Source organism: Quercus robur, chromosome 5 (genome assembly GCF_932294415.1).
Source record: "Quercus robur chromosome 5, dhQueRobu3.1, whole genome shotgun sequence".
Taxonomy (NCBI): domain Eukaryota; kingdom Viridiplantae; phylum Streptophyta; class Magnoliopsida; order Fagales; family Fagaceae; genus Quercus; species Quercus robur.
This window is the reverse complement of record NC_065538.1, coordinates 47,157,510-47,218,457: the sequence shown is the minus strand read 5'-3', so window position 1 is coordinate 47,218,457 and position 60,948 is coordinate 47,157,510. Positions and strand designations below refer to the sequence as shown.

The 60,948-nt window shown below is 35.6% G+C and overlaps 4 protein-coding genes and 1 long non-coding RNA gene across 6 annotated transcripts; 1 reads left to right on the top strand and 4 right to left on the bottom strand.

Annotated features, from left to right (window-relative positions):
- Nucleotides 1-2,843: 2,843 nt before the first annotated feature.
- Nucleotides 2,844-4,849, bottom strand: LOC126726148 (uncharacterized). The gene is made up of 2 exons (XM_050431275.1): nt 3,871-4,849; nt 2,844-3,555 (listed from the first exon to the last, which is right to left on the bottom strand). Exons 1-2 carry the CDS (start codon nt 4,718-4,720, stop codon nt 3,140-3,142), a joined length of 1,266 nt encoding a protein of 421 aa, XP_050287232.1. The 5' UTR covers nt 4,721-4,849; the 3' UTR covers nt 2,844-3,139.
- A 20,160-nt stretch (nt 4,850-25,009) lies between these two features.
- LOC126728274 (uncharacterized) lies at nt 25,010-26,783 on the bottom strand. Its single transcript, XM_050434128.1, has 2 exons — nt 26,244-26,783; nt 25,010-25,549 (listed from the first exon to the last, which is right to left on the bottom strand). Exons 1-2 carry the CDS (start codon nt 26,781-26,783, stop codon nt 25,010-25,012), a joined length of 1,080 nt encoding a protein of 359 aa, XP_050290085.1.
- An 860-nt stretch (nt 26,784-27,643) lies between these two features.
- LOC126728273 (uncharacterized) lies at nt 27,644-28,531 on the bottom strand. Its single transcript, XM_050434127.1, has 2 exons — nt 28,478-28,531; nt 27,644-28,303 (listed from the first exon to the last, which is right to left on the bottom strand). Exons 1-2 carry the CDS (start codon nt 28,529-28,531, stop codon nt 27,644-27,646), a joined length of 714 nt encoding a protein of 237 aa, XP_050290084.1.
- An 18,950-nt stretch (nt 28,532-47,481) lies between these two features.
- LOC126726147 (uncharacterized) lies at nt 47,482-48,931 on the top strand. Of its 2 annotated transcripts, XR_007655728.1 has the most exons (3): nt 47,482-47,834; nt 48,404-48,448; nt 48,561-48,931. It is a non-coding gene; the product is annotated as an uncharacterized LOC126726147 (long non-coding RNA). The 2 variants fall into 2 exon arrangements; XR_007655727.1 differs by lacking the exon at nt 48,404-48,448.
- A 3,974-nt stretch (nt 48,932-52,905) lies between these two features.
- On the bottom strand, nt 52,906-55,481 carry LOC126728272 (uncharacterized). The gene is made up of 4 exons (XM_050434126.1): nt 55,262-55,481; nt 53,760-55,152; nt 53,321-53,446; nt 52,906-53,224 (listed from the first exon to the last, which is right to left on the bottom strand). The coding sequence occupies exons 1-4, from the start codon at nt 55,479-55,481 to the stop codon at nt 52,906-52,908; spliced, it is 2,058 nt and encodes a 685-aa protein (XP_050290083.1).
- Between the last annotated feature and the right edge of the window lie 5,467 nt (nt 55,482-60,948).

The window sequence follows — 60,948 nt, the reverse complement described above, 5'->3', positions numbered from 1 at the left end:
CTATTGCTAAACAAGAACTTACAGCAAGAAGCACAAGACAATTTGTTGAAAGCACAGCGAAGAATGAAAAAGTATGCTGATAAAGGGAGGAGGCCTCTTGAGTTCCAAGTTGGGGACAAAGTGTTGTTGAAGCTAACTCCACAGATTTGGAGAAAGTTTAGAAGTGAGAGTGTGCACAGAGGGTTAATTCCAAAGTATGATGGTCATTTTGAAGTTGTGAAGAGAGTTGGTGCTATTGCTTACAAGTTGAAACTGCCTGAAAGGTTGCAAATTCACCCCACAGTTCATGTGAGCTGTCTAAAGCCTTATCATGGGGATGAGCAAGATCCTACAAGAAATGAGGCAAGGCGTGCCCCACCTACTGTTATGGTACAATTTGATTGAGAAGTGGACAGAATTCTTAACAAGAAGGTAACAGGTTATCGAAAGGGTGGAAACATGATAACTTATTACTTAGTTAAGTGGAAAGGAGCAGCTGAAACAAAAGCAAGTTGGGAGAAGGCATCAACTTTATGGCAGTTTGAAAAGGAAGTGAAGGCATTTGAAGACACCCTACCGACGAGGACGTTGGCTTCTTCTGGTGGGGGTGGTTTGTTAGGAGCATTACGTGTTGCTGATGATAGCATGAGGAATGAGGGTGCTTGGGCAGCATTGGGCCAATCACTTGGCTACATGTTTTCTCAACACACTCATGGCTCCTCATGCCTGACTAGTGATGCTCCTAAGAGCTCTTTGTAGGGGACCAGCCCAGTCTCCCTACTCGAGTTGGATCGATGAGCAATGATGAGGGGTAGCATGTAGAGGCACCTTACTCTACATGATGCCCCAAGGCCATGGCAAAGGAGGGCCATGGTGGGCAGAGGTGGTTGTGATGATAGGTAGCAACAGGTGGTGTTGAACCTACGTGGTGGTGCATGGCATTGGTGGCTTAGTTGTTGGTTCCTTGTGTGTGGGCTTGGTGGCTGGAGTTCAAGGCAAGGTTGGGCTACTATGACGATTGAATGCTGTGTGCAAGGCATTGGGCTAGTGTGGACTAGTTGAATGCATGGACAAGTGCTAGTGGGCTGATGGCAGTTCTTTGTGTGCTGCATATGGGCATGCTATGTGGGCTATAGTGCTGATGGGAGACCTTGAGCATGGGTCAAGCCTTTCTAAAACATGTGGGAACAAGTTGTGTGGGTTGCTGGAAGATGGGCAAAGGCCCCATGGTCTGTTGAGACATGGGCTATGCATGTGCTGCATGTGTCATGGGAGTTAATAAGCAATTACCAGGTAGTTCCTGACTTTCCTGATGATCAGACTTGCTGTGTAGGGGCTGGAAACGTGGAGTAAGATAAGACAACATCAGTTGAAGATGTCCTAAGTCAGAACACAAGTGGCAGATTGTCCAAGACCCAGACAGTTACTAGGCGGTAACTGCCATAGTAGTTAATTCTGTATATTTAACCATAAGGCTATTGGGGGTGTCAATAGCAAAGTGTATTTGGCCTTGGGAAAATTTTGTGTAATTTTCTAGGCAAGTAAAAATGTTTCCTTTGTACTTGAGATTAAGTAATAAAGGTTGGGGGTGGGCTCCCTGTAAATATTGTGTGTGTTGTGTGTTTAAACGTCCCTATATAATCTATTCTAAGTGTTGTTGTAGTATGTGTGTGGTGTTGGCTGAGATTAAGTTAGGGACTTAGGGCCATCACAGGCAGAAAATTTGAGTGAAAAAATTGACCCTATGACACATAGGAATGTAAATAAAATTTATAACTACCCATTGGAACAATGCAACTGAACACCAATAATAGCAAAAAATTGTAATGAAATGGTTGGTATAAGCACCAAATGAAAAGATATATTATTCTGTGTATTTAATTGTAGATGTGGCATTAATTTATGTAGCCACGTGGTGCAATGAGAAGTAGTCAACACCAACAATAGCAAAAAATTGTAATGAAATGGTTTGTATAAGCACCAAATGAAAAGATATATTGTTCTGTATATTTAATTGTAGACATGGCATTAATTTATGTAGCCACGTGGTGCAATGAGAAGTAGTCAACAAAAAATCAAACATTTCAACTATTAAATATTATATAGATATAGATAATCATTCATTTAGTTAGAAACAAGTTCTAAAGTTATTATTTCTCCAATATATATATAAAATTCATGACAAAAGTCATGCAATGCAGGAGACTTTCACTATTATATAATTAAAATAAATGTGGTCTTAAGAATAAGATTGTTTGAAAAGTATATTTTTTGTTACTCTAAGTATACAGCGACTTGATATTTCTTCCCCTCATATAATAGTAGGCTACACTATAATTAAATTTATAATAAGCACCATCATTCATATATATGAAAATTGAGTACTCCAAAAATTACTAATAATTTTTTATTTGAATTTCATATTTGTGCTGGAGATGGAAATATGTGCCAAGAGCCTTATCTTTTTCTGCCTATTGCCTTTTCCACAACATTTTCGCTCCTTAATAAATTTTCTGCTACCCTAAAACAGTTCACTTTTTTGTTTCTTTTAAAATCATCATTCATGGGGTAGAGAAAAGGGCCATAACGCATAAGGGTAGTCTCAAAGTCAAATTTCAGATAATTTCAAGAATAAAAATGTTAAAATAAAACAAGGAAATTAAAAATAGGGGGTGTTTGGTAGAGTAGTTTGAGAATTGTTGTTTGGAGTTTTATAAAATACGTGTGAATGAAAAAGTGTGTAAAAATGTGTGTAATGTTATTTAAAATGTGAAAATGTGAGTTTGAACTCACTCACCAAACAGTAAACTCAAGCAGAAAAATGTAACACCATATTTTATTTCTCTGAACAATTTAAAATAAAACTTAGAAAGAAATACTAAATCCATGTAACTTGCCTATCCAAGGCTTTACTCCTGTTTATTTAATGGGAAATTGTTGTTGTACTCTGTTCACAACATACACACCATACTTAAAAATCAAGCGTTCAAAACAGATTTCAAATATAAATTCAAAATGATACACAATTTCACAATCTAGCTGAAATGTAACACGATTTCAGCTCACGTGATGCGCACACACAAGTGTGTGATTAACAACGCCATTATTTAATTATTATTATTATTATTGAGTCACACAAATCCAAGGCTGTACTCCAATTTTATTTCACAAGACCCAAGATGTAGATGCCCCCAGAAGTCTTTGGCCATGACTTTTCCTTAGCCTTGATCAACAAAACTCTAGCCCAAGCAATCCATACTTTCCAAGACATCCTCTTATCCCATGAACTCCCCCACTCCAACATAAGGGTTAGCCCTCTCTCAGCCTCCTCAAACATCCCTTTGGTCAAATAAACCTGACCCAACACCACATGCGGCTCCCCCACAAAAGGGTTCTTCTCAATGCTCCTCAAAAGCAACTCCTCAGGGTTCTTCTTAGACATATCACAAACAGCTTCCCAATACAAGTCCCTTGCAACTATTTGCTCCCCTGCATCTAAAACCCTCTTACAGTTTTCAAAAACCGGTGGCACCACAAGCTCAATATCTTCATCTCTTTGTGTGTGTTTGTATTCAGCTTCTGCATTTCCAAGCTGCGTTTTGCTCCTTTTTTTTTTTTTTTTTTTTTTTTTTTTTTTTTACGCGTTTTGAGTATTGAGGTTACTGTTCAATGAACAGTAACCGCAAAAGTTACAGTGAATAGTGCACATATGCACTGTTTACGGATCCACAAATTTCATTTTTTATCAATTTTTTCATTAAAAATGGATCCCACAATACTATTCACACATTTAAAAATTATTTTGTTACAGTGTTTTCAATTTTCAGTTTTCAGTTTCAGCAAAATAAGTTCTATCCAAACACACCCTATTACTAACAGTTTGCACCACACCTCCACCACCAACCCTTTTCCTCTCTTCCTTAAAAATCTCTTCCTCTCTCACTATCAGATTATATAGCGCTCCCAACCTCGATAGATAATTCAACCATAAACCTGGCTTGCCATCGCCAGGCCACAAAGCGGCACAGTTGTTGCCTGAAATCTCAAGGCGACCATTGAAGTTTTCAAAGAGAGCGTCTTGAAAGCCAAAATATTGTTCACTGAAATCTGCCAAGGTCATTAAAAGGAAAACCGCGACCACCCTTCGAGAAACTGGGACATCTTGGCTGGTTTTAACGTGCTTCACAGTAATCCCGTCAGCGGGGAGAAGAGCCTGCAGCTTCTTCCTCCATGGTTCTTCTTCATTGAACAACGCCTTGTGCATGGCATTACTCAACGATATCTCTGAAAGCTTAAGGTGTTCGACGAGTTCTGAATCAGAGTAATGGAATAAAAGATCATGACGAATGAGATGATGTCTTGGGACAATACAGTACAAGTGGATTAACCTCTCCACCTCATCCCCAACATGGGTGCGAACCACTTCACGATCCGTAGAGGGATCGAATATACCCAGGTTGGTGTTGGAAATGGCATAGGAGGAGTGGAGGAGGCCACAAAGGCACACGGAGTTTGGTGCTTTCCAAATCTTGAGAATACGGTATATGTCAACAAGGTGGTCAAGGAAATTGCTAAGCTTGTGCCACGACTCACCAGCTCCAGCAGAGCGCAAGACGGCCACCAGTGAAGGCAAATTCTTGTCGACAGATTCAAGTTCATCGCGGAGGAAGGGGCGGGATGAGTCTAGGAGGTGTTGGAGGTAGTGGGCTTGAGATGGTGCCGGAGATAGTGAAGATGGCATGGTTGCTTTTGTTGGAAGTAATTACTCACAAAGGAAGAGGGAATGAATCAAAGGGAAGAGAAAGAAAACTCTTTGTTATATTTCTTCTTCTTTCGCTCTTGCTTGTCATTTGAAGAATGTATGCATGGCTTTATTATATAAGCCCCTCCGCTCCGGCCCTCTCCACTCTCATAAAATTCATTATTATATTTATTACCTACTATATAACTATTTTTGAGGGTCTACTTACTATATAACTTCAAAAACTTTCACGTTTATTATTTCATGTATATTTAAATCCTATGCTAACTCATTTCATAAATAAAATGTAGTCTCATAAATTAAATTAAGAGTATTTCTCAACAAAAAAAAAAAATTTAAGAGTAGAGTTTACTTTTAATCACTGGCAAAGCCAGAGGGGCGACTACATAATTTCCTTCTGTTTAGTTATATTGTGAGATGACTTTGGACCCCCCCCCCCCCCCCCGGAAATAGAAAAAAACAAGACACACACTACAAAAAAATTGTCCTGTCCCAGCGTTTTTTTCCCAGCGTTTTTACAAACTGCCGTAATAGATAAGTCTGTACCAGCGCTTTTTGAAAACGCTGGTATAGGAAATCCTATTACGGCGGCTTAAAACCAGCGCTTTATAAAGCGCTGCAATAAGAGGCCTATAGCGGCATTTTTCAAAAACGCTGTTATAGGAAGCCTAAAAACGCTGGGATAAGGTTACTGATTTACCTTAGGGGGAAAGACCTATCCCAGCGCTTTTAAAAGCGCTGGAATAAGGTCGACCCTATTCCAGCGCTTCAAAAAGCGCTGGGATAGGTTTTTCCCCATAAGGGAATGAGGGACCTGTCCCTGCGCTTTTGAAAGCGCTAGGATAGGTGGACCCTATTCCAGCGCTTTCAAAAGCGCTGGGACAAGTCCCTACGTTCCCTTATGGAGAAAGAGCTATCCCAGCGCTTTTGGAAGCGTTGGAATAGGGTCAACCTATTCCAGCGCTTCAAAAAGCGTTGGGACAGGTCCTTCCATTCCCTTATGAAGAGAGGCCTATCCCAGCGCTTTTGGAAGCGCTGGAATAGGTCAACCTATTCCAGCGCTTCAAAAAGCGCTGGGATAGGTCTTTCTCCCTAAAGGAATGGAAGGACCTGTCCCAGCGCTTTCAAAAGCGCTGGAATAGGTCACCTATAGATTTTTTATTTTTTTTTTTTTTTTTAACACAAGATAGAATTTCTACTATAGCCTAATTTAAGTGCATATGTGTATGGAACTTCCTCCTGGAGACTTGAACCCCGACACTTGCCCCTCACATCCCACAAACACTTATACTTGTGGAGGGATTTGAAATTATCAAATGACCAATACTCTCCTAAACCTAAAAAAAGACCAAAGTACCCCCCAAAACATTGAAAAAGAGCAAAAACACCCCGATACCTAGAAAAAAAATAATATACCCCCGAAACCTAATAAATGACTAAAATAACCCCAAAACATCAAAAATGACCTAAGCACCCCCTAAGGCATTGAAAATGACTAGAGTACCCCTTGTGTCTAAAACTAGCCAAAATACCCTCGATTACTTAAATAAGAACAAAATACCCCTATAAGTCAAATAAATGACCAAAATGCCCCTAGAAAGACAAAAAAATGTCCAAAACACACCTGACACCCAGAAAAGGATTGATACACCCCCGAAACATAAAAAATGACCGAAATATCCCCAAAACATTGAAATGAATCCAAAAAACTAGAAAATGACAAAAGCACCCCCCATGCATATAAAAGGTGGAAAACCCCTTGATTACTTAAATGAGACTCAAACCCACTTAATTATTAATTGGGTGAAATGAGTATTAACCCAATTAAACCCAATTAATATTAATGTTTATTGTGTTTTAAATGGGTACCTAATTATGATCCAAGTATCATTTCTACAAATCAACCAACTTTAAAATACCCCAAAACCACTAAAATGAGCAAAATACCCCTTAAACATAAAAAATGACCAAGATACCCTAAAAAAAAATAACAAAATAACCCTGAAACCCAAAAAATTACCAAAATACCTCCAAAACCTAAAAATAAAATACCCCCGAAACATAAAAAAAAAAAATGACTAAAAGACTCCTTAAGACCAAAAAAATGAACAAAATACTTCCAAAACCCAAAAAATGACCAAAATACCCCCAAAGTCCAAAAAATGACCAAAATATCCCTAAAGTCCAAAAAATGACCAAAATACCCTCAAAACCTAAAAATTACCAGAATACCCCCAAAACCTAAAAAATGATCGAAATACCCCTGAAGTCCATAAAATGACCAAAACACCCCTGGTCGTTTTTTGGGTTTCGGGGATATTTTGGTTACTTTTAGGTTTTAGGGGTATTTTTGTCATTTTGTAGGTTTCATGATTATTTTGGTAATTTTTTGGTTTCGGGGGTATTTTGGTCATTTTTTTGGTTTTAAGGGTATTTTTGGTCTTTTTTTGGTTTTTGGCGGATATTTTGGTCATTTTAAGGTTTGGGAGGGTATTTTTGTCAAATTTTGGTTTTTGGGAGGTATTTTGGTCTTTTTTTGGGTTTTGGGGATATTTTGGTCATTTTTTGATTTTGGGGATATTTTGGTCATTTTTTTTGGTTTTTGGGGTATTTTGGTCATTTCGTAGGTTTCATGGTTATATTTTAATTTTGTTGGTCCTCGAGTCACATCTTACAAATTTTTTTTAGCTATCACATTATATTTTACTAATTTTTAGTGAGGAATTATATTTTATTAATTTGAAGTATTAAATTAAAATATATTAAATTAGTTTGAATTATTAAATTCAATTTTGTTAAATTGAATTATTAAAAAATATTTTTATTGATTAATATAATTTATTTTATTAATTTATTAAAAAATATTTTTATTAATTAATATAATTTTTATTAATCAAGAAAATGCTAATGAAAAGACCTATCCCAGCGCTTTTAAAAGCGCTGGAATAGGATCCACCTATTCCAGCGCTTTAAAAAGCACTGGGATAGGCCTCTCTCCATAAGGGAATGGAGAGACCTGTCCCAGCGCTTTTGAAAGCGCTGGAATAGGTGGACCTTATTCCAGCGCTTCAAAAAGCGCTGGGATAGGCCTCTGTCCATGAGGGAATGGAGGGACCTGTCCTAGCGCTTTTGGAAGCGCTGGAATAGGTGGACCTTATTCCAGCGCTTTCAAAAGCGCCGGGATAGGATCACTTATTCCTTTATGGGGATAGACCTGTCCCAGCGCTTTCGAAAGCGCTGGAATAGGGTCCACCTATTCCAGCGCTTCCAAAAGTGCTGGGATAGGTCTCCAAAAACGCTGGGATAGGTCCCTCGTACCACTTAAAAAATTTCAGACTTCCCACTTATTTTTTTCACCTTCCCACCACTTTGGTCTCTCATTTTTGGTCTCCCACTTCTTTAGTTCAGCTGTTTTCCTCTCACCCACATTTTTTCTCCCTCTCCCTCTTCCTTAACCCACTTCCCCTCCTCATCTCTTCTTCTTTACTCAAAACCCACCATTTCTTTTCCAAAATTTTAAGCACAAAAATACTACCCAAAACCACAGACCCTATCCAAAGCAAGGTAAGTCTCTCTAGCTCTCATTTATATTTCGTAGCAATATTTGTATATATATTTGTTGTTAAATTTCTAGTTTTTTAGTTTTGATTTTGGTTGAAGTTTGGTTTGGGTTATGTGTATATTTTTGTGTAACTATTGGTTGATTGTGTGGGTTTTAGTTTTGGATTTGGTTTTGGTTAAAGTTTACCCAAAGCAAGGTAAGTCTCTCTAGCTCTCATTTCTATTTTGTAGCAATATTTGTATATATATTTGTTGTTAAATTTCTGGTTTTTTAGTTTTGATTTTGATTGAAGTTTGGTTTGGGTTATGTGTATTTTTTTGTGTAACTATTGGTTGATTGTGTGGGTTTTGATTTTGGTTGAAGTTTGGTTTGGGTTATGTGTATATTTTTGTATAACTATTGGTTGATTGTGTGGGTTTCAGTTTTGGATTTGGTTTTGATTAAAGTTTACCCAAAGCAAGGTAAGTCTCTCTAGCTCTCATTTCTATTTTGTAGCAATATTTGTATATATATTTGTTGTTAAATTTCTGGTTTTTTAGTTTTGATTTTGGTTGAAATTTGGTTTGGGTTATGTGTATTTTTTTGTGTAACTATTGGTTGATTGTGTGGGTTTTGATTTTGGTTGAAGTTTGGTTTGGGTTATGTGTATATTTTTGTGTAACTATTGGTTGATTGTGTGGGTTTCAGTTTTGGATTTGGTTTTGATTAAAGTTTACCCAAAGCAAGGTAAGTCTCTCTAGCTCTCATTTCTATTTTGTAGCAATATTTGTATATATATTTGATGTTAAATTTCTGGTTTTTTAGTAATTAGAAAACTTTTTCAAATGTTAGTGAGATTCTAAAACTATCAATTGCCTTTATATATTTCCTTATTAAACGATTCATTGTTAAACGTTTTTAAATCATTAATAGGAATTGATATTTGTATTGATTATATATTGCCAAGATTAACAAATCTTACTAACTTTACTAGGCCATTTCTTGTTGATTTGATTAGTCAAAGCACATTTTTAAATCCTTAATATGGGAATTGATATTTGTATTGATTATATATTACCAAGATCAACAATCATATTAATGTTACCGGGCTATTTACTATTGATTTCATTAATCAAAGCAATAAAAAGAGTGGGGACGGCTTGCAAAACTTTCTTATTTCCTAAATATATAGTTAGATAGCTGAGTTAGTTGTATCTAGGGAGTGGGAACTGCTTGCAAATCTTTTTGGTCTGTTACATGGAGGCAAGACTTTTGAGCAATAATTTCGTCAAAATTGATATATTTTAAAATCTTAAAATTTAAGTAACTAGAACTTTGGACACAAGATTTAGCAAGGGTGTACATAGAATTATTAACTAGAGCTTTCTTCTTCTCTCTTGCATCCTAGCTCCTGCTCCCTTTTTTATCTTCATAGAATTATTACACTTCCAATGGAATTTTTCTTAAAACTGCAAAAGAATGGGTATAAGTTATGGTGCAACAAACCTTCTGGTGCTTGCTTTCAAATTTCTTGGGAATGAAAATTGAATTGTCTTTTTGGGTTTGACTATAATCATATGTTTGGCTTAGCTATAGATGCTTGTCACTTAAGGCTATTAGCTTGATGCTTAAGAAGAGCTTGACAATCTTATTAAGTGAGAAGGAATTTTGATTTTTAACAGAAATGGAATCAATTTGACCAACTTCGATCTCCATTCTGCTCTCACAAAGGTATACCCTTTTTCCTTTTCTATTTTTTTTTTTTAAATTTTATTTGGAAACTATGTTCGAAATGTTATATTTTCACCATATGCGAATCAGATTGTAACCATGTAATTTTTTTATTTTGAGTTTACGATTCTAATAAAGCCATTTAAAGGCATTTGCATTTTTTTTTCCTAATAATGAATTTGGGTTAGTATTTAGTGAGAAGTTAAACCTTAAGTGTGTAAAATTTAGTTGTATTTGATTTTTTAACAATGCAGAGAAAATGTGAGTTACTTTGAATTTTATAGTAGTGAATTTGGGATATTTATAGGTATTGGAACAAGTGGGGTTTGAGGTAATTGATGGTGGAGAATGGAAGTTCTGGAAGTATGTGGAGGAAGCTGAGGTTGGACTAGGGCTGTCGATTCATACTATTTTCATTATGGGAAAACTGCTGGTAGGGGATCGAAATTTACTAGGTTTGTGTGTATATATATATGCTTTATTAATTTTTTTTTAATTATCATATACAAGTTTAATTTTTTTTTTTTTTGCAATGCTAAATATGAGGGATGTCTTCATTGGGTCTTACATTAAACACATTTGAGAAACAAACTATTTTTTTTTTTAGTGCTTGCTTTAAGAGCTTGTCTATTCATGCAGCGGTCTTTGACACTTTTATACCTTGATTTAATTGTGAGAATTTCTTAATCACATGAAAAATTTCTAAGTGATGTCCACTTTAGTTATGCCTACAAATTTTGTTTCTTTACCTCTATAGTTTTACTTGTGTTTAGGATCAACAAAGTAGGGAGCTTTCTCAATGTCATGTATCTAAGCTAGCCAAGAAACTGAGGGTGAAGGTATGAGTGATGAGTTGGTACTTTTCACCCTTATTTATGATATTACTAAGTTCATTTGTATTATTGCTACTGTTGTATTTCTTTTGCAAGTTTAGTGTGAAGTTTTTTTTAACCCTTAACTACAATCTTGTTTTAGTCATTTAATTTTACCAATTATTTAGTTTTTATTTGTTGATTGTTTTTCAGGAAGAAGAGGTAAAATTGAAGCCTGTTATTGCATTTGATTGTGGTATGGTCTTCTTATAAGAGTTCTTTCAATGATTTTTAGTTACATCTTGATGTAATTGAGATGTGAAAAGGCTAATGCATTCAGTACTAATAACTGAACGGTTTTCTGATTTTGGTCCTTTCATTTCATGGCCTAAAATGTGGCCGTTTCTTTTATTAGTAGATTTTTAGGTTATGGGTCAAATGTCCTTGTCTCACCATCCTTATTGAGTATCTAGACTTAGCTACGTTATATATATATATATATATTCCCCCCCCCCCTCTTTTTTGCCAACATGGTACTTTGCAGGGCATTTCTGTCAAACTGAAGGCTTTCATTCATCTATGTCAATTCATGTCTGGTTTGCCAAAGGCCTTGTAGCTGAATTGGCACCTCCCCATGCACAAAGTGCATGGGGGTTTGGGGGGGAAAGGGTTCGAGCTGCGGGGTCAGCAGCATATTGTAATTATTTCTCAAAAAAAAAAAAAATTCATGTCTGGTTTCTTAGCCAACCATTTCGTCTGAAGTGGACCCAACTCATTGAATTTTATTTTTTGAGTGCTTAATGTAGCATTGACCAAGTATACTAGTACTAAAAATATAGCTAACATTTGCAAACAGCTAGTTCCAAATAACAATCTAAATTGACCTGAATGACAATAATGTATAAATACTATTATTTAATATGTAACATGCCTTTGCAATTTGACAATTAAATAATTTCTACCATTTTTATTCCTTTTGAATTGATGAGTGAGTTTTGCTCTTGACTTCTTGCAATCTTTTTTTTTTTTTTTTTAATTTCTTTTTTATACTAAAAATACTTGCATAGTGTAAGAGAGTGCAAGATTTTAGATACATCATCTATCAATATATATCCCAAGAGAGAAAGAGAGAGAGAGCTACAACTAGAACTAGAACTACAAGTCTGTTATGGCACGTCTAATTTATCAATATTTCAAACATGAATCAAGCAAGTGCCTTTAACAATGCTTCTATGCATTAATCTTTCCACTCAATTTAGTTGATAATTTTATTTTACTTTGTCATTGTATTTTTTATTAAAATAAAAAACAACTTAATTCTGACTGTTGGATTTGTTAAATTGCTAGATTAAACATTTGGTGGCTACTGCAATATCTTTAGCATCCCCTGTGGAGCAAAGCAAGGTAGCAACTAGTAAGTTAACCTCTCATTCTCTGACTACGTATGATTAAATTATTAAATAGCTCATGTTTACTGTGGAACAAATGCAAACTAGCAGAATATTGGAGCTTATCTTCTGGTTTGTATATCTTTGTACACCTCTCCCTATTTTAGTTTATAGTTTGTTCTCTCAATGTACTTAGTTTAGTAGTTTCTTCTCTTTTTACATGATTTTGGACGTGAAGTCACCTAATTTACGTCTTTTAAGTGATCTTAGTAGTCTATAATTTAGACTTAGATTTTGTAAGATTAGCAGCTCATTGTAAGTTTGAGTTCCTCTTTCTGGGAGCAAACCAATGAATTGCTCAAGGGAGAGTAAAATCTACTTCAAAATACCCTATTAGTATATAATTATATGTCAAATTTTTTGTTGTGGTGAGTTGTTGATTTGGAGCAAGTGGGTGGCTTGCACGGTGATATAAGGTGGTTTACTTTTCATTATTGGGAGTGTTGATTGTTTTGTGAATATTGTGATATTATTGTTCAACTATGTGTGAATTTATTTTATCTCCTCTTAGTAAATTCAAATATTCTACTGTGGTAGGTTGTTGATTTGGAGCAAGCAGGTTGTTTGCACAAAGATATAAGATAGTGTATTTTATTTTGGAAGTGTTGATTGTGTTGTTCCTATTGTGCTATAATTATTGATAATGAACTTAGTCATTCTTGCTGGAATTTCCTTAATAATTCTACCTTTTATGTGATCATCTAAGTTTACTTTTTATCTATTGCTACTTGAGTAATACTCATGCATTGGTGTGTTCAGTGATTAGCCCTAGGCAAACCAAGTATGGATCTAACTTGACTTAGACTTATATTTTTTAGTTTCGTGAACACTAGGTTCCTAGGTGATTGGAGTGGTCTAGCATCTTAAAGCTTTTTCAACATAAGCTATGGAGTCAAATTCAAGGCATTCTTGATTATTACCCATGATTAAGTTCAGATTTTTCATCATTGATAAGTATATGTATGGCTCCTTTGGAAGAATGGGCATGGCAATTTATGGTACAAGGACAACTACTTAATGCCCTTGATGAGAGATTGAGGGCTAGAGGTGGGTTTGATGAGGGGAAGATTGAGTTGGATGAGTTAGAAAGTGAGGACATGGATATATATTTGCTCCAAAAAATGAAATTCAAGGATATGTGGTCTGAGTTTGAACAAAATTATGGCTCTTCATTATAGCCAACATTTGAAGATATTCTTGATTATTACCCATGATTAAGTTCAGATTTTTCAACATTTGAAGATTTTTCATCATTAATAAGTATTGTATTTGCTATTGTAAATAATTATAAGTAGATATATTTAATTTGTTGGTTTAATGTGGTATTGTATTTGCTATTGGAAAATATGAGTTATGATTCATTACAGGTGTTATAAAATAAGTATTGAAAAATATGTATTTTAGGTACATTACAGGTGCTAAATTTTTTTTTAAAAAAAAAGGACCTATACCAACGCTTTTGAAAGCGCTGGCATAGGTCCTTTTAAATTATACTGATTCACGACCTATACCAGCGCTTTTGTAAGTGCTGGAATAGGTATAATCTATGCCAGCGCTTTCAAAAGTGCTGGTATAGGCCTTTTAAATCATATAGATTCAAGACCTATACTAGCGCTTTTGAAAGCGCTGGCATAGGTAGTACCTATTCCAGCGCTTTCAAAAGCGCTGGTATAGGTCTTGAATCAATATGATTTAAAAGGCCTATACCAGCGCTTCAAAAGCGCTGGTATAGGGCATATGCCTTTCCCAGCGCTTTTGAAAAGCGCCGGGACAGGTCCATCGACCCTATACCCACATTCACTGCGCGGCGGTTTGAAGCGCTGGGAAAAAAAAACGCCGGGATAGGAATTTTGACCCTATCCCAGCGCTTTCTGGGGCTATCCCAGCGGTTTTGAAAACGCTGGGATAACCCTGTTTTTTTGTAGTGACACCTGACAACTTATCTGTCATGCACCAGGCGCACGATATACGAGCTCTTCCTCTCATGCGTCTAGCTAACAAGATATCTCACAAGGGATGGGAACAAATGAACATGTTTCTAAAAAGGGGAACAGATGAACAAAAGCTGCTTCACACGTTTAAAACGTATCACTATTTACGGGGCCAAAATGGGAAATTAATCATATTTGTCAAACAATATAATTAGTAGGCATTGTTACAAAACTATATTTTTTATTAATATCTCAAGTTTAAAAAATTCGATATAGGGTTTATAAATCGAGTCTTCAAGACTCAGTTTCAGTGTTCTGATCGCGTCTGATTTGTTGTTTTTTCAATGTAGTGTCTACTTGAAAATCGAGTCTCTAAAACTTGATTTACGAGCAAACCCAATTTAGTTCCCAATTTTCGCTGAAAATGAAGATACAAAAGAGACCCTGTGGACATGACCCCTCCATCCAAGCCAACTGGCCATAATAGACCAAGCCTAGAATTATTGAGTCCTGGTCCTACCTAGTCCAATAAATATGCCTGACTAAAGCAAACCTCAAATGCAGAAAAAGAGATAAGTTTTGGGCATCTTCAACCCGTGACTCTGCGAACTCAGAAAAAATAAATTATGTACTTTGAAAAAAAAATTTCTTACCTACTCCTTTAAATTCTGGACAAACCAATAGCATTCACTCTAGTTTTTTCCCTATCCATTGTAGCTTTGCTATCTGCTAGGATGGTACTGTTCAATGTCAGAGATTTTTTTTCCCTATTCACACTTTCTTTTCAGTGTAAATGTTTAACATATAGAAAACTCATTTCCAAGTGGACGCCATATGAAAAAGCGCCAATTCAAATTTGATCAAAACATGAAAACCGAGTCTTTGAGACTTGATTTATAGGCCCTCATCGAGTCTTTTAAACTCAAGATGTTAGTATAATATATACTTTCAAAATAATGCCTACTAATTATATTATTTGGCAAACAGAGTTAATTCCCAATTTTGGCCCTATTTACGGAGTAGTTTTAGGACAACAAATTATTTCACAACTTTTTTATTATAATTCTGATATAACAAAATGTTAATGGTTAACCATCATCAAATAGACTCAATATTTTTTTCACTAATCACACTTTATCACATCATAGTTATGAAAAAAAATTGTAAAAATTTTTATGGCCTTAGACTTTTCCCTATTTACGACTATTTAGTTTAATTTTCAGTTTTGATCTTTACACACTTCTCGCTAGGCAGTAGTCTCAGCACTTTTCTTGCATATTTTCCCACTTTATTTTCCTTTCTCACTGCATTAAATTTAAAATTAATGGCTCCTATAGTTTACACAAAATGGAAAAAAAGGACCTAAAAAAAAACCATTTATTATCCTGTTACACGCTAGCACAAAATGGGTTTAGTTTATCTCCAGTAACTTTTTTAATTAGAATCTCATTTTGTTTTAATGAGAGATTAACACATCATCCACTAACTAAATAAAATGTAGAGATTAAAATCCACTACCACTTGTTATTGTATATTAAAAAAAAAAAAATATATATATATATATATATATATATCCAGTTAAAAAAGTACTGGAGGTCACACTCTTGGTGCGATGGTCACTTCACAAGTATAAGTGTTTGTGGGGTGTGAGGTGTGAGGGGGCAAGGGCTGGGGTTCAAATCTCTAGAAGAGAGTTTCACATACATATATACTTAAATTAGACTATAGTAGAATTTATATCTTGTATAAAAAAAATTAAAAAAAAAAAAAAAAAAAGTACTGGAGGTAAGCCACCTGCACAAAATACCTTAAAGCCATTACTATCTTTTTGCTTCAAACGACTTAATATATATTCTTGTGCGCAATAATGAAATAATTTGGATTTTTGCTATAAACTCAAATTTTAAATACTTATAAGAATAAAGAAAGATATATTTTTCTAATAGCAATGTGTGTATACAATTTTATAGTTATATTGTTATACACTTAGCACTTTTAGATTAATTTATTTTCTCAACTTATTTTAAGGAATCAATTAGGAGTGTAAACCTTACGTATTTAGATTCATGTCATACTTTTTTTAAGGTTAGATTAATGTCTTACTTTTTTCTTTTTCTTTTTTTGAGAAAAACACACACATACACAATGGAGAGGGAAATGGTTGATTAATGTCTAACTTTGATTGTTAATAACTATGACTTGATTATTTTTTATTTCTTTATTTTAATGATATGAAAAATACATTCAAGACTATTGGAAATTAAAAAATCATATAGTCTTTTCAAAATATGAAAAAACATCAAGAGCAATTAAGTTAATTAATGTAGGTATAAAAAAAATAAGTTATATTTTAGATTTATAGATTTTGTATGACTACATTAATTTACAAATGTTAATTTATTTTTTTATTAATATCAATTAAAATATTTCAAATTATTTTTGTTCCTTAATCTTGTCTTTTAATCTTGCCTCTCTTGAACTAAAATTCTAGCTCTACTACTACTTTTAATTACATTAAAAAAAAAAAAAAAAATTAAGAGAGCTTGGTTTACTATTTTTGTGCGATCAAAATGAATGTAAAATGATGGTTTGTTTCTGCTATTTTATTTCAAGAAAAATATGATTATTGGTTGTAATCTATATATATAAAACCGAAGCCTTTACTGGCACCACAATTTTCCACGTCAGCACAATATTTAAAAAAGCACAATATTTAAAAAATAAAAAATAAATAAAAATTATAACTCCTCAAAACCCTAGCAACCTTACCCCTCTCTCAAGTTAAGAAATATAAAGTCACGGTTTCTGCAAACTCTCTCTCTCTAGACGTAAGAAGCCCTAAAGCATTCAAGATCTACAATGCACGGTATAGATTTTAGCTTATAAAGTTCAGCTTTTGTAAGGTTAGTTTTGTTTATATATTAATTAATACATAGTACTTTGTTCACCATTGAATACTCATATAATCAATTTCCAATTCAGTGTTTAAGAATTAAACCAAAATTCTAACTGCGCTATCATAAAATATTATTATTAGTATGAATTTTATGGAGTTGCGGTGTTCAAGAATTAAACCAAAATTCTTTTAAATTATCTATAATATTTTGTCCTCTGAAAATTTTATCTCTTTAATTTTAGTATATTGTGTTTCTTAAGCTATAGAGAGATTTTCTTTGGTTTCTGCAAACTCTCTCTCTCTCCAGATGTAGGAAGCCCTAAACGCACGGTATAGCATTGAAGATCTACAACTCACGGTATAGATTTTAGCTTATAAAGTTCAGGTTTTGTAAGGTTAGTTTGTTTATATATTTAGTCCTTACGTTTAGGTTTAGGTTTAAGTTTTAAGAGATTTATATATTACTACTATGTGGCTGAATTTCCCGTGACATCAGTTTTATGTTTTTAACCAAATACATCAGGAAAGCAAGAGAAGGCGCATAAATATTTAGTCCTTACATTTAGGTTTAGGTTTAGGTTTTAAGAGATTTATATATTACTACTATGTGGCTGAATTTCCCGTGACATCAGTTTTATGTTTTTTTTTTTTTTTTTTAATTTGTTTTATGCAAGGTTAGTTTGTTTACATCAGTTCTTTATCTCAAAGATAAGACTTTTATTTCTACCGCAAGAACTATTTAGGTATGTATCCCTTGCAAGCACACATGAACTTAAATTGTCTTTTAATATATGCATGCTTTATTATTTTCTAATAGTTTTCCCGTGCATCGCACGGATTAGCGACTAGTATATATATATAACCGAAGCCTCTGAAGTACCCACAATTTTCCACGTCACCACTATTTTTTTTTTTTTTTTTTTTTTTTACTTTAGTTATAATATTTTAGTTTAAGTAGAACTCTATTAAATACATGTTTCAAGAGGGGGTGTTTGGTAGAGTAGTTTGAGTAATGTTGTTTGAAGTTTTTTGAAATACGTGTGGGTGAAAAAGTGTGCGGAAATATGTGTAATGTTGTTTAAAATGTAAAAATGTGAGTTTGAAATAGAATACCAAATAGGCCTAAAATTCTAATCCAACTAAACCAAAAATATTTTACTTTTCAATTTTTTAATATTCTATTTTTGAAGCCCCACCATTCGATTATCCCTTTAGCCCTCTATCTGGGTTTCATCCTCAATAAAAGTAAAGCACTCCCTCTTTCAAAATCTGGGTTGGATAATGAGTCTTCTTTGCGACTCTTCCAAAGAAGGAAAATTTTTTCTCTCTTTACGATTAAATCCGTTAGTACGAATCACATCAAATATCTGTGAAACGTTTTAACTTTTATTTAGTTTTATTAATTCGTTAATGTTTGAATTGCTTTCAGTTTGAGTATTGTTGATTTCAATTAATTTACACCTAATAATTTGTTAAATTAATTCTTCTTTTTTTAATTTGATTTCTTTCTCTGATTTCGTAGCTGATAAATCATGTTCTTATTCTTCATCTTTCTCCTCCAACCTAGGTTAGTTAACTTTCCTAGAATCAAAATAGTTTCACTTTTCATAGATGCACATCATCTACTTGATTTAAAGCTTCCAAAGTATTTTCATGATCAAACAAACTTAACCAAATTGAGCATCTATTTGGGTGTTGAGAAAAAAAAAAAATAGTGAAGCAAAAGTAAATGGAAGCACAATCAATTGTGAAGGTTCTTTTTAGATACCTTTGTGAATTTTGAATTTTGCTTTGTTAGTTTGCCAATTGTGAATTACTTTATGTTTTTTCTACTAAGATTTTTCTATGGTATTCTATTTTATTTCACTTTTGTTGCAGGTGCTTGCATTTTTTTTTTTTCCATGTTTGTAGCTGAATATGATTGAGGAGGGGTTACATATGATTCTTTGAACTACAAGACGAGGACAGTCAGGTATTTACCTTTCCTTTATTCTGTACTATTTCTTGCATATTTATTGGTAATATGTTTCTAGAAAGAATTTGAAATTGGAATGTGATTGCATATTTAAGTTTCTTGGTTATCTCAAACTTGGGGGTATTCCTGAGTCTGTTGATTCTGTTTTGTATTTGTAGTATTAGCCGTGTATCTGTATAATTGAGTTTGTGCACAAACTTAGATAAATCTTTGGGTTTGGAACTCTACACTGGCTGTCATTCTGTTTGATATATATATATATATATATATATATATATATATATATATATTAATAAAATTTTGATATTTTTAATTGTCATAGATGTTTTTTTACCTCCAACACAAAGACTCACGGCTAAACTCGCTCCCCAAACCACCGATCTCCACTTTTGAGAGACAAAATGCAAACCCCTTCACCTTCCTCCACTGTTCCCCTTCTCCTTCTTCCAAAACAAAGACCCACAGCCAAACCCACTCCCAAAACCACCATTCTCCACCTTTGTGACATGAAATCAATTTTTTTTAATGATTGGGAAGAGCACCAATCTATCTGTAACCAAAAGAAAAGGAGAATTAAACTGTGCGGATGAGTCTTTGAATTTATTTCTACCCAAAATCAAATTAAATGGTTTTTGATCTTTGTTTTTTCTTTACTTTATAAATAAATATTATATTTTTATAATTAAAAGTGCTGTATTTGAATAGGCACAACAATTGTTTCAAAGGGATGCACAAACAATTACGCTAGAAGCACTTGAGAGTGTAAAGGCTGCCCTTGCAAGCAGTGAGATTGAACACAAAGCAAAAACCAAGAAGAAAGTAGTTCCTCACAAAGTTGCTGGCCAAGCCTGGGAGAACCCGACACTAGCAAATTTGCCAAAAATTATGAATTATTTCGCCCTTCTCTTATTCACTATGTGTTGGTACTTAATTTATATGATACTAAGGCCAGATCTGTTGATCTATAATGTGTGCAGGCTAATATTCATAATTTTCTAACCAATTTTTTTCGCAAATTTTTATAAAACTCAATTCCTTCAACATGCAAGGTCTTAATCATGTTATCCTTTTATAACATTTGGTTTGATTCTCTTATAATAATACTGATGATGCTTGAGATCGTCAACCAGATCGCTCGTCCAGAATGGAGTCGTCCTATGTCAACCCGACCCTGAAGAAATAGAGTGTGAAAGGAAGAAGAATGGGTCACCGATGTAATGCCTGCCACAGAACCTCCGATGCTAAAGTTAGAATGGCTAGAATAGGAATAACAATAGCAGAATATCAATCATTGTGAATTTAGAGTTTTTTGTGTACTGTACCTTGGATCTCATGGATAGGTATTTATATAGGTGTTTACCTCTTCCTTCTAGCCGTTGGTGCTGCCTTAATGGCGATTTCATTCTTGTATCAGTAACGCCTTGTAAGGCATTAATGGTGGGTTATCTCCCTAACGGTATAGAAATTCATCATTGCTTTGTAACGCTTCATCAATGATTAAGGATGGACGAGTCCGTCCTCGCCCGATGATTACCACTAGTTGGACAGTTCTTGGAATTATCCTCGTCTTCATGTCTTTCTATGGATGAGGATATGATCGGGACCATTAGCTGCCCCCCTATTCTGAGGTCATCCGTATTTTGGATGATCATGGGAATATGAGGATTTTTTTTTTTTTTTTTTTTTGCGCTTAGGGCGCTTAGGGTTCTGCTCCCGTATTGATTGCTCGTGGTGGCGTGGCATGCATCGTAGCCATGTGTCCTACTCTGATTGGCTGAGAGGTCTTGTTTCCAGTGAAGCCTTTTCAGATTTCCCGCACTTTTCAAGGTAAAATTTTTTAATCCTTGCCTTTCCCTTCTCATTTCTTCACTTTCTTTCTGCAATTGGTTTTTCTGACTTCCCGGTTGTGCATTTTACTCTCAGTCTTCTCAGTTTCCTTCCTTATTTTCAAGTATGCCCTTTATTTACGCCTTGTATACCTTTCTCTTATGCTCCTATTTTCTTTTTGTGCTCCCATTTTCCATTTTGGGTTGTGTTGCTTTCTTTAATGGTGGATTATTCTAAAATTAGGCGCACTTCACCCTCCATCGCCTTCTTTTTTGCTCGCTTAGGGGCACTGGTAGATTCTTGTAGTGACCTGTTAGGTGCGTTTTCATCTAGTTATCCATATCCACAAATTGGGGATTTTGTTATGGTTGGTAGTGGTCTAGGTTTGGGGTTGGGTGACTTGTACCCACTGTTGCACAAATCCTTAGCTTGGTTTAAATCCGTTCGAGGGGATTTGAGGGAAAATATGGGGTCCGAGGTGAGATCGGGTGATCTAGAAAGAGGTTCGTCTTCTAATGTAGGCACGGTTAGGGCAGGGGTAGATACGACTACCTCTGCACCTTCCTGTGCACCTTCGTCCTCTTATCCTTCTACTTCTGCTATACCTCGTTCTTTCCATGCCCTTAAAGAAAAGTGTACTTTGAAGATAGAGGTTTTTAGTAAGTTCAAGGATAAGTTCCAGTTCCCTAATGAGACTAGGGCTCGTCTTCCTAGGAAGGGTGAGAAGGCTTGTGACTTTGCTCATGGAAATGTTTGTTTTTATAAGGCTGGGTTTTTGTGCAGCCTCAGATTTCCAGTCCATCCATTCATCATGGAGCTTCTTCACTATTTGAACCTTGCTTCGGGGCAGCTTATGCCGAATTCTTAGAGAATCGTCATAAGCTGCATGGTGGTTTGGACTATCATAGCTGATGGGGATATGATCATGCTTAACGAGTTCGTCCATCTCTACCATTTGAAAGAATCCAAGGAGTTCGAGTATTATCAATTGTACTCTAGAATAGAAAGTCTTGCCTCATTGATGATCTTCCATCGTCCTTCCGTAATTGGTAGTCTAGGTTTTTCTTCGTGTCTAGCGATGGTTGGGAGACTCTTTCTGATGACTTTTGGGGGGACGTCCCTAGGTTGCTACGCTGGTGGGAGACCCCTCAGCTTGGTGCGTTTGCCTCCCATGAGATGTTTTTCTTTTTCAACCTTTTGTTCATATTGGTCGTCATTCTAACCTTGCATAGTTTTCTGTTTTGTAGTGAAAGAGCGTCCTGAGCTTGAGGATAAGTTCACGGAGAGGGTTCAAGAGGTCATCAAGTACGCAAGTACTATTGATGATTTTGAAGAGCTGGTTGATCCACGCACTTTAGCTCGTCATTGTTTGGGGCCGGAGCCTTCTGATTACGTCCTCCGCACACTTGACTGGGAAGAGAGAAAACGTGAGTTGTCTTGATATGTAAGATCGTCTTTTCTTCTTTTTCTTGGCCTTAACTTTTTGCTCTTCTTGGTGCAGAGATGACGACCAAGTTCAACAAGGAGATGTACGCGAAGATTAAGGGGGAGAAGAACAAACCCCTTTCCAACATCAGTCAAAGAAGGTTAAGAATCACTGATAAGGAAAAAGAAAAAGAGACAATGGAGAGAGTTTCATCCACCCCTACCCCAGATCTGGATGAAGGTCAAGCAACTTCTCCTGGCATTTCAATCGAAGAAGTTGTCCATCCTTCGAAGAAACGAAAGACAAGAGATAAAAGGGAAAGAAAAGATACGCTTCAGTGTTTGGGAAGATGCCGGAGCAGCTATGGATTGTGCGAATGAGCTCCTTAATCCTGGGGAGATGAAGGAGAATTCAAATGTGCCCTCCCACGAGATGGTGAGCCATCACATTCACAAACTCATGCAGGTAATCTTCCTTATTTTTTCCCTTTCTACTTCGTCCTTAAGAGTTTAACTGCCTCTGCTAACTTTGGTCACAATGAAAACTTTTGTTGTCAGGTATTGGGGGAAACCATGCACATCACTACCCAGTATCTGCAAACGAGGAGAAGGCCGTCGTGGCCAACTCAAAAGTGGAGGCGTTAGAGGTTGAGGCTTCGGGTTTGCGAAAGACTTGATTGCTACTATGGATGCCAACAACATTTCTAAGGAGCAAATCAAGGTTTTGACTGAGCAGCTGGATTCCGAGAAACAGCTGATAAAGCAAAAGGATGAACTTCTTGCATCAGCTAGTCAGAGGATAAAGGCTGCCATTGCTAAGGCCGTTCTTCTTTCCAAACTACTGATGAGTATAATACCATTCTGTTTCAATGGTATTTTAAAGGCTTCAAACTACTGAGGAGGTATCTGATAAAGCATGGCCTAGGGACAGATTTGGAGGAGTTGGATTTTGAGGCTGTTGATAAAGAGATTGAGGAGGATGAGGCGGCCTTGGCAGCTTAGACTGCAGTGTCCACTGGTGCAGACCCTCCCCAGGCTGATAAGGACGACGATAATGCTCCACAAGCTTGAATCTGCTGCCCCCTGAAGAAGAAATTTCTTTTTCTTTTTCTTTTTTTCTTTTTGAAAATGCCCTGTATATTTTAGGGCTACTGGACACCTTATATTCAGATGCCCCCCTTGTTTAGGGGCTTTTTTGAATAGTTTTATAATTTTAAATAATATGTCTATGCATTTATCTTTATTCATCTGGTTGGTTCATATGTCTTGCTTGCACTTCTTGTTGGCTATTGTTTGCTTAGAATGTACCCTCTGTCCCTTTGGGGACTTAAAAATTTTTTTTGGCATGTTTGCTTATCTTCATCCTTTTAGGGACTTAGAGAAATTTGTCCAAACGTGAACTTGGTCGTCAAAGGATGGCCTCTTTGTGTTGCCATGTGTGTTTATTTAAGAAACCCTTTGTTTGGACGATGTGCATATGTTTAAGAAATTTTATCTTTAACTTAGGCAATATACAGCCATACAAGGAGTCTTATTGCCTTTGATTAGGACGACGTACATCCATTTAAGGAGTTTTATCATTTGTCTTGGACGATGTACATCCACGCAAGGAATCTTATCATCTTTTAATTCGGACGATGTACATCCTCATAGGGAATCTTATCATCTTTGGATGATGTACATCCACTTAAGGAATCTTATCGTCTTATTTTTTAGATGATGTACATCCACTTAAGGAATCTTATCATCTTATTTTTTGGACGATGTACATCCACTTAAGGAATCTTATCGTCTCATTTTCTGGATGGTGTTCGTAGTTTGAGAAAGAGAGAGGTAACCAGAATACATGATTGCTGAATAATATGTTTATTTATTTTAAAAAGTATGAGATCATGCATACAATTGGACTACGATTCCTATCCATAATACCTCTTTAGGTGCTCGACATTCCAAGGACGAGGTAGCTTGTTTCCGTCCAGATCTTCCAGGTAATAGCTTCCTTGACAAGAACAGTGGATGACCTTGTACGGTCCTTCCCAGGTTGGTCCTAGCTTGCCTTGTGCCGGGTCTTTTGTAGCAATCATCACTTTTTGAAGGTCGAGATCTCCAATGTTGAACCTTTTCAACTTTACCCTCTGATTGTAGTCTTCGGTCATCTTCTGCTGATACTTAGTCATTCTTTGGAAGGCTCGGTCTCTGACTTCGTCCAGACAATCCAGGTTCAGTTTTAATTGATCGTCGTTACTCTGTTCGTCAAAGAACTCTGTCCTGAGGCTAGAGAGCCCCATTTCAACCAGGATGACTGCTTCTATTTCGTAAGTTAGATTGAAGGGCGTCTCTCCTATTGGCATTCATGCTGTAGTCCTGTAGGCCCATAGGACGCTTGGTAACTCCTCGGGCCTGAGGATGTCCTAGGGACGAATACTTGTTCTTGATGCCTAGGTTCACGCAAAATGACCTAAATCTGTGGCTGTCGAACTGGCAACCATTGTCTGAGATGATCGTCCTGGGTATCCCGAACCTGCAAACAATATTTTTCCATACAAAATTTTGTACCTTTGCTTCTGTGATTATTGCTAGTGCTTTCGCTTCGACCCATTTTGTGAAGTAGTCTATCGCAACGAGTAAAAACCTCATCTATCTCTTTCCCTGTGGTAGGGGGCTCATAATGTTGATTCCCCATTATGCGAATGTCCAAGGTGAGGAAATGGTCGTCATTTTTTCCCCGGGGACTTGTTGGACATTTCCATACCTCTGGCAACGGTCACATCTTTTGACAAAATCCACTGTGTCTTGTTGCATTGTGGGCCAAAAATAACCTACACTCGTGATCTTTTGGATGAAGGATTTTGCTCCTATGTGGTCACCGCAAATTCCCTTGTGCACCTCTTCCAGGACATATTTAGCTTCCTCCTCTTCTACGGACCTCAAGTAAGGCTGGGAGAAGCCTCTTTTGTAGAGCTCATCATTGAGCATCTTGAACCTGGCAATACTCTTCTTGATCTTCTTGGCTTCTTCAAGGTTCGGTGGTAACCGTCCATTTTTAAGGTAAGACAGAATAGGACATGTCCACCCTGAGCGAGTGTGCACACGGAAGGTTTGAAATTCTTCGATGCTAGGAGAGTTTTGTTCTTCCAGCCTCCAATCATTTACCTTTGATTGATCGTCTACGAATGCACTCTGTGCTACTTCGTCAGCTTCAACATTCTGACCCCATGGGATCTAAACAAACTCTGCACGATCAAAGTTGCTTACCAACTAGTTCGTCAACTTGAGTTATTTTTGCATTCTTGTCTCTTTTGCTTCAAAATCTCCTTTAACTTGCCCAACGACGAGCTGTGAATCACTTCTCAACAAAATGTTTTTAGCTCCAAATGCCCGAGCTATTCTTAGCCCCGTCAATATAGCCTCGTACTTTGCTTCGTTATTAGTTACAGGGAATTTGAGCTGGACACCATACTTCAAAACATCTTCTTCAGGGGAGGTGATGACGACACCTGCTCCACCTCCCTTCTGGGTGGACGACCCATTTGTATGGATCGTCCAAAGCTCTTCCTAGTTCTCTTCATTCTCGGGGGCGGTGAATTCTGCTATGAAGTCTGCCAATGCCTGAGCCTTTATGGCCATCTGGGGGCGGAATTCTATATCAAACTGACTGAGTTCAATAGCCCATTGTACCATCCGTCCAGCGGCTTCAGGTTTTTTCATTGCTTTCTTGATGGGCTAGTCTGTCATTACTATGATCAGGTTAGCTTGGAAGTATGGTCGAAGTTTTCTTGAGCCACTATTAGGGCGAAAGTAATCTTCTCTATTCTTGGGTATCGGGCTTCAGTTCCTTGAAAAGCCTGGCTAATGTAATAACCGGAAGTTATATCTTGTTCTCTTCCCTAATCAAGGTTGCGCTGACTGCAGTTACGGATACTGCAAGGTAAAGGAATAAATCTTCTCCCTCCTTGGACAGACTCAAGAGTAGGGGGTTGCTCAAGTAGCGCTTTAACTCCTGGAATGCTGTCTCACATTCCTCTGTCCAGACAAAGGCTTGTTTCAGGGTCTTGAAGAAAGGAAGACATTTGTCCGTCGCCTTTGAGACGAAACTATTGAGGGCAGCTACTCTTCCTGTAAGGGATTGCACTTCTTTTACCATCTTTGGAGAGGACATCTCGAGGATAGCTCTCACTTTCTCAGGATTTGCCTCTATCCCCCTTTGCGACACCATGAACCCGAGGAATTTCCTTGAGGAGACTCCAAAGGCACATTTGGACGGATTTAGCTTCATGTTGTATTGTCTGAGCGTGTTGAATGTCTCCCTGAGATCGTCCAGGTGGTTCTCTTCTTCTTTACTCTTGACAAGCATATCGTCGACGTACACTTCTACATTCCTCCTAATTTGATTGCTGAACATCTGGTTTACCAATCTTTGGTCCATGGCTCCTGCGTTCTTCAAACCAAAAGGCATGACCCTGTAGCAGTAGAGCCCCTAGCTGGTGATAAAGGCCGTCTTTTCCTGATCTTCCTCAGCCATTTGTATCTGGTTGTATCCAGAAAATGTATCCATGAAGGTAAGAAGTTTGTGCCTGGCTATTGAGTCTACCAGCTGGTCAATTCTGGGCAAGGGAAAACTATCCTTCAGGCAGGCATTGTTCAGATCCGTGAAGTCGACACACATTCTCCACTTCCCGTTTGCCTTTTTGACCATGACGATGTTGGCCAGCCACTCAGGATAGAAAACTTCCCTAATAAAATTAGTAGCAAGTAGTTTGTTCACTTCGTCCATTACTGCTTTGTTCCGTTCAAGGGCAAACACTCTTCTTCTCTACTAGACAGGTTTTTTCTCAGGGTCTACATTAAGGCAATGTTGGATAATGTTTGCTAGGATACCTAGCATTTCCTCATGGCTCCATGCAAACACGCCGAGGTTATCCTTCAGGAAGCCGATAATCTCTTCTTTTGTCTTTGGATTTAGACTTATCCCTACTTGGGTCATCTTTGCTGGATCTCCTTCGACCAACTCTATCGTTTCTAGCTTCTCGACAATTTCTGGTGTTTTATCTTCGATTATCCACGTGTGGTTCTCTTTTGAGGCCAGGATGGCCTAGTAGCACTCTCTTGCCAACACCTAGTTCCCTCTTATCTCTCCGACCCACTGTTCTGTTGGAAATTTCACCTTCAAGCAGTGTATGGAAGTGGCAGCTTTCCAACGGTTGAGGGTAAACCGTCCTATGATCACATTGTAGGACGAGGGTGAGTCTACCACCAAAAAGTTATGTTTGTTGGTTACCTGGAGGGGATAAAAGCCAGCTGTGACCGTTAACGTTTCTATTCCATGGGGGTACACCTTGTCTCCACTGAAATTAATGAGGGGGACTCGAAAGGACGAAGTCTCTTCTGGTCTACTTTTAATTGCTGAAAGGTAGAAAGGTAGATAATGTCCGCCGAGCTCCCATTGTCTACCAGAACCCTTCTTGTGTTGAATCCCTCAATCATGATTATAATGACCAGTGGGTCATCATGAGGTTGCTTTAACCCTCTACCATCTTCTTCTGAGAAGTACATGTCTTGTTTTGTCCGTCTTTGCTTCAAGGAAGGCAGGCTATGGACACTGTTCACCTGCCTTTGGTATGACTTCTTGAGGGATCTGAATGACCCACCTGTGGATGGTCCTCCTGTGATGGTTTTTATTTCCCTTATTGCACTCTGTGGACAAAGTGGTAGGTGGTCTTCGTCTCTCTGAGAGCCTTCGTGTTGGTCCTTCTTGTCGTCCCTATACCTGCTAGAATCTCCCCTTTTCACGTACTTCTGTAATTTCCCTTTCCATATAAGTTCTTCTATTTGCTCCTTCAAATCTCGGCAATCGTCTGTGTAATGCCTGTGGTCTTTGTGAAAACAGCAGTATTTCCTTTTGTCGCGCACACTAGGCAACGAGTGGAGTGGCCTGGGACATTTAAGATACTGTTCGTCCTTAATCTTCGTCAAAATCTAGTCAACGGGCATCACTAAAGGCGTGAACTTCAATGGTCGAGGATTTTTGTCATCTCTTCGTCTATTTTCTACGACATTCTGCCGGCCCGCTCGATCCCTTTTTCGTCCTCTTTGGTCGTCTTCTTTTTCTTTCTTCTTCTCCTTGGGTTTCTCTACTCCCTCTATAGCTACCAAGGCGTCCTCAGCATTTATGTACTTCTGTGCCTTCAAAAGCATCTCTGCCATCGTCTTAGGGGGATTTTTTGCTAGAGAGACCACCAATTCTCTGGACTTTAATCCAGCCTTAAAGGTCGTAAGTTGTACCTTATCATCTGCTTCGTCCACCTCCAGAATTCCTCGGGTGAAGCACGCTACATAGGACCTTAAAGTTTCTTTTTCTTCTTGCTTGATGGTGAGCAAATGGTCAACTAGCCTTTTTGGACGTTGCCCGCCGACAAAATGACGAAGGAAGGAGCTGCTTAGCTGCTTGAAGTTATCAATAGATGACGTTGGCAATTTGGTGAACATTCCCTAGCTGCCCCTTTGAGGGTAGTGGGGAAAGAGTGGCACAGAATCTCGTCAAAGGGTTGTTGAAGACCCAGCGTCATCTTGAATGTATTGAGGTGATCCAATGGATCTTTTAGTCCATCAAAGGGCTCGAGCTGGGGTAGACGAAACTTGGAGGGCACCAAGCATTCCTGAACTGCTAAGATGAAAGGTGAGTTTGTCTTTCTGACTATTCTATCTAAACTTTGATTCATCTTTCCCTTGATAGCATTTCTTAGCTCCTCCATCTCCTTTCCCATCTCCCTGAGAAGATTTGAGTTTGCCTCTTCTGGAGTGCTGGTTCATCTCCTCTGACTATCTCCATCATTGTCTTTGTTGATTTCCATGTGGTTATCTTCTTGTTGCAACCGCTGCCTCATCTCTTGGTTTTGCCTAGTAAGTTCTTCCACAGTGGCTGCGAGTGACTGGATTTGTAAGGCTAATGCAGCAGGATCTTGGCTAACATTGGATTCCATCTGGACCTGTGAGTTGAATGGAACAATACCCTTGAACTAGGTGCTGAAGAGTAGTCGTTCCCCACAGACGGCGCCAAACTGATGATGCTCGAGATTGTCAACCAGATCGCTCGTCCAGAATGAAGTCATCCTATGTCAACCCAACCCTGAAGAAATAGAGTGTGAAAGGAAGAAGAATGGGTCACCGGTATGGTGCCTGCCACAAAACCTCCGATGCTAAAGTTAGAATGGCTAGAGTAGGAATAACAATAGCAGAATATCAATCACTGTGAATTTAGAGTTTTTTGTGTACCGTACCTTGGATCTCATGGATAGGTATTTATATAGGTGTTTACCTCTTCCATCTAGCCATTGGTGCTGCCTTAATGGTGATTTCATTCTCGTATCAGTAATGCCTTTGTAAGGCGTTAATGGTGGGTTATCTCCCCAATGGTATAGAAATTCATCATTGCTTTGTAACGCTTCATCAATGATTAAGGACGGACGAGTCCGTCCTCGCCTGATGATTACCACTGGCTGGATAGTTCTTGGAATTATCCTCGTCCTCGTGTCTTTCTATGGACGAGGATATGATCAGGACCATCAGATACTATGATAGTAACGTGGGAATTTAATAGTAAATTTTTTTACCTTGATGCTAAGCAAAAAAATGAAGTTACTATGTCTGATTTTTATTTTATATAAATTGATAGAGTTTATGTTTGATTGAACTTGGATCAGTTGAAGGTTTTTTCACTAATTCAGTTTGCTGTGTATGTGCTATACTTAATTTTCTTTACTAAATTTAATGTGAAAAAAAAATGTTTTCTTACATGGTCTTGACATTGATTTGACTTAATTTATATTCAATTTATTTTCCATTTTTAAATTATTCAATCAAGCTCACAAATTACAATTCAGACCCTGATATTAAATTCACTTACAAATGAACATGAATTTGCTATGGCTGTTAACTATGAAGACTTATCAGGAAAAAGAAAAAGTTCAACTATTTAGTTAGAATTCTTTTTTATCATTGGTTGTGTAATACTCCATTTTTAGCATTACATAACTGGCATTGCATATCATGCATCACGACAACTGTTTCTAAACATTCTGTATCAATTTTATATAAGTACCAACTTAGGAGTGTCTTAGTTACATATTTTGAATGGAAAAGTTGTTGGCATCTCTACAACACAATTAATTCAGCTTGGAAGGATCTCTCTCATCAACTAGAAGACAAGTTTGAAAAGTAGTGGAAAGAAAGAAAAGGAATGGCTCCACCAGCTGTTAGGAATAGGAACAGGAACAGTCTGACAATATGAAATGAGTACATACTATAAAGTTCAACTAAATTGGCTGATGAACTTGGATATAGCGTCAAAAAAGATTATTAGATCCTCTTTCTTTTTTCTTTTTCTTTTTTTCCAGTGCTAGGACAATAAGTAAGCTATTTGATAATTCAGACTTGGTAAGAAAAGTAACTTAAGATCTTAAAAAAGCTACTGAAACTTCAAATTGTCATAATATTCCAAGTTTCATTGTGTTTCTTCAATGTTTTATTAGAATACAAAAGGATATTAATCAAAAACTAGCACTGAAATATTGTCATAGTGTTTGGGTTTTTATTCCCATTAAATTACATTTCAAGGTTTGTTGTGACTTGAGCCACATTTTTTAAGGAAGTCAAACACTTTAGTGTTTGTGTCCTTAATATGTTTAATTCTTTGGTTGATTTATTGATTCTTTCCCTTGATGTGCTATATCATAATAGGTTGTTGGTTGTTGCATCTTCATCATGATCACAAAGTGAAGATAAAGATTACCCTCATCAATAGATCATATAACTGTTAATTTGTAATATATGTTTTTGCTATTTAGTTTTATTTATACATATACTATATCCTCCTGCTCTCAAGTTCTCACATAATAATGAGCTGGATCCATGTACATAGAGTCCACTCTTATGTGAAATGAGAGTAAATACACCAATGGCAGTTAGATATATTACCAAACCAGAACGCGTTCAATTGACATTGATTGGATTGAATTATAACATGTGGAAAACCTTATAGGAAAAAGTAAACAACTGGTGCAACCAGGTTCATACAATAAAGCCTACCCTTGGGCCTGCAAAGTTCATAGCTGCCTAATAAAATCATGGCTAATTGGAGTCCATGCATATAAGACCTGATAGGATTGGCTTTTAAAATCCATCAAGTAAAAATCTTGGTACTGTCTTTTAGTTTATGTAGTAGTTCATGGTTTTCCCTTTTAGTTTTGACTGTAGAAAATACATTTTATACTATTGGTTTAAAGTAGTGGACAGGTATCATTTTGTCATATGCACCAAAGTTTGATTTCTATTTTTTATTATGTAATTTAATGTTTCATATCAAGATTAATATTTCATATCTATGATAAGAAACTATAAGACTGGAATCCTAATGTACAATCAAAGAGGAAGAGGGAAAAAAAATAGTTTACATCTTTATACACAATAGCTTTCCCGTGCATCGCACGGGTTAACGACTAGTTGTAGATGAAGATGAAGATGAAGATTGAGGATTCTGAAAGAAGATGCTAACACCTAATAACACTAAGAGAAAATAACAAAAAAAAAGATGCTAACACTTAACACTAGAGAAAAGAACAAGAAGAAGACAATAAAAAGCTAGAGATAAGAAAGTAGGCATATAATAGTGTTTGCATGTTATTCCGTGGATATCTTGGGATATGGTGTAGTTGTACTAAGGGAAATCTTTTTCTCTTTTTTTTATGGGGGATTTTATATATTTTATAATAGTGATAAGAGAAATTTAATACTACTACAAGAAATCTAAGTTTAGGTGGCATTTGTAAAATGTCACAAAAAAAAAAAAAATCATTGTAAACACAAATTGTCTATCACCATTTGCCATGTCAGTGTTTGTATTACCTAATAACAAAAGAGCAGATTGGCCTACAGTTTCTTTGTTGAGCATTTTGCTTTGTTGAACATGTGGCAAACTTACAATAATGTGAGAATTTTGTTTTGTTGAGCACGTGGTAAACTTACAATAATGTGAGAATTTTGCTTTGTTGAGCAGGTGGCAACTTACAATAATGTGAGAATTTTGCTTTTTTGAGCAGGTGGCAACTTACAATAACTAGTGTTGGTGGCACGTGCAAGTCACGTGCTTTGTTTATTTGATGATTTAATTAGACCAACAACACTAAACACTAAGTCCAAGCAATCACAATGAAATTCTCCAGTTTCCCAAACCCATCTAAGATTCACCAAAATGCAAAACACTAATATAGTTCTTTCTAGTTCATATAACATTTCATGAATAGACCATTAGTAAATCAACCAAATTATATTTCTACATTCAAATTCACAATCTTTATCTTAGATTACTTCAAAATAATTAGGTGAATACATTAAATAACAAAATGAAATCCTTTCGGAAAAAAAAATGAAACGAAATACTAATTTTACAAAACCACCCTCAAAGCCCACGACCAAGCCCTCTCTTGCAAAGGTCTTATAGACTTGCCAGTAGCCAAGAAAGCATGACAACGACCCACAATCAAAATACAAAAACATAAAACTCAATCAATTCCTTTCAAATCACCAAAACTTGCCCACCCATATCAAAACCAAAGGAATTAAGTGAGTGTCATGATATCTTAGCACAATAACATGAGCAAGAGAAACAAAATGACTACATAACAAATTAAAACAAACCAGAAATAAACAAAGTAATAATCCACATGCACGTTGAACCCATGTGGAGAAGCTACACCTAAGAGAGATAAATATAATTTAAATAACGATAAATATACTTTCAATAATGATAAATATAGTGGTGTTCTTGAATAATAGCACTTCTCCTAAATTTCATAAACATCTCTAATCTTATATCTATCCCTCACCGGGTTCTGTGTTTGTGTCTATCAACAAAGATTAGATGAGATAAGATAAAGCCAAAAGGAGTTGGGATATTTCTAATGAAGGAGTGATACCATCCAGATTCTAGAGTTGATAGACAAAAAGGCAAAAAAAAAAAAAAAAAAAACCCAGAGACTTTTAGCCTACCCATGCACTTAGGATCAAACATAGTAATTTCAAAAAAAAGCATCTTCGCCGTACGGCATGCGTGGGCCCCGGTGGCGTAAGTCCGGATCTAGCAGCATGTAGGTGATCTCGATACGCATGTGACTCTGATAGGTACCGCCCGTGTCCCTATGTTTCAGGCTAAGTACAATGTCCAAAAGCCTGGGTAGGGTTGTCCAGCTACAGTGAGAAGTCCTGTTCTGAGTAATTCTGCCTTAGGTGAAAAGTCCCTTGGGTATGTTATGGTATTAGAGCGGAGACCTATAATCCCTTGTACGGAACTCTCACTTCCCATACGAGGGTAAAGGAGGGCTTTCTGCTGTACAGCATCTCTTCATGCTGACAGCCAAGCTTTATGTTTCCCTGTTGAGTGTAAGCCGTGCCAGCACCTTGCTAGCGTAAGTCCAAATCTGGCAACAAAAAGGTAGGTGTGATGGTGCAACAATAAGCAGGTGCGACACATCTAGGGTGCATAAAGACACATGACTCTAATAGGTACCTTGCTACTCCTTTTAAAAGGTGGTGGTAGGTCTAAATGCCTCCCACTTACACTTGACGAGGTGGGGCGTGATCTCCACTAGATATGTTTTGGTATTAAAGCCATGGATGGTAGATGTATGAGTTTTATTTTTTTGCAATTAAGAAGTTACTAGGAACATATATTACTATATAGCCAATACTTGCTCCTTGTTAGCGTTGGTTAGCCTCAAGACTCGTTGGCAAACCATAGTTTCACGTTGGTCAGCCCGTTTTTTGTTAGTCGACGGACAGGCATGTGTTTGGGTGGTCTCGCAATGGAGTTTCCCGAGAAGGTGGTCCCGATAGCAAGGATACTAGTGGTTAGTAATACTTCCGCCAGTAATTATTAATTGCCTAGAAATAGAATAAATACGTTTATCATTTCATCAATTGTTTGCTAGTTCACACTTAGGTTAGGCAAACACTAATTTGAAACATAGACTATGATGATATAGATTATGATGAAGGATATAGCATGAGAGATATAGACAATAATTGATTAAATGGTAATATGGATTATGAAACAGACTCTGATTTCGACAGTGATATGGATGATTATAATTATAACTATAATAATAACACAAATAATTGGAATAACACAAATAACTGGACTACATTAACAGAAGATAAAATCAACCGACAGACTAATAGACACAATAGTAATTTTTTAGACATAATTAATAAAAAATTAGAATCTTTAGAAAATATTGAAAGATCCAATGCAGCAAAAAGGAAAAATGATAGTTTTTCGAACCTCTATGAAAAATTAGAAGCTTTAAATTCTGAAAGAGAATTTGAACCAAATCATAGATCACCTTTAACAAAAGACCATGATAGCTAATTGGCATAATGAAAGGAATAATGTAATAGAAAACTGGCATATAAATAGAAGTAGAAAAGATAATAGAGAATTAAAAACAATTCCGACAAAAAAGAAACAAAATAGCTTTATAGAAATAATGCAATATAAAGAAAACAATAAGAAAAACTTTGATGAAAGAAAAGACTACAATCAAGAGATGCAAAAGATGATAGACGTAGTAAAAGTAAGAAGTTCAATAGAAAGACAAGAAAATAATAATAGGAAAGAAGACATAATAGAAACAATACAAAAGAATCCTGGTGCTATAATACAAAAGAAGAAGATAGATATAATTGATGAAGACAAAGAAAGAAGGATAGAAAGACAACAAGATAATAGTATTCTTGCTAACTCATTCATAACTCTACGTAAAGAGTTAGATATAGAAAAAGACATAGTAAAAGAAAGAAACAAGATAAGGAAAGAGAAAGAAGATGATATTCTAGTCAACAAAGAAAGGATAAATAATAGTCCTAGAAATAATTATAGTTTGAAAGAAAAAATTGATGAGAAACTAAAATCAATTGAAAGATCCATGATATATGGTTTAGCAGAATTAGCTAAAAAGATAAGAATGTTAAATTCACCTTTAGATATAGACAGAAAAAGAGACATAATAGTCTTAAATAATACTGAGTTATCAGATAATGAAAGAACTGACAGACATATTAGAAATACTATTTGTCATAAATGTAAACAATATGGACATACTAAGAAACAATGTGATATACATAATAAAATTGTTAAACAAATTAGTAAATTAGAATTTGAGAAAGATGTAATAAATGAATTAATGGAAATGTTTGATGTTAAGCAAAAAGAGATAGATCAAGTAAAGAAAAAGAAAGAACTAAAATCAACCAACCCACTTAAAGTCAATAAAAGAAAAAGAAAACAAAAAGACATAATAATGAAATTGATAGATAATTTACCTAATCATTTAAAAGACAAAAAAGTATATTTAATAAAACTAAAAGATTCTATAGATATACCTATTGCTTGTATTAAGTGTAGGAAATATGGACACCATGCTACGGAATGTGCGAAAGGAAAAAAAGATAAGAAAGAAAAGACAAAAATGAAACAAGATGGAGTAGATATAAAACCAGTAACTCTACAAGATTTATTGACAGAAGCAAAAATAGTAAAATAAGAAATTAAAAAAATTAAAAAAGATAATTCCATAGAGATAAATAAACAAAATATTGCAGAAATAGCAAACTTGAAATATTTTCCTAGACCATTGACAGATTCTCCTATAACAGGCATAATAATGACAGATCCCCCAGATCCTCCTACAGATAAAGAGGTTACAGATATTAATATTTCAAATAATAATAGAATTGATAACAATAGACAGAATTATTTGAGTTTAATTTGGGATACATAAATTATTAATAAAGAGTTTTCTTTGACACAAGTCACATTGACAGACTCAAGTGATAATAACATGAATTGTATACAAGAAAGATTAATACCTTTAAAGTATTATGAAAGATCATCTGAAAGATTAACTTAGATATTTAATTATAAATTACCTAATGTTCACATATGTAACGATGGAATATGTTTTGAAACTGTCCTTGTTAAAGACCTTTTTTCCAAAGTTATTTTAAGAAATCCCTTTATGGCTTTGTTTTATTCCCTTTTGATGACAGATGAAGGAATTAAAATTAATGTGCTAGTTTTTAGATTCACCACACCCCTAATCCTGAAAGAAATTAGTTCCCTTGATAATGTCACAATCTTAAAAGATACTAACAATGAGAGAATCTATGGAACTGAAAGAAGTTTGTCATCTTTAAAGATAGAAATATTACTAGATGGCCAATTGATAGAAAAGGATATAAAGAAATCTAAACAAGATATAGAAACAGAGATTTGTTCTTATTCTCCCATTGCTTTTTTGCATAGGCACCGACATATAGTCCAAACACCTTGTGAAAAAGAATCCGATGGAAAAGAGACAAAAAATGGAACTATGCTTATAATCTCTTCTAGTCAATATGAATGGACTGACAGTCTGACAGCTGTACCAAACAAAATTATAATAAAGGATATACTTACACCCTTAATAGTATCCTCAAATACTCATATAACAGATTTTTTAATAAAAGAAGCCTTGACAGATTCTCCTTTATTGATCATTAAAGAAAACATTAATTGTGGTAATTTCTCGAACAAAGATAGATTTAATCTCTTCACAAGAAAAGTTAATCATAAGCTTTTGACAGATTTTCCCCAGACTATTACAATAGTTGATGAAAGACTTTATGGAGAAACTTTATTTCATATATTCTCACAGAATGAGATATATAGAATCATGGCAGATTTTGAAAAAATTTTGAATTCTACTCACTCTGACATATTTCATCATGACTACTCTAATACCACTACTACTCAGCAAGAGCACAAAAGTGTATAGGAAAAAGTTTGTTTTATTATATATACTTTAAATTTTAAAAATGATTTTCTTATAAAGCATTTTAAAGAAACTTCACGGAAAGACATTGGTGAAAGGATTTTAAAAATGAATTTGAAAGAAGCTTTGTATGAAAATGTTTATTCTCAAAATAATATTTCAAGACATAATCCTTCTCTAAAAGCCCAATTGCAGACTACTATGAGTAAAAGAACCTCCCAGGCAGACATGAAAGGAAAGGGCAAAGCACCAGTGGTGCAACCTAAACAATTCTGAAAGCCTTCGGTAAGGATTTCGGCTAGGCATGAAGGCGTCTCGATGGAGACAATATCCATTCAGGATACGTTGCTAGCAGAGGCAATGTATTCATGTGGTGAAAAAAGTGAAATTCTGCAAGAAGTGCTTCACACTGACCTCATTTTTTGAGACGGAGAATTTACAGATCTTCCCCTTCATATTAAATTACTTCTTGATAATTTACAAGCAGCCTTCACCCTCAGACAGAAACCCTTATTCCAAAAGACCCTTAAGGCTTTGGAATTACATCTTGTTAGCACCAATGCATTCATTAAAGCATCTGGTTGTCAACTCCCTGGCAAGGAGGATGGAGATTCAAGCTCCACAAAGACAGAATCACAGTCTCCAAAAAGCTATCTTATGGGAATAAGCTTTTCAAAGCACCACCCTAAGATTCAGCAAAAGATGAGACTTGCCATTAGAACCCTACCCCTTAAAATCCAACAGAATATACTAACCCATAAAGCCATAACAAGTTCTTACAACAGATGGATGCATCTTTTAAAAGTTTTAGTCTCTACGGCATTTATTAGAACAAAAGACATGATAGACGACGTATTGCTATCTCATAAAGCTACATGGTATGAGAGCTTTGGAGAAGCAGACAGAGTTTATGAAGGAACTTTTGACAAATACAATCCCTATCCGGGATTACTTATCAACACAGAGATAGAAGATCTAGTAATTTGTGATCCTTTATGGTTATCTTAAATGCTAGAAGCAGGGTTTATTAGCAAATTAATCATAACTTCTGGAATTCAGATTAGTTTATTTCCCAAAGTCATCCAAGAAGTTGCCGCACAGATTGGAGGACTTAATTATATGAAGATTACTATCTGGAGCACTCTCCCAACTTGGGACACTAGCTATTATATTGAAGCACGGCCAGTACACATTTTGGTCCTTATCCATGATTGGGGGTGTATCCTCGAATACAATTGGTATATTGGAGATACTTATTTATCACTTGATGATCCAGACACCTTGGCTCAAGAATGGTCTAATTTCATGAGTAACAAGATTTATGAAATATAGAAAGAATTAGACAGAGGCTTCCACTTATATGGCTACACCAACAGGATAGCCATATATGGTCCAAGACCTTTAGCAAGAAGGCTTTTTGGAAAAAGAAAGATTACTAAGGATCCTAGAATGATGACGGCAAAGGATCGTGTCCCTATTTATCTTCCTATTTCATACTACATGCTATGTAGTAATTATGGAGTAGTCCATGAGCATGAGCAGTATGAGGATAACTCTGATCCATTAGATTATGATAACTACGCAAATACAGATTGACAGACAGACAGATATGCCAAGCAAGACAGAATGCTCTTCCAGACAGACAACTGTGACAGTCTACTATTCACCAACGACAAATCACTATTCACCAACGACAGAACACTATTGACCAAGACAGATTACTATTACCAGCATGCGTGAATAGCTTCCAGTCAAATCCAAGGTAGTCCAAACGAACATAGATAGATGTTCATAAATCATTACTATTTACTAGCATGTGTCTATTGTTTACTAGCATGTGTAAAAAGAGACCTAACAGATTCCTAGATAGACTATTGCTCATCAATAGTAATATTCTTCAAGTTTCCACTAATAGACTAACTTGAGTTAACTTTACTAACTCAGGTTACTTTTGAAGACTTACTATGGTTCACTTCATCTATAAATAGACAGACTTTGAAGACAGAAGACAGGTTCCAATTCTAAGGTTCCAATTCTCTGGTTGAAGTTCTAGGTTCAAAACTAAGGTCCAACTCTCAAAAAGAAGATAGCCCTCTCTCTCTTAGAAAGACTTTTGTAACCTTTCCTCTTTTGTAATCTTGTAACCCTTCCCTTCAGACAGACAATCTTGTAACCTTTTAGACAGTTTTATTTTGTAATCTTGTAACTCTTCAGACAGTTTTATTTTCAAAGCCTGTATCAAAGACAGAAGTTTTTTTTCAAGTTTTATCAAAGATAGAAGTTTTTATTCAAGTAAGATTTTATTTGTTTCAGTTTTCATATTCCATATTCCGTTTTAACCTTATTTTGAATATATCTATTTTGCTATTTTCTTCTTTATCATCTATTTTATCATTGTTTATGCTTCCATATTACTGTTGTGCTCTCTCTTGGGTATGTTATGGTATTAGAGACAATGACTACCCAGAAGAGAGCACGGCAATAATATGGAAGCATAGACAATGATAAAATAGATGATAAAGAAGAAAATAGCAAAATAGATATATTCAAAATAAGGTTAAAACGAAATATGGAATATGAAAACAGAAACTAGTAAAATCTTACTTGAATAAAGACTCATGTCTTTGATTAAAACTGAAAACTGCTGTCTTTAATACAAGCTTGAAAATAAAACACTGTCTAAAGAGTTACAATATTACAAAATAAAACTATCTGAAGAGAAAGGTTACAAGATTACAAGAGGGGAAGTCTTTCTGAGGGAGAGGAGAGGGAAGGCTATTACAAAGACTTTTCTAAAGGCTTCTAAAACTTGGAACTTCAAAAGCCGTCCTCTGTCTTCGTAGTCCATCTCTTTTATAGATACAGTTAACCATGATAAATTAACCTGAGTAGGTAAAGTTAACTCAAGTTAAACTGTCGGTAGGAACTTATAGAACCATATATTCTGAGAATCAGAATCTGTCAGGATACTCCCTGTTGCATGCAATGAATAGTGTTCTGTCAGGAATATCTATCTGATCTTTCTGGATCTGTTTGGATAATATGTCTGACACGTGCAATTGAATAGTATTCTGTCAAGAATATCCGTCTGATCTTTCTGGATCCGTCTAGATAGTAGTCTGTCATAATTGTCCTTGAAGGCTATCTGTGATGCCCCAAATTGATTGATTGTATGATGTGTGTGGATGTGTGATGAGTCCCACATCGGGTATTTACTGGGTTAAACTAGGCTTTATTAACAACTGCAAGGAGCCTCAATTGTGACTAGTCCTTTTGAGGTATAGCGCAGATGTGGCTAGCGCTTTTCCTTGGGTCGTTACATATGGTATCAGAGCCAGGTTATGATTCTGTATACAATTAGGACTTTTGATGTTTTTGTATAGGATGTGGAAGAGTAGGCTTGAATCATTGGATAATCATTGGGTATTTTATGGGTTTGATAATTGTTTATGGAGTTATATAAGTTTAGTAGGTTGGTCATGCATCTAAATTCATGTTCTATGGATTTGGGTCGTGACAGTGTTGGTATCAGAGTCGGCCCGGTAATCCCGTGTGGGCTCAGAGACACTACCCCACAAAGTGGGTCCTAACGAGGACGTTAGGGATTTAAGTGGGGGAGATTGTGATGCCCCAAATTGATTGATTGTGTGATGTGTGTGGGTGTGTGATGAGTCCCACATCGGGTATTTACTGGGTTAAACTGGGCTTTATTAACAACTGCAAGGAGCCTCAATTGTGACTAGTCCTTTTGAGGTATAGCGCAGATGTGGCTAGCGCTTTTCCTTGGGTCGTTACACTATCATTCTATTTTTTTTGTCATATGTCATAGGGATCTTAAGAATCTTGAAATGCTTCTGGGTGAGTCCTATAATTTGAAGAGGAGGGTTCAATTATTGTGCCATCTTCATCATCTGAAATTTGTGATGTAGCTTCAAGGAGCTATTTCTTAAGCTGTTTTCTGTCTGAGACGAAGGCAAGCTGACATTGGACTTGGCTTTTCTCTAAAAGGAAATTAGAACTTTTTGTCTTGGAAGAAGAGGTCTTTTTCTATAATTCTTGGCAAATATGATCAAAATTAAACTTATTCCACCACTTTAATTTAAACTTTTTGGTGAGCATGGGAAAAGGATACTGGGGATGCTTTTCTATCTTGTATTCCCATCTAATGATTCATGGGAGGTCTGGAAACCTGTAAAAGAATTGCAAAAGATGTGGGAAGTTCTTAAGATGCGGTATTTCCGGCTCTTTCTTGAGAGTCTCATAGGCATTTAAGAGATTAGAAGGGAGAATCATAACTTCAGGACCATAGGAATTCCTCCATTCAATAAACCATCTTGGTATCATCATATCTTTCTATCTATACATATCAAACCGGAAAAACCAAGTATGTCTGTAAATATTATTTTGGAGTAGAAGGAACCTATCCCAAGCTTCCATATAATCATAATAATTATAAAACTGAGGGTCAAAGGGTTGGGAAAAGTTCTTAGCAATCCAAGGTTATGCTCTCCATTGGGAAGGGGTAGGGATCTGTTTTATGACTACTTTAGAGTAGCCAATTCTGTTTGGGTCTTGAGAGCAAGGCATATGTGTTACCAAGATTGAGTCTGTATCAACTAAGATAAACTCATAAAATTTCTGGGTCTTTAAAGTTTCTGTCTTAGGGTGTTCCCATCCTGGGGGTACAAGCTGTCTGACTAGGGAGAGGGTATCTGTTATGTGCTGAAATTCTGGTTCAATTCATAGAATAAAATTCCAGGAATCTTTTAGGAGTTCAATATTGTGGTCTTCTTTCGGGCCTGGGGCTTCTTGAGAGGTAGAGGGTAAAAGGGGAAAAGAGGATGCAACAATGTTAAATGGTGTTTTTAAGGGAGGAGTTGAGGGTGAGGCATAAGTCTGTTTGGTTGTTAGAGTGGGGTTTGGAGAGAGCGGTTCAAAGGGGTTTGGGTTACATGTTAATGGGGATCTTTCTTGGGGTCTATTCGAAGAGAATGTGGGAGAAGTGAAAGAGGGACAAGGGAGAAATCTGCTAGGAGGAATGGGAGGAATAGCATAAGATTGTCTAGTTCTGGGTTTTGGGGAGTTGCTCTTATCTGCAAGGAAATTCATCTTCCCTACAGGAATTCACGAGTTAGGAAATCAGGAATCGAATTAGTTTCTCCTTTAATATATTCAATATCAAAATCAAAAACACTTAAAATAGATTGCTATCTAGCAAAACTTTGTTTGGAAACAAGATTTTGAACATCTTTTTGTAAAACTTCTTTAGCGCTTTTACAATCAACCCTGATTAAAAAATTTTGATTAAAAAGATCATTTTGGAATTTTGAAACACATAATATAATAGATAAAATTTCTTTCTTAATGGTTCTGTAATTCTGTTGGGTAGCTGACCAGGAGCTAGAATGAAATCTAACAATTTGTTCTTTAGCATTATCTTTTGCTACCTGTTTTAGAATTCCACCATAGCTCATATCAGAAGCATTTGTCTTAACAATCTTGAAAGCATGGGGTGAAGAAATAACAATACAAGGGAGTAGTATAACATATTTTTTAATCTGTCAAACTATCATAGTATGTTTGTTTGTCCATGCAGGAGGATTTTTTTCTAACCTTTTATATAAGGGTCTACATATTTTTCTTAATCCTTGAAAATAGTCTGAAACATAATTTAGACTATCAAGAAATCTTTGTAACTGATTTTTATCTTTTATTTCATCTGAAAATTTATCTGCAAATTGAATGGCTCTATCAATGGGACTTAAGGTTCCCTTATAAATATTATGTCCCAAAAATCTGATTTTATCTTGAAACAAGTTTATCTTAGTGGCTGAGACAACTATCCATTGTTTTTAATTACTTTGACAAATATATCTAAATGTTTCCAATGGTCATCAATTGATTTGGAAAATATTAAAACATCATCTATATAGACAATTGAAAATTCTGTAAAAGGTGTAAATATTTCATTCATTATATATACTCAAGATAATGGTTTAGCAGAATTAGCTAAAAAGATAAGAATGTTAAATTCACCTTTAGATATAGACAGAAAAAGAGACATAACAATCTTAAATAATACTGAGTTATCAGATAATGAGAGAACTAACAGACATATCAGAAATATTATTTGTCATAAATGTAAACAATATGGACATACTAAGAAACAATGTGATAGACATAATAAAATTGTTAAACAAATTAGTAAATTAGAATTTGAGAAAGATGTAATAAATGAATTAATGGAAATGTTTGATGTTAAGCAAAAAGAGATAGACCAAGTAAAGAAAAAGAAAGAACTAAAATCAACCAACCCACTTAAAGTCAATAAAAGAAAAAGAAAACCAAAAGACATAATAATGAAATTGATAGATAATTTACCTAATCATTTAAAAGACAAAAAAGAATATTTAATAAAACTAAAACATTCTATAGATATACATATTGCTTGTATTAATTGTAGGAAATATGGACACCATGCTACGAAATGTGCAAAAGGAGAAAAAGATAAGAAAGAAAACACAAAAATGAAACAAGATGGAGTAGATATAAAACAAGTAACTCTACAAGACTTAATGACAAAAGCAAAAATTGTAAAACAAGAAATTAAAAAAGATAATTCCATAGAGATAAATAAACAAAATATTGCAGAAATAGCAAACTTGAAATATTTTCCTAGACCATTGACAGATTCTCCTATGACAAGCATAATAATGACAAATCCTCCTAATCCTTCTACAGATAAAAAGGTTACAAATATTAATATTTCAAATAATAATAGAATTGATAATGATAGACAGAATTATTTGAGTTTAATTTGGGATACATAAATTATTAATAAAGAGTTTTCTTTGACAGAAGTCACATTGACAGACTTAAGTGATGATAACATGAATTGTATACAAGAAAAATTAATACCTTTAAAGTATTATGAAAGATCATCTGAAAGATTAACTCAGATATTTAATTATAAATTACCTAATGTTCACATATGTAATGATGGAATATGTTTCGAAAATGTCCTTGTTAATGACCTTTCTTCCAAAGTTATTTTAAGAAATCCCTTTATGGCTTTGTTTATTCCCTTTTGATGACAGTTGAAGGAATTAAAATTAATGTGCTAGTTTTTAGATTCACCTCACCCCTAATCCTGAAAGAAATTAGTTCCCTTGAAGACATGTGACTCTGATAGGTACCTTGCTACTCCCTTTAAATGGTGGTGGTAGGTCTAAATGCCTCCCACTTACACCTGACGAGGTGGGGCGTGATCTCCACATAACATACCCTAGGGACTTCTCACCCAAGACAGAATTACCCAGAGCAGGACTTCTAATCGCAACTGGACAGCCATGCCCAGGCTTTAAGATGTTGCACTTAGCCTGAAACATAAGGACACAGGCGGTAACTATCAGAGTCACATGCATATTAGGATCACCTGCATGCTGCCAGATCCAGACTTACGCTAGCAAGGTGCTGCCACGATTTACACTCAACAGGGAAACACAAAGCCAAGCTATCAGCATAAAGAGATGCCGTACTTCGGAGAGCCCTCCTTTACCCCGTATGGGAAGTCAGAGTTCCGTACAAGGGATTATGGGTACCCACTCTGATACCATAACATACCATAACTACCCAGGAGAGAGCACAACAGTAATATGGAAGCATAAAAAATGATAAAATAGATGATAAAGAAGAAAATAGCAAAATAGATATGTTCAAAATAAGTTAAAACGGAATATGGAATATGAAAACAGAAACTAGTAAAACCTTACTTGAATAAAACTTCTATCTTTGATAAAACTTGAAAACAAACTTCTGTCTTTGATACAAGCTTTGAAAATAAAACTGTCTGAAAAGTTACAAGATTACAAAGTAAAAACTGTATTTGAAACTAAAAGGTTACAAGGTTCTGTCTGAAGGGAAGGGTTACAAGATTACAAGATTATAAGAGAAGGATTACAAAAGTCTTTCTAAGGGAGAGAGGGCTATCTTCTTTCTGAAGTTGGACCTTAGTTTTGAACCTAGAACTTGAACCTGTCTTCTGTCTTCGAAGTCTGTCTATTTATAGATGAAGTGAACCATAGTAAGTCTTCAAAAGTAACCTAAGTTAGTAAAGTTAACTCAAGTTAGTCTGTTAGTGGAAACTTGAAGAATATTACTATTGATAAGCAATAGTCTGTCTGGGAATCTGTCAGGTCTCTTTTTACACATGCTAGTAAACAGTAAACGCATGCTAGTAAACAGTAATGATTTATGAACATCTGTCTGTATCTGTATGGACTATCTTGGATTTGTCTGTATCCGTCTAGACTATCTTGGATCTGTCTATATCCATCTGGACTATCTTGGATCTGTTTAGAAGCTATTCACGCATGCTGGTGAATAGTGATCTGTCTTGGTGAATAGTGTTCTATCGCTGGTGAATAGTGATATGTCGTTGGTGAATAGTAGTCTGTCGCAGTTGTCTGTCTGGAAGAGCATTCTGTCTTGCTTGGCATATCTATCCATCTGTCAATCTGTATCCACGTAGTTATCATAATCTAGCAAATTAAAGTAATCCTTATACTGCTCATGCTCATGGATTACTCCATAATTACTATATAGCATGCAGTATGAAATAGGAAGATAAATAGGGACACGATCCTTTGCCATCATCATTCTAGGATCCTTAGTAATCTTTCTTTTTCCAAAAAGCCTTCTTGCTGAAGGTCTTGGACCATATACGGCTATCCTATTGGTGTAGCCATATAAGGGGAAGCCTCTGTCTAATTCTTTTTGTATTTCATAAATCTTGTTACTCATGAAATTAGACCATTCTTAAGCCAGGGTGTCTGGATCATCAAGTGATAAATAAGTATCTCCAGTATACCAATTGTATTCGGGGATACACCCCCAATCATGGATAAGGACCAAAATGTGTACTGGTCGTGCTTCCATATAATAGCTAGTGTCCCAAGCTGGGAGAGTGCTCCAGATAGTAATCTTCATATAATTAAGTCCTCCAATTTGTGCGGCCACTTCTTGGATGACTTTTGGAAATAAACTAATCTGAATTCCAGAAGTTATGATTAGTTTTTTAATAAACCCTGCTTCTAGCATTTCAAATAACCATGAATGTATGCATCCATCTATCGTAAGAACTTGTTATGGCTTTATGGGTTAGTATATTCTGTTGGATTTTAGAGGATAGGGTTCTAATGGCAAGTCTCATCTTTTGCTGAATCTTAGGGTGGAGCTTTGAAAAGCTTGTTCCCATAAGATAGCTTTTTGGAGATTGTGATTCTGTCTTTGTGGAGCTTGAATCTCCATCCTCCTTGCCAGGGAGTTCACAACCAGATGCTTTAATGAATGCATTGGTGCTAACAAGATGTAATTCCAAAACCTTAAGGGTCTTTTGGAATAAGGGTTTCTGTCTGAGGGTGAAGGCTGCTTGTAAATTATCAAGAAGTAATTTAATATGAAGGGGAAGGTCTATAAATTCTCCGTCTCGAAAAATGAGGTTAGTGTGAAGCACTTCTTGCAAAATTTCACTTTTTTCACCACATAAATACATTGCCTCTGCTAGCAACGTATCCTAAAGAGATATTGTCTCTATCAAGACACCTTCATGCCTATCTGAAATCCTTACTGAAGGCTTTCGGAAATATTTGGGTTGCACCGCTGGTGCTTTGCCCTTTCCTTTCATGTTTGCCTGGGAGGTTCTTTTACTCATAGTAGTCTACAATTGGGTTTTGGGAAAAGGATTATGTCTTGAAATATTATTTTGAGAATAAACATTTTCATGCAAAGCTTCTTTCAAATTCATTTTTAAAATCCTTTCACCAATGTCTTTCCGTGAAGTTTCTTTAAAATGCTTTATAAGAAAATCATTTTTTAAATTTAAAGTATATATAATAAAACAAATTTGTTCCTGTACACTTTCGTGCTCTTGCTAAGTAGTAGTGGTATTTGAGTAGCCATGATGAAGTCTGTCAAAGTGAGTAGAATTCAAAAAATGTTCAAAATCTATCATGATTCTATATATCTCATTCTGCTAGAATATGTGAAATAAAGTTTCTCCATAAAGTCTTTCATCATGTGTGGCAGCAAAATAAAGAGCAGCCAAAACTCTAGAGCTGATGACGAAAAGACCAAAAAGGGCCACACAGATTTTTTAGCTCATACATGCACTTTACTATAATTTAAGCTCTATAAATTGAGGGTGCCGTTTAACCCATTTCTTTGTCGTTTTGTCAAACACAAAAACCTCAACCGTCTTTTTTTATATAAAATTATAGATGTGAGCATTTTCTCTTTTTGCATATTTACATTTTTGCCTCATTTTAAGGATGGAAAAATACTTATACACCCAACTTTAATGTAATGACCAAGCACCCCTGAATTCTTATTTTGGCCAATTTGGTCCTTCAACTTTATAGTTTGTAGTTTGTACAACTTCTAAATCAGTACTTCTGTCAGTTAGGTGTTAAAAAACTAACGGGAGACTCACGTGAGAGGCAACTGACATTACCAAGGGTGAATCGGCTCAGTTGAGAGGGAGAGAAAAAGCTACGTTTAGAGAGAGACGAACCTGAATTCTAAAACTGCCGCAACAACCTGCTCTCCGGTGCCGGAGTCTTTGTCCTGTCATCGTCTTGCCGTTGGTATGCCTTTTTCTTTTCTTTTTTTCTTTTTTTTTCCTGCTCTCTATTTTTCCAATCCTCCATCCTTGAGTTTCTGTTGCAATGTTTTGGTTTGGTTTAGTTTAATTTTCGGGCTTACCCTTTACACTTAACCAAGTGTTTCAAGGCCTGTGGTGGATTGGGTAGAGTTGTTTGTGGTAAAATTTCCATTCCATCAAAACTGGTTTTGAGTAGCAATTGAGTTGTTTGATAAAATGCCTGAGAGAGATATGAGTAGTGCTCTGATGGGTTTTGGTTGTTCGTTAGGATTTTAGATGAGTTTACAATTTCTTGGCAATAGTTTTCATGGTCGGGTTTATGTGGTTCCATGGAATATTCATTTAATTTTAAAAAAACTATTCAAGCACTTGGTGCTGGCAAATTATAGTGAATTCTTTATTTTATTCTGTAAACAAAATTAATTAATTTGAATTTCTTGTGGCTGAAACATGTTGTATCAACTTGTTTGCCTGGATTTGGCTTTTAGTTTCACACATGGAGACTATATCACCTGTGTAAATTGAGGTGTGCAGATATATTTTCTTTTGCAGTATTGCATTTTCTGGAGAGGACCACTTTCTTCCTACATCCCATTGGTGCTGTTATTGTCCTTTCTCCTATCGGTAAATGTTGAATGTGACTCCTGATTGTGTTTTTGCTTTGGATTCTATTTCTATTGCATCTAAATTCAGTTCCTTTTTATTGCAGTGATTTTGAGCAGCTTCAATCCTTCAAGATACTTAAGGAACATGTACTCTAGTCAAAGGTTATGATTCACAAAGGCTAACAGTTCAGGTAGCAACGCAGCATGAAACATGAGAGGGCATTGATGACACTTTTGATTGTTTCTCGTGCATGAGAAAGGAAAAGCACAATGCCGCATAAAACAACTTTTGGGGCTTTCTTTCTAGGCATCTTAATACTGCAAAATGGAAGTTGGATTAGGTCAAGTCACGGCAGAAAGTGTATATTTAGTGATTGGGAATATTGATCAAAGGGATCTATTAAATGTATTAATCTTTTGTTTAACCTTCTTGTCTCATCTGTGTTTTCATTAATATATATTTGGAAAACTCAAACTGCCAGCCTCATTGAAGTTTCTTCTTCTTCTTCTTCAATCAACATATAGATTAGGTAAATCATGTATAGGCTCTGTCTCAGCATGCTTGCAACCGCAATGTGGATTGTAGTATTTCACTTTTCTTAGAGACTCGTTGGAAAAGTGTAATTATTGATTTATTGGGTATTTCAATTCATTGGCTTTGTATTTCATCTCTTAATGTACATGAAAGGGGTCTAATAAATTGATATTGTCAATGTTAGTTGAGAAGAATGATGATCCCAAATTTGTATAACTTATAGTGATAGGCCATGTGTGTGTGTGTATATATATATATTTAATACTACTGAAAGTGCAATTATTGATTCATTGGGTTCTATTTTGTGAAACAATTTACCATTTGTAAACACTCAATGATATATGAATTCATGGTAGCCTTGAAACACTTGGGTAAGTGTAAAGGATAAACCCGAAAACTAAACCTAACCAAAACATTGCAACAGAAACTTGCAGATGGAGGATTGGAATAGCAGAGAGCATGAAAAAAAAAAATAATAATAATAATAATAACCAGCGGCAAGGCGACGGTGGGACAAAGACTCCAACACCGAAGAGAAGGTTGTGTTGCAGTGGTTCTACACTTCTAGTTCATCTCTCTCTAAACGTAGCTTTCTACCTCCCTCAACTGAGCTGATAAATCATTTATAATGTCAGTTTCCTCTCACATGAGTTTTCCGTTAGTTTTTTAACACCAAACTAACAAATGTACTGATTTGGCAAGTGTATAAAGTTAAAAGAGTAAATTGGTCAAAATAAAATTTTAGGAGGTGCTTTGGCCACTACTCCAAAGCTCAGGGGGTGTAGGGCATTTTTTCCTTTTAAGGACTTCATTGCACAACCATCAAGCATGGTTTTTATTTTTTATTTATTTTTATTTATTTATTTTTTCCAGTTTTTTGGGAGGTTTTTCATCTCTTGACCTTGGTACTCTGGATAGAGGTGCACTAGTTTTTTTTTTTTTTTTTCCCCCAAAAATATCACTTTAATCCCTACATTTTTGGATCACTATCAATTAGGTCCTGATTATCAACACACACACACACACAAAAATTATCAATTTGGTCCCTATATTTTGGTAGCAGCAAAATTGGTTTTTTTTTTTTTTTTTTTTTTTTTTTACTTGCAGTCAATTTAAAAATACTATATTAATCCATAAATTTTGGAGCCATTGTCCATCTGATCCCTTTTATATATATATAACAAGCAGGTTGGTTTAGGATGGTTTGTGCAACTATTCTACGAACATAATTAGCCACAATTTACCACAACTTGCACATTTGTCAACTTGTAATTAGTTTACATCACTTACACATGGGACAAATTGTGTGTCCATGGACTTTTTTATGTGTTTTGTGTCAAAAATCTAAAGAGCAAAAGATTTGAGGGGAAAAAAGAGGCAAGATTAGGTAGGAAGATAATGGATTATTCTAGGTAGGAATTCAGGACTTGTGAATTCACCTCAACATGCTGCGATATCTCAAATGAATAATTTTTATTTTTTGACCCTTATATAATACTCATTTTGTTATATAGTATTTATGATGTTTCCCCACAATATTACCGAATGCTTTGAAGTTTAATCTTCTTAATTCGTATTTTATAATTTTTCCTTATCCTAGAAGTAGTTTTTGACTATTGAGTTTGTTTTCTTTACTAATCGATATATATAAGATTGGAATTACATAATTATTAGACATTTCTAGGAGTCCATACCCTATTATAAATTTAATATTTAAAGTAATAAAATAACATTTAAATAAAATGTACACTTCCACTCCATTCTCACCACCAAATCCCAAGACCCCAATCTCAAACACCTTGTTCATAATCTAAATGAAACAAAATCATTTGTATACTAACATAAATAGAACGTAATCAAACAAAGAAAAATTGGCTAAATATGTCCATCAATTTAATTGTCTCTAATAGGGCGTCTATATCCCTTTTTAAAAAAAATTAAAAAACAAAACAAAACAAAAACAAAGAGAATGCTAAAATTCAAGAAAAGCCTAAGATAAAATTGACTGAACTGGTCTTGTATTATTGGTTTACAAAGGAGCTTTGTTTTTATTAGAGATGTAGAGCACACTACTAATTAACCACAATTGTATATCAAAACTGTAACATTAAATTAAAATATTTGAAACTAATTCGAACAAACCACATTAACTATAATTAATAGCACTAACGGCTAAATAACCAAAGAGATACAGGTAGATAAGTACTAAATGTGAAAGACACATGAGAAATAGAACAAAAAAGTTATGTGAAAATCATGGTTTTCAGATCCAAACCGTTCAAAGAACTGGAAAAGGGAGAGGTTCAAGGTTTTTAAGGACGAACCGAGGTCAAACCGTGATGATACCATAATTAATTTAGTAATTAATTAAAATACAAATAAAGGTATATTAAATTTATAAATATTATCAAAATTGACTAAAAATATCTAAAAATAATTGAAACAAAATTTATAATAAAATTTCATGATATTTTAAGGTTAATAGAAAATAGTACAACATAAATTAAAAAAAAAAAAAAAAAAACTTATAATAGTCCATCAAGTCTAAATCATTTGATTAAATAAAAAAAAATCACTTTTAATTATTTTAGTATATTCCCATGCAAAGGCATTATTCTTAAATCACAAGTAAAGTTATCAAAGAAAACAAATTTAATAAATTGAGAGAGAGGTAATAGAATAAGTTGAAAAATTATAAATCACCTAAGTCTAAAATAAATATATTAATACTTCATATTTGTTCTCAAGGAACCTAAGTGGTACGTTGGTCATAGTACTTGTAAGGATAGGTTTTGGTTCCTAAGCCCAAAAGGTAGAAGGATTCAGGCCCAAAGAGCCCAACACAATGAATTTTTATAGAGTGGGCTAAAAACTAGGTTTCGGTTAGTTAGACAACGCCCCTAATGAATTTAAGATTGAAATAAAATAAAGGAAAACAGGTTTTATGCGAAGAAATCCTTCCTCAACAAAGTCCGAGGAGAGTAGTTCTGGAGTATATTCTTCTTAAATTTGATTACAATTTCAGTTCTTTGTATTACATTCTTTTTTAGATTTTCAGATGAACTCCCCCCTCTATCCCTAGAGTATCTCTCACATTATATAGCCTATTTTGGCTGATCTTGGCCCTCTATTTGTTGATTTTGCAGGCCACTACTCGAGTGCTTGTCCCATCAGACGCCCTCTCAAGTCTTCTGTGAGTTGTGACAACCAAGACAGCACTGTTCAGGGGTTTTCTTCACATAAATAAGGTCAGGGTGTTTGGTGAGGTGCATTAAATGTGGTGGCAGCTACCATCACTCCAATCACATCAGGGCTAACCCCCTCTCTGAAGCTCTTCCTCTACAGTGTGGCCCCCTTTGGTAATGTGCTATTGACGTGGGCATGGCCCGCCTCTCCGGCCTTACCATCCGAGTGTATGGACTTCTCAGAACCAAAGTTATTAATACCGTTTCGGAGCCCGTTTCGGTTTGCCCAGTGGAATGGAATATTTCGGCACCAGCCGATTTTGGCATACCATTTCAGGGTGTTTCAGGGTTCCTAAAAAATAATTTATATATATTCTTGTAGAACATAAAATTGTCAATTCTAATAAATAAACAACTAAATATCAAATAATACAAATCATTTAGTCTTAACTCTTGTCTTAAACATCAACATAACATCAATTCAACATAACATCAATTTAACATACACATAGTCTTAAGTCTTAAATCTTAAGTCTTAAACATCAATTCAACATAACATCAATTCAACATACACTTAGTCTTAAGTCTTAAGTCTTAAACATCAATTCAACATAACATCAATTCAACATAACATCAATTCAACATACACTTAGTCTTAAGTCTTAAGTCTTAAACATCAATATAACATCACACAATAAAAACATTTAACATTAATTTAACATAATATTCCTACTCCTCCTCATCATCATCCATGAAAAAAGGATCAAACTCATCATCAAAAGAACTCCCATAAGAACTACTAGCACCCATTGGAAGATTTGTCAAGACATGTTCATTGTTGTTGTCATCATCATCATCGTCATCAACATCAATAGTTTCAAGTTCAGCATCCTCTTCCACATTCACTAGGGTTGCTAGTTCATTAAGACAATCCCAATTTATGTCATCTGGATTAAGAAGTGCAGGTTCTTCAGCCACCCAATCTCCCATCAAGTCAATGTTATCCAAGCTTATAGGATCCATTCCATACTTATTCCTTTGAATGTTCCTACCAATGAAAATATTAAACATTAATGTCATTTTATAAATTATAATTATTTGAAAGTACATTTCATTTACATATGAGTAACGATTATAAATTTACCTTTCTCGAAGCCTCAAATTATAATGGACAAAGACCAAATCATTTACTCGTTTATGTTCCAATCTATTTCTCTTCTTTGAGTGAACATATTCAAATGTGCTCAAATTTCTCTCACAACCAGTTGCACTACAACATTAACTTAGCACACGAATGGAAAATGATTGTAAGTCTGGAGCTCCAAGTCCAAATTGCTCCCACCATGAAACTACAATAACATATAAAAATGTAAAATAAGCATTGCTCGTGTAATCTTACAATAACAACTATAAAGGATAAATAGACATATTGAAAGGAAATACTATTAAATTGTTAATGTTTACTTGGATTTAGTCTCTCTCGTTGGCGGATTGCTAGTGATGTGCCAAAGTCACCAATTGATTTTTTGTACTCATCAAGTTGTGAACTTATTTTGTCTTGAATGTCAGGATCGGGAACCAACCTCATTAGAGTGCTTAGCAACCCTCTTTGAACTTCATTTTGCCTTTTAAATGAAGGCCTAAAGTATATTGCAGGGTTAAGAAAGCAACCTGCTGCATGCAGAGGACTATGAAGTTGTTTTTCCCATCTAGTATCAATAACTCTAACATAATGTCCATACAAAGAAACTTTGTTCTTCAACCTTCTTTTTATTTCCTCTTTTGCTTTGTCTATTACTTCATACAAGTACCCCATAGCAGGTTTCTCATCCCCATCAACAAGACGAAGTACTCTAACTAAAGGCTCACTAACTTTCACTATGTGCTTGCATTGAGACCAAAACGCATAATCTTCCAAAACAATTTTACTTATCTCCTTCCCAACGGCAGTCTTAGCATGGGGGCATGAAAGCCATTTATCACAAGTGAACATTTGTCTAAGCTCTTTTTTGAACCTTAGCATGCTTTGTAGACTTAAGAAGTTAGTGGCAAACCTTGTAATTGCAGGACGACATAACTCTCTTCCATTTGTAAAATCTTGCCTCATCAAGTCTAAAACAACTCCATGGTTGTAAATGAACTTTGTTATCTTTTTTTCCTTCTTAATTGCTTCATCAATAAGAGGGAACCACCTAGGATTAGCAATATTCTCCAACATCAAGTCTATGCAATGAGCTGCACAAGGAAACCAAAATAAAGTACCATACTTCTGCTGTAATTTTTTTCCAGCTTTCTTATAGGCAGAAGCATTATCTGTAATCAATTGCACAATATATTCCACACCAATTTCTTGAACAACAGAATCAAATATATTAAACAAAGTTTCAGCATCCTTTGTAAGGCCTGAAGTGTCAATAGATTTCAAGAATATGGCTCCCCTTGGACAATACACCAAAAAATTCATTATTGGTTGTTGCTTTTGATTTGTCCACCCATCAGACATCAGTGAACAGCCATATACTTTCCAATCATTTTTTATATCTAACAAAAAATCAATAACTTCATGGACAGCATTTTTCAAAAGGGGTCCCCTCAACTCATAAAAAGAAGGCCCCTTAAATCCCGACCCAATAGCAGCAATGGAATCAATCATAGGTTGATAATAGGGTGACTGAGATGCATAAAAGGGTACATTAGAATGATACCACCATCTTGCCACATTCATTTTTGCATTATCAATCATTGCTTTTGTAGCCAAAGCACTTCTTATAGAGGGTTGAGCACCGGGGGTTGTTCTAGGAGCAAAATAACTCTTAATTTTCTTCTTTCCTCTTATTTGACCCATATCATTGTCAACATCCTTTCCCCTAGATTTTCGTTTACCTAATGTTTGAGGGGGACTCTTTTCAACAACCCTAACCTCATCCTCCTCCTCCTCCTCCTCCTCCTCATCAACATCATATGGGTTCCCAATTTCTAATTGAATCCTCTTTTTAGTTTGTTTATATTTTTTTCAAGTCTTCAATCATTTGTTTCATTTGAAACCTAATATCAGATGAAACCTTTTTACATGGTTCAACTTGACCTCTAATCCCAGCAAGATGATACTTAAGTCTAGTAATACCACCCCCTTTAATCAACTTATTACAATGCAAACATATAGTGTTATTTTTTGCATTAGGCACTGCACGAGCATGAGCCCATGCGGGATCATCTGATCTTGCAGGGGCAGAGGCCACAGAAGCAGAGGAAGCACCTGCACGGGCATAAGCCCATGCGGGATCCCCTAAACTATGATGAGCCATAATTTACTGTTCAATGAAATGAAATGAAATTCAATCAAATGCATGAACAGCCATATATAGTTAATGAACAAACAAATCAAGTTAAGAAAAAAACTAAACACGGTTTGGCTGAAGCTTGAATCCGAGAGAGTGAGAGTAAAACTAAACACGGTTTACCCAATTTGTTCAATCACATATCTTAACAAACAAATCACATATCTAATATCTTAGTAAGTTCTTAAATCTTAACCACAAACAAATCATAAGAAAAAAAAAATGATTTGGCTGAACTGAAGCTTGAATCCGAGAGAGTGAGAGTAGAGAAAGAATACCTGATTTGGCTGTTCAATCTGAGAGAGTGAGACTGTGAGAGAGTCAAAGACAGATGAGTATGAGAGAGTCAAGTGATTGAGAGAGCACAGCATTGAGCAACGGCAGTGAGCACGAGCACGACGGCAGTGGGCACAAGAACGACGACAGTGAGTGAGGGATTTGAGAGTGAAAGTGAAAGTGAACGAATGAAAGAAAAAGGGTCTGAGTTAGGTCTTTTAGTCAAGTCCAAAACGGTGTCGTTTGGACGTTATTGTTTTTTTTTTTTTTTTTTAAAAAACTCCGAATCCCGTACCGGCCGAAATTGGCCGAAATTCACCGGAACGGCCAGAACGGACCGAAACTTCCCGAAATCTGACCCGAGGTGGAACGGGGGGGGTTTCCGGTACCGGTTTGCATACTGGCACGAAAAATTTCAACCATTCCGGTTGGAACGGAACGGTATTAATAACAATGCTCAGAACTGTATTGACCTCCTTGGCCTTGGGTATGATAAGTGGCATGATTACCTTATTAAATTTCTGTACCCCACAGTTTTAGTCATGGTTCTTAAATAAAGCATAAGGCCTCTGATTCTATGCCCCATAGCTCTCTATTCTCTATTTTTAAAAATTAAAGTAAACTCTTTGACCCAGTTGAACCGATTCACAGTTTGGACGATTTTTCAGGTCGAAACCCGGTTCAAGAGGATCTCTTAAAATGTTTAAGTGATTAGTTCTTACATTAAAAAAATTGGTTTAGTGATCGGTTCACGATTAACCTGGTCAGACTGGTCGGTCTAGGTCAGAGAACCTTTGTGAAAAATTGCTTAATTGTAGCCTTGCTAGAGAGAACTAACAATACAACTGTAGTCTGTACACTGTCTGCACAGTACTCTTGAATAACTGCAATTAAATTAGAGGTTGCAACTAAAACTGAGGTAATCTTGATTCACAACAAAGAAAACTAAAAAATAATCATCATTTTTTTACTTTTATGGTCAAGGCTCACACCAATACACTAAAGGTCTGTTTGGGATCTGCTTATTTTGCTGAAATTGAAAAGTTTTTACTAAAAGTACTGTAAATAAAGGTAAAAGTTAGTTGAAATAGTACAATGGGCCCCATAAATAGTACCAAAAAGTGCAGTGGGGCCTATGAATAGTAGCAAAAATAAGCCGAATAGTAAAATAAACTGGATTTTCAATTTGGAGCCAAACGCACACTAAATAGCAATAATTTTTCCTACTATTGCAAAAATTGAAGTAAACTCCCAAGCGCCCAAATATTGTATAAGGCAAATCGCAAAGATAAACTTCTAAAGATCTCGTATTATTTTTAAAATTTATATCAAATAACTTTATGTTAACTAATAACATTTTTTTTCTCAATTCTATTAAGTTATAAGCCTCACATTCAAAATTTCAAATACAATTCTTATAGTTCAAGCTAATAAGAGAAAATTTTTTATTTCATTTATGCGTGAGCAATATGATACATTAGTAGCTAAAGGTAAAAATACAAAAAGAGTAACAAATAATAGGTAAAAAACATGGACTAAGGGTTGAAGGTTGACAAAATAGTATATATGTTACCAAAGTGACATCAAATCAAAACTCCCAAAACCCATAAAAGGTTCTTCCCATATCCAATCACAACCCTTACAAAACCCACAATGACCTCTAACCTCCACATCAAAACTACAAGTCATTGTCACTCAAAATCAAAACCGCAATACATATTCTCTAGTTGTAGCTAACTCATTAATGTTAGTGTGAGATGGGATATCATGATAGGGTTAGAAACGTGTAGTTGATGGGTTGAAACTAAAGGACATTGTTCCTAGTTTGGAGAATCTCATATGTGTATTTCAATTGGGATGACGTAAAGGGGTATGAGCAAGTGTATATAAAGAAGCAGAAGTGCAAGAGAAGAAAATCCAAAGTAAAAGAGAGAGGGGAAAAAAAGTCTTAAAACAATGTACCTAAGAAAATAAAGAGTCTTTATCTTTTAATTGGTATCTATTTAGTAAACAAAGAGTCCTTATCTTTGTGAGGGATAGATAAATATTCTTGAAACGATGAACCAAATAAAACTAAAAGTCCATATCTTTTATTGCAAGCAAATCCTCAAAGAGAGTGCCACATGACAGAAACTTTTGCTCTCTCACAAGAGGACTCTCCTTATATTTGATTGATTAATTGATGAGTAATGCTATATAAAGTAGCAAAGTGCAAGAATTGAAAATGGTGAGTAGAATGTGAGAGAGGAAAGTCCTGTAACGGTAAACCTAAGAAAATGAAGAGTCCTTATCTTTTAAATTTTAATTAGTCCTTATCTCTAATGTGGCACTTGAGAAATATCCTGATTCAATGAATCTAAGAAAATAAATAGTCCTTATCTATGATGTGGCACTTGAGTAAAGAATTTATGTGGAAAAAAAAAATCTTGTCAAAGAGAACGTCACATGATAGAATCTCATGCTCACTTGAAACTATGATTTTTTGCATACAATTGGTAAAAAGTAAAACTCCACATCTAAGTTTTCTTTTCTTTTTCTTTTTTTCTCATAAATGTTTTTTTTTTTAAACTTGTCACAAATTACATCACTTAACTAATTAGTATGATATAGAAAAAAAAAAATTAACCTAAAGACAAAATGTTGATTGTCCACCATCTAATTAAAGAAATCCAATGCCTTTTACACCCGCAATTTTTGTAAAATGTTTCTACATGCCATTTTTTATGCGTGAGGTAAGAAAGTAACTTTCAATTGTGGGAAAAATTTGTCAATACAATTGGGGGGCCATGTCAATAATGTCTAGTGGTCCCCCAACCAATAAAATGTTGTCGTGTGTTTGAAAGAAATATTATATTAGAGTCACAAAGAAGAAAAAGAGGAATCCTTGATTTTGAGGGGGAAGAACTTGGATGTAGGAAAGAAAGCAATTGGAATATGTGGCTTTCCCACACCATTGTTGAACGCTTAGAAGCTCAATCATCTTAATTCATATTTATAATTTTTTATCCTAGAATTGGTTTCCACCTATTGATTGATTTGCTTTACTAGTGTCAAAAAATTTGTTATTTAAACTAACAATATAAAATTTAGAGGAACAATAGATTTTATTTCAAAAACTGATTAATTGATTAAGAAATTTATAAATAAGATTAAAATCACAAAACACAATCATGCCTAACGTTGAAACACCTCCAGCTCACAAAAGAGACCTCTGTAACGTTGAAATGGCTGAGTTAAGGAGGCAAATGCAGCATCTTTTGTGCTACAAACCTTTTCAAGTGAAGGTTCTCGTCATGATTTGGAGGGCGAACCTTTTATACAATGTTTGAAGTCAAACATCAAGTAAAGATACTTTCCCTTATTAGAGAAACGATTCACTTTCTAAATCTAATTTGAGAAGTTGGAATATGGATCTCCTAATAAAACAATCTCGGTGACTTCCGTAAGATAACCAATCCCAATATTTTGGCATTATAATTTACTAAGTCCTAGTGTTTTTAATGTAAACATCCATGATTTGAATCCCCTCCCCCACTTAAAATGTATAACCAAAAAAAAAAAAGTCAAATTGGTACAAAGTGGTTTTGTAGAGGTAGAGATTTTTCTTCCCAGTTATATAGATGCTTTGGTGGATGAGAAATGAATCAGGTGGACTGGAGGAAGGATAGAGGCTCCTCTGCTAACACAAAGAGCTGTTGAATATGCTATTAAGCCTGACGAAAATCCGGACCAAGAATATGGCATGCAAACCAGAGAGACAGTCATGTGGACGGCGTCACTTTTGGACTGTTACAAAGTAAATTTGATGGTGTGAAGCTCCAATGAACAAGCTCAGTTGGGATCAAGGTACAAGTACGTGACCATAGCTGCTTTGAGTGAGAAAATACTAGTGGGGATGATTGTGAGGAAGGGAAAGCATTGTCAGTAGTGATGGTAACAAATTATACTAGAGAAATAGGATTGCAAAATATGATTGTTGAAGGGGATTTATCATTTATGATTCCAACCCTCAGTTCAACAATTCCCAATCTTTCCCTCTTCAAAAAAAAAAAAAAAAAAAAAATTCCCAATCTTTCCAGTGTCAATCACTTGCTCGAGGAAGCAAAAGAGTAAGCCAAAATTTTCAGGTGGGTGGTGTCAAATGTACAAGACTGTAACAAAGCAGCAAATACTTCAGCTTTAGGATAGGAGCCGAAACCCACTAGATAGCAAAACTTTGGTTGAGGAACTCCTCTCTTCATTGAAAGATATATTTCTGATGTATTACATTCATAGAAATGAAATACACTATTCTTTTCATTCAGAAATATATATATGTTGTATTACATGCTTCTTTTTTGCTTAAAATTTGTTTCAGAACAAAATTATAGCATGACCAGTACCAATAAGTTGTAATGAACAGCAAACAGTGAGATTTAACATTTTATGAACTTGTAAACAAGAGAAAATAAATTATGCGGTTGCTTAAAATTGCTATTACAAACTGATGAGGATAAAATTATGCTGACAAGGGTGACGGTGCAGACCTGACAAGGGTGACGGTGCAGACCTGACAAGGGTGACGATGTAGACTTAACAAGGGTGACGAGATGGTTTTGCCGTCAGCATTCCTTCAAGGCTGACGGTGACCAAAAGTAAAAGAACTCCACATAGGGCCGAACATCCTGAAGTTGACGAAATAAGCGTAGACTGACGGGATAACATAAACTAACGGCGTCAGTCTATGGAATGTTTGTTCTGCACGTTTACGTGTACAAGTAAATAACTTGCTCCCCACGTTTCATGAAACCTAAGGACTCCTATATGGAAAGAATCCCGTAAAATACGCCCAAGAAGACTCCTATAAGGAAAAGACTTCTACTCCAAGGAAAAGAGGGGCAGCCCTCTCTACTATAAAAACCCAAGCACCCTCACAAACCAAGGTACGGATAATTTACCCTCTCTAGCACTCTAGAGCAGTGAGAATAATTCTAACTTGACCTTCGGAGGGTGTTTGGCCGGTACCACACCGGTACTCCCCGCTAGGTTATTCCTTTTCGTTGTGCAGGTGCCATTCGCGATCGTACGAGGAACGTGTGACTCACTGGTGGACATATTTCCGGCATCATCACAAACCAACTGGACCTCAGCCTGCATTGGTTCTATTCACTTCCATGCC

Coding starts and splice junctions, on each gene's coding strand:
- LOC126728274 (XM_050434128.1), bottom strand. CDS start 26,783: ATGCCTTTTGGTTTGAAGAACGCAGGAGCCATGGACCAAAGATTGGTA. Junction 25,550..26,243: donor TCCTTTACCTTGCAGTATCC/GTAACTGCAGTC, acceptor GAGTTTGTTTAG/ATCCCATGGGGTCAGAATGT.
- LOC126728272 (XM_050434126.1), bottom strand. CDS start 55,481: ATGGCTCATCATAGTTTAGGGGATCCCGCATGGGCTTATGCCCGTGCA. Junction 55,153..55,261: donor TCATCTTGCTGGGATTAGAG/GTCAAGTTGAAC, acceptor GGATTCAATTAG/AAATTGGGAACCCATATGAT. Junction 53,447..53,759: donor TTGCTAAGCACTCTAATGAG/GTTGGTTCCCGA, acceptor TTAATGTTGTAG/TGCAACTGGTTGTGAGAGAA.
- LOC126728273 (XM_050434127.1), bottom strand. CDS start 28,531: ATGGCAGAGATGCTTTTGAAGGCACAGAAGTACATAAATGCTGAGGAC. Junction 28,304..28,477: donor TAAATGCTGAGGACGCCTTG/GTAGCTATAGAG, acceptor CCCGTTGACTAG/ATTTTGACGAAGATTAAGGA.
- LOC126726148 (XM_050431275.1), bottom strand. CDS start 4,720: ATGCCATCTTCACTATCTCCGGCACCATCTCAAGCCCACTACCTCCAA. Junction 3,556..3,870: donor GAAAAGGGTTGGTGGTGGAG/GTGTGGTGCAAA, acceptor GAAATGCAGAAG/CTGAATACAAACACACACAA.